The 72,089-nt window shown below is 41.4% G+C and overlaps 1 protein-coding gene, 1 long non-coding RNA gene and 1 pseudogene across 3 annotated transcripts; all 3 read left to right on the top strand.

Annotated features, from left to right (window-relative positions):
• Window positions 1–2,034, top strand: part of LOC116876445 — a 60,130-nt pseudogene extending 58,096 nt beyond the window's left edge.
• Window positions 2,035–12,192: 10,158 nt separating this feature from the next.
• Window positions 12,193–16,391, top strand: LOC116876460. Its single transcript, XR_004384389.1, has 3 exons — window positions 12,193–12,702; window positions 14,286–14,380; window positions 16,236–16,391. It is a non-coding gene; the product is annotated as an uncharacterized LOC116876460 (long non-coding RNA).
• Window positions 16,392–24,359: 7,968 nt separating this feature from the next.
• On the top strand, window positions 24,360–70,548 carry LOC116876447 (cytochrome P450 3A12-like). Of its 2 annotated transcripts, XM_032872624.1 has the most exons (14): window positions 24,360–24,532; window positions 28,291–28,384; window positions 30,827–30,879; window positions 34,435–34,534; window positions 41,786–41,899; window positions 42,940–43,028; window positions 44,563–44,711; window positions 50,103–50,230; window positions 51,471–51,537; window positions 55,132–55,292; window positions 56,681–56,907; window positions 59,614–59,776; window positions 68,921–69,081; window positions 70,486–70,548. In XM_032872624.1, the coding sequence occupies exons 1-13, from the start codon at window positions 24,456–24,458 to the stop codon at window positions 69,014–69,016; spliced, it is 1,518 nt and encodes a 505-aa protein (XP_032728515.1). In that variant the 5' UTR covers window positions 24,360–24,455; the 3' UTR covers window positions 69,017–69,081; window positions 70,486–70,548. The 2 variants fall into 2 exon arrangements, with proteins under 2 accessions (XP_032728515.1, XP_032728516.1); XM_032872625.1 differs by lacking the exons at window positions 50,103–50,230; window positions 51,471–51,537.
• The last annotated feature ends 1,541 nt before the right edge of the window (window positions 70,549–72,089 follow it).

Below are 72,089 nucleotides of genomic sequence, written 5' to 3'. Positions count from 1 at the left end.
AACTTGCCCTTGTCAGAGTCCTGCAGAACTTCTCCTTCAAACCTTGTAAAGAAACACAGGTCAGAGAGATGACTTTCTGCTTAACTAGTGTTTTATTGTGTTTCTTAAACCAAAAGATGGGCGTGGGTGTGTGTGTCTGTGTCTGTGTCTGTGAGAGAAAGGGCTCATTTATCCTTAATAATTTGTCCTATTTCCCAAAGAATCTATTTGGAGCACTTGTGAACTTCTAAGGGTCCTTCAGGTCCTGATTGTCATGTCTATGGTTTATGACCACCCAGCTGTAAGGGTCATCTAGTCAATGCAGTTTGTGTGACATCATTATGCATGGATCTATGAACTTCAGCAAAGTATTAAGTTTCTTTCAAGTCCACAGAAAGGAAGGAAACATGTATACAATCATGATGTGCAGTGATTACTGCGACATAACTTTTGAATAATGCTCTTCTCCACCACAGTTTATAGGTACTCTCGAGACTATGGTTCTCAACCCCTGGTTATACACTGGAATCAGTGGATTTGTTCAAAATCCTGAGGCCCAAGTCGTCTCAGAAATTCTTTTTTTTTTAAGATTTTATTTATTTATTTGAAATAAAAAGAGAGAGAGCACAAGCAGGGGGAGAAGGGTAGAAGGGAGAAGCAGACTCCCCACTGAGCCGGGAGCCTGACACAGGGTTCCATCCCAGGACTCCAAGACCATGACCTGAGCCCAAGGCAGAGGCTTAACAGACTGAGTCACCCAGGTGCCCCCATATCAGAAATTCTAACATAATTCACACAGAGTGTGGTTTTAAAAGTGCAAACAGTGTTGAGAATCAGTGTTGTGAAGCATGTCTGCCAGAAGTGAAGGACTCCCAGGGTCCAGGCCATCCTGGGTACGTGGCCCCACCTTCTGCAAGCCTGGCTCCAGTCTAGCTATTCTTCTTTTCTATCCCAGTCTGCCATCATGAATGAATGGTTCCACCAGGAGAGGTGAAATTATCTTTAGAAGGGGAGATGGCCATAGAATAAAATACATAATACCCACTTAGGATGACCTTGCAAACTTTAACATACACAATTTAGCACTATCACTTTTGAAAATTGCTTGCCATAATGGCTAAGAAACCTTTTAAATGTTAAACACTTATCCTTTTTACTTAAAATTTATTTTTATTTTATGTTTTTAAAGATTTTATTCATTTATTTGACAGAAAGAGACACAGCAAGAGAGGGAACAGAAACTGGGGGAGTGGGAGAAGGAGAAGCAGGTTTCCCGCTGAGCAGGGAGCCCGACACAGGGCTCTATCCCAGGACCCTGGGATCATGACCTGAGCTGAAGGCAGGCACCTAATGACTGAGCCACCCAGGCACCCCTATTTATTTATTTTTTATTATGTTATATTAGTTACCATTCAGTACTTCATTAGTTTTTGATGTAGTGTTCCATGATTCATTGTTTGCGTATAACACTCAGTGCTCCATGCAATATGTGCCCTCCTTAATACCCATCACCAGACTAACCCATCCCCCTACCCCTAACCCTCTAAAACCCTCAGTTTGTTTCTCAGAGTCCATACTCTCTCATGGTTCATCTCGCCCTCCGATTTCCCCCCCTGCCTTCATTTTCCCTTCTCTTAACGTCCTCCATGCTATTCCTTATGTACTTAAAAATGTAAATCAAAACAGAACACAAGCCAACATGAGTTTGTCCCCAGCCTGGTACACAGTAAATATTCAGTAGATATTCTGTTGAATGGCTGATGGATGAATACTTCCATGCTCTAGTCTTGAGAGTTTACAGGGTGATTTTAAAGAATCAGAGATAGATGATGATAAACAGCATATTTCTGTGTTTGTAATACATTTTTGTCCTTCATGTGTCTTACCTGCTTTGAATCTGTCATTGCCAGGGCTTCATTCCTGGTTGTCAAATCCTTGTTTAACTCTTGCAGATCCCCCTGAAATTAAGTTCTTATGGGTTAATTCGACCAGAAAAACCCGTTGTTCTCAAGGTTGAGCCAAGAGATGGGAGTGTGAGTAGAGCCTGATTTTCCTAAGGACTTCCCCTTTGTTCTTCAAGAATCTGTATCCCAGATCACCAGAGACCTCAATTTCTTTTGTGAGTAAAACCCAGAAATGAAGATGGCCTGCATCTACTGCCCGTGACAGATGACTAGGGCTTCCATACATTCACTTATCTTTTTGGGTGTCTGTGTGGAGCATTCTCTATTGCAGAGAGCAAAGGAGGTGACCAATAAATACCAGAGATGTAGACTCAGCCTGTCTGATTTACACCGACTACCCCCAGTTAGTACCATCTGTTCCCCTGATCAAGAATAAAACTTTCTCAACAATTTTTTTTAAGATTTTTATTTATTTATTTGACAGAGATCTCAAGTAGGCAGAGAGGCAGGCAGAGAGAGAGGAAGGGAAGCAGGCTCCCTGCTGAGCAGAGAGTCCCGGCTCAATCTCAGGACCCGGGGATCATGACCTGAGCTGAAGGCAGAGGCCTCAACCCACTGAGCCACCCAGGCACCCCTTTCAACAATTTTATCAACCTACTTTAATGGAAACAAGAATTATTCTGGTGAATGTGGTAGAGACATTTATATCACATCTTATTCTGAATAATCCACGTTAAATATTATACTGAACCCGTCCATCATCTCTTTACAAAAATGCTAACCGATGCCTTTGTGTGCACTAATGGAGAATCTGAGGAACAGATGAGTGAGAGTCAGTGACTAAATATTTTTGACCATCACAGTCACTGAGTAGATGGGGCTTGTTCAGATTTCCAAAGTGATATATTAGAGGTAGGTGAGATTTAATCCACTGTGACTTTGTCCATGGCTCAGCAAGTTTGTTCATAGTTTAATTCTACAAGTTTTATTTTTTTGTTTTGTTTAAAAAAGTCTTTTTTAAATTAACATATAATGTATTATTTGCCCTAGGGGTACAGGTCTGTGTATCATCAGGCTTGCACACTTCACAGCACTCACCATAGCACATAACCTCCCCAGTGTCCATAACCCAAACACCCTCTCCATAACCCCCTCCCCCCAGCAACCCTCAGTTTGTTTTATGAGATTAAGAGTCTCTTATGGTTTGTCTCCCTCCCAATCCCATCTTGTTTCATTTTTTTCCCTACCCTACCCCCCAAACCCTTCACTTTGCCTCTCAAATTCCTCATATCAGGGAAATCATATGATAATTGTCTTTCTCTGATTGACTTATTTCGCTCAGCATAATACCCTCTAGTTCCATCCACGTCATTGCAAATGGCAAGATTTCATTTCTTTTGATGGCTGCATAGTATTCCATTGTATATATAGGCCACATATTCTTTATCCATTCATCTGTTGATGGACATCTAGGTTCTTTCCATAGTTTGGCTATAGTGGACATTGCTGCTATAAACATTCGGGTGCCCCTTCAGATTACTACATTTGTATCTTTAGGGTAAATACCCAGTAGTGTGATTGCTGGGTCATAGGGTAGCTCTATTTTCAACTTTTTGAGGAACCTCCATGCTGTTTTCCAGAACGGCTGCACCAGCTTGCATTCCCACCAACAGTGTAGGAGGGTTCCCCTTTCCCCGCATCCTGGCCAGCATCTGTCATTTCTTGACTTGTTAATCTTAGCCATTCTGACTGGTCTGCGGTGGTATCTCATTGTGGTTTTGATTTTTATTCCCCTGACACTGAGGGATGTTGAGCACTTTTTCATGTGTCTTTTGGCCATCTGGATGTCTTAATTCTACAGGTTTTAGAGCACAGGTTTTTTTTTAATAACCCTTGAGTGAGGCACATAGTATTACATGATTAGTTTTTTTTTATTTTTATTTTTTAAATTTCTTTTCAGTGTACCAGAATTCATTGTTTATACACCACACCCAGTGCTCCATGCAATACGTGCCCTCCATAATACCACCACCAGGCTCACCCAACCTCCCACCCCCCGCCCCTTCAGAACCCTCAGATTGTTTTTCAGAGTCCTTAGTCTCTCATTTTCCCCTCCAATTTCCCCCAACTCCCTTCTCCTCTCCATCTCCCCATGTCCTCCATGTTATTTGTTATGCTCCACAAATAAGTGAAACCATATGACAATTGACTCTCTCTGCTTGACTTATTTCACTCAGCATAATCTCTTCCAGTCCTGTCCATGTTGATACAAAAGTTGGGTTTGATTTAATGTTTTCACCTCATCTGCCCTGATGTTCTCGTAGGCAGGGAACATGCTTTCTCTTTGTGTTTCAGCCTTAGCTCCCAACTATCCTGAAAGAATGAATATCAAATCAGAGATGGTTGATTGGTCAGTTCATTGGACAGAACAGCTAAAAGCATTTGTCCATTTCAGCTGGTATCAGAAGCTGCATAGGATTCTTCCTATTTCTCTCCTCCCCTCCAGCCCCTTCTATCTCCTCTCCTTGCCTCTTCCTTTATCTTTCCTTCCTGGATAATTCAGTCCTAGAGCCAGTAGGTGGGACACAGCCAGGTGGGAAGCTCAACATTGGGGATCAGGGGCAGAGAAGGGAGTCACAGTGACTCCAAGTTGGAGACTGAGTAGGGTGGGGAAGGTGTCCACATGGAGAAGCAGCCTTGGGTGTGGGAGCCCAAGCTAGGTGAGAAGGGTGCCCACACAGAGGGTTGTCTGGTGACAGTGGCTTTCTTATACACTAACAATGAATATACAGAAAGGGAAATTAGAGAATCGATTCCATTTACTATAGAACCAAGAACCATAAGATACCTGGGAATAAACCTAAACAAAGAGGTAAAGGATCTGTACTCGAGGAACTACAGAACACTCATGAAAGAATTTGAAGAAGACACAAAAAGATGGAAGACCATTCCATGCTCTTGGATCGGAAGAATAAACATTGTTAAAATGTCTATACTACCTAGAGCAATCTATACTTTTAATGCCATTCCAATCAAAATTCCACCGGTATTCTTCAAAGAGCTGGAGCAAATAATCCAAAAATTTGTATGGAACCAGATGAGACCCTGAATTGCTAAGGAAATGTTGAAAAACAAAAATAAAACTGGGGGCATCACGTTACCTGATTTCAAGCTTTACTACAAAGCTGTGATCACCAAGACAGCATGGTACTGGCATAAAAACGACACATAGACCAGTGGAACAGAGTAGAGAGCCCAGATATGGACCCTCTCAACTCTATGGTCAGTTAATCTTCAACAAAACAGGAAAAAAGATACAGTGGAAAAAAGACAGTCTCTTCAATAAATGGTGCTGGGAAAACTGGGCAGCTCTATGTAGAAGAATGAAACTCGACCATTCTCTTTCACCATACACAAAGATAAACTCAAAATGGATAAAAGACCTCAACGTGAGACAGGAATCCATCAGAATCCTAGAGGAGAACATAGGCAGTAATCTCTTCAATATCAGCCACAGCAACTTCTTTCAAGATATCTCTCCAAAGGCAAAGGAAACAAAAGCCAAAATAAACTTTTGGGACTTCATCAAAATCAAAAGCCCCCAGAGCCTAACAACAGTGTGGAGAACCCAAGTATCATGGTGGGGCATACATGAGTGTTAGGGATGGAGTGAGGGTTAGTTACATAAAGGGGGATTGATCAAACAAGTAAATCTTTACCACTAAATGGTGTCAGGAGTTTCTCACTGTTGGAGAACGGAGTCACTGGTTTGAAAAGGGAAAAAGCCAAATGAAGCCTGTGTATTCAGAAACTGGAAGTTTGTCAATGTAAAGTCATGCTTTTCTACAGATAGATGATAAATTGATAGAGAGCAATTGAAATGTGTGTGTTTGTCTCTCTGTGTGTAAAACAAACAAACAAAAAAAACACAAAAAAACCAACAGCAACAATGAAAAACCCAAAATATTTTCTCTATCTCTCTCTACAGACAGTTCTTAGAAACAGTGACATTGTAAGAGCAATGAGCATAACTTGTGACCAGATCTTGGCTTAAAAGTGTCATTTTCCTCTCAAAGGAACTAGGGCTTTTCAGAGAAATGGCTGATTCCAGGCTGGCAGAGCACACAATGAGCCTGGAGTATCTTGTGCTCCACAGTGATGGGGACACATCCACGAGACTCAGAGCCAGCCTGCGGGGCTTCACTGACCCATCAGGCACAATTTCATAACTGACAATATGAAGGAATATGACTCATTGAATAAAATAGAAATACACAAGTATACACAGGTGTAGATAAATACAGGGATGTATTCCAATCAATGAGGATACTCACAGTTTCATAGTACTACCACTCAAACACCCATGAGTTACTGAGGAAAGAGCAGCTCACAGAGCAGAGACTTGGCAAAGGAGTGAAGTTAATCAGGAACAGGAAAAAGTGATGGCCCATCGCCCAATGAGACAGGGTAAGAAGACCTCAACATCACCTACCTCTGGCATATTCTTGCCAGGGAGGCAAACCTGCAAGAAATCCTCAAAAAAGTCAGGCAAAACCAAATAAAGGAATATCTACTCTTAATCTGTAACTGGTGTGTAAGTTATCTTCAATAAAGTCAAGGTCTTGAAAGTGATAAGAAAAGAAAAAGAGCCCAGATTGGAGGCACTTGCCCCTGCCCCAGCCCCACTTCAGAGCAAACCAAGACTAATGAGTTCCAACCTATCCCAGGAACGTGAACTTCTAAGAGTCCATCTGAAATTTCCTGATGGCCACTAGTGAGTGATCTTCAGGATAGAAACCCTGCAAGTCCATCCTCCAGAAGGAAGGTGTCTTGACCAGAAATAATCCTTTCTTTTCCCTCTGTGCACTTCTTGCCCCACCGTCCTTCCTATAAAACCCTGCATTTTGTACACCTCCTGGAAGCTTCTGTCTACTTGCTAGTTGGGATGGTGCTGATTCATGAATCACTTAATAAACTCAGATCTTCAACTTAACTTTCTAGAATTCTATTTTTAAATAAAAGCCAGAGACAAACTAAGGAAGTGTTCCAGACTGAAGTAAAGTTACTAAAGAGGGGTGACATGTAAAATGAGTGTCTGAGCGGATTCCTTCTGCTATAAAGGACATTCGGGGGACGATAGAGAAACCAGCTCTGATGATTACATGGCAGTAATGTGTCAGTGGAGATGGAGAATGTCTTTGTAGGAATTACAGGGGATTATGAAATATCAGGTTAGCAATTTACTCTGAGATGGATCAGGAACATAGTTCTTGAAAGAGACTCTTCTGGAAGCTTGTGATTATTTCTGGGAGAAGTGGGTTACAAAAACACCTTGGGCCTACACAGCTCTCCCCATCCCTTGTCTTAGTCTAACTTGCATAATTTAATACAATGATGCAGGACCACATAGTGATTGAGAAATGGGGAGCTCTGAAGCTGGAGATCCTGAGGTTTGAATGCCAGCTCAGTCTAGGGCTGAGTCTAGACCAGTCAGTGGCTTTGGCTAAATGAGGAAAAGGTGCTCCCTTTGCATAACTGGGCCCACAGGACTTGGGCTACCCTCCACTACAGACATGCGACCTTGAACAAGTTACCTAATACCTCACTCCTCAGGACTTGGTGCCTGTTAAAATATATGGATGATGCCAGTGCCTATCTGACCTGATGACAGAACCAGCTAATGTGTGTGAGGTGTTTAGGACACAAAACACGGAGCATGCAGCAAGCTCATAATCAATGTCAGCTGTTACTTTCATAGCATTGTTATCCTCAGTCCTCAGGAGGACAAGCTGGTTTGGACATTTGAGCTCCAGCCTAGGCAAGTCCAGCTTCAATCTGCCATTTGAGAAAGTAATTGCAGACATCTTTCATGGAGGTTTAACTATGAAGGTTTGATGTCTCGGCTGATTTCTTCAGGAATTTCCAAAGAACAATATAAACATCCCCCTTCTAGAAGTGCCTTTGTCAAGAGAGAATAATGTGAAGCTCACTGGGTTGGAGGGGTACCCCCATGCCCCACCACACAGACCCAACAGGAAGAGATGGACTTGACCTCACAGGGACTTGACCTTGCTCTACCTTACTATCCCAGCTGGAGGAAGAAGGGCTCTCCTTGTCACCACAACCCACCACCCCTTCTGCCTAACAAGAGCTCAGGCAATGAGAAGACTCCACACTTCTAAATCCTGGATTACTCCAATGGACTCCCGTTTGTAACAGCCTTCCCAGCTTCCCCTTTTCTCCTGATAGAAGCAAAACTGTAGAGGCCACTTTTAGGCAAACAGGTTTGCGGGATGGAATGTTGAAAGGGCCCACCGTGTCCCCCTGGCTGAATACAGACAGGCCCATCGGGGACCCACCTCAAAATATCCACATGCCCTAACTTACCAATGGCCCACTTACCAAAAAGGAAAAATGCCACATGTGGCCTTACTTCCTCACCTTCCCCCTTTAAAAACAACCTCCAGGCACTGTCTCCTTGCAGACGGTCTCTGCTTTGCTATCCCGCCCTCTGCTCTCTTGCAGTGTATCCAATAAAGTTCTTGTTTATTGACTCCTTCCTTCTGCCTCAGGTGAATTCTCTCGCAGCCTGTGTGCAGGCTTCCTCCAGATCATCGTCCCACATTCGGGGCCCCCCGTGATTGGGACAGACACTGCATTCAGACACCACATTTAGTGGCCCCTGGCCGGGGGGAACCCCCACACAAGATCCCTTTATCAGTCCCGTGACTCCCCCCGGATTCTCCAGGAACTTACGGGGACTTTCCCTCGGTGGACCCACTCCAGTACTCCTCAGGGAACTGACAACCTCCGCTGAGGTGACTCCTTGCTGAGGGTCCCCAGCCCCAAGGGGAAACAGCCCAAATGCCCCTGCCCCGAAGGGTGAGGGATTTCCCCGTCTGCCCTTCGGGGAGGTCCTTCCCTCCCCGCCCACCCCTCCGATCCCCGCCTCTTTGCGGCCCTTTCACAGTCTAACCCTAGTACAACTGAAGGTCTCACACAACCGGAGGTCTCCGGCTGGGGCTGCTCTCCCTTGTGGTCTGAAGGTCCGGGGGCGACCCGCTCAGACTGCGGGCACTTGGGAGGGCGAAGGAACCCTTCCCTCTGCTTCGTCACCCAGCCCTGGGAGGTGTGTTTCCAGCTTCCTGCGCAATTGGCTGGCCCCGCGCGAATCCGCACACTGGAGGCTCGGGGCGTGGCTTGGCGGGGGGCGGGGCAGGGGTGTTTCCCGACGCGGACTCGCTGCGCCGGCTTTCTTCAGCCTCGGCTCCTTCTCCGCTCTCCCTGCGCGTCCCGCCGCCGTGTGGATCTGCGGGCAGCGCCATTCCCGCTGCTGTGAGCGGTGAGTCCTCCCGCTCCTTTTCCCCAGCCGGTCTGGCCAAACTGGTGTGCGGCTCTCGCTGTTGCCAGGGGATGTCCCCACAGGAAGTGCCAGGCCGGTTGCTGTGACCCGCGCGGTGGTGGGACGCCACCGGAACAGTCTGTCGCCTCCTGTGGGTCCTCTCCTTCTTCAGGTCAGCGGGTCGCCCTGAGTGAAATCCCGACCCCCAGCCGGAGCTCCGCTTCAATCCCTTTGGCTGGATGCCCCTTGGGATACGTAGCGGGTCTTTCTCACTGTGGGATTCCGTTTGGGCTCTATTTATAAAAAAAAAAAAAAAAAGCTGGAAGAAATTTGGGACTCGCGGGCGACTCAGTCCTCTGAGCATGCCAGCTCTTGGTTTCTGTCCGGGTCAAGATCTCAGAGTGTGTGATGGAGCCTTAGCTCCGTCTCCAACCTCACCAAGAAGATGGCTTGAGATCTCTCCCTCTTCTCCTTTCTCTCTCTCTCTCTCTGTTCCTCTTTTGCATAAATAAATCAGACTTAAAAAAAAAAAAAAAGCTATAAGGAATCTGATCCCCAAGGCCTAAGGAAAAATGTCTCATCTTTCTATGTTTTCAGGCCTTGGTGCAGACTCCCAGATCAAGACATATGGCCCTTCCACATGATGGGGTTTTGGAATATAGGTGAGGTTCTGAGCGGAAGGCAGAGGCTTAACCCGCTGAGCCACTCAAGCTCCCCTAGGGTTGACTTTTAAGTGGACTAAGTGGAACGTAACTTGGTATTTAAACTGGTTGCCACTTTTATTCTACCAAGGTTTTCTCGAAGTCAAATTGATGAGGGAGCAGAAGGCTAGCTGAGAACAGGCAGAAGCTGACACCCCACCACCCTCCCCTCCCCCTGGGGGTGTATGTGACATTCCTCAGGTACTCCTGGCTGCCCCAAAGGAAAAACAAATAGTTAATTTATAGAGATTCCATACCTGCAAGACAGGAGTCCCCCCCAATTTAGGAAAGTCTTAAGAATTTACAAGAACAAAGCATTTGTATCAATGGCTTAGCTTCCAGAAGGGATTGTAGATAGAATTAAATATCCTTATAATCTGCAGCCCACTGACAGACACTTGAAGTGGGCAAAGTGTAATGTTCCTCCAGGAAGCTCCCAACTATCTCACTGTTAAGGCCTCCTAGAAGGAAAAATAACCTTAACTTGACAATGGCAAGGCCTCTGGTATCCTGGTATCTGGTTTGTTAAAGTCTTTAACATGCAAAAATCCTTTTGAAGTCTCCCCTTTTCTTACCTCCCCAAACTCCCAAGTATATAATTAGCCACCTCTCAGAAACCCAAGGCAGCAGCTCTTTTGCCCATGGGTCCTGTCCCCGTGCTTTAATAAAACCATCATTTTGGGGAAACCTGGGTGGCTCAGTTGGTTAAGCCGCTGCCTTTGCCTAAGGTCATGATCCCAGAGTCCTGGCATCGAGTCCCGCATCGGGCTCCTTGTCCAGCAAAGAGCCTGCTTCTCTCTCTGCCTCTGCCTGCCACTCTGCCTATTTGTGCTTTCTCTCTGACAAATAAATAAATAAAATATTAAAAAAAAAAAAAACCCACCATTTTGCACCAAAGACTCTCAAGAATTCTTTCTGGGTTGTGGGCTCTGGACCTCACCCCCACAGAACCTCACCTATTTCCAAAACCACAAAATAACCTCGTGTTATCTCTGTTGTAATTTGTAAAAAAGATGACTTAAAATGATGATTAATTTTGTCTCAAAGTTTTCAAGAGTCATTGGTACTATAGCTTTCAAGGTCATTGGTGAACTGAAATTTTGAAGTTTTGCTTGCTCAACCAAACTGGATTGAATTCATTGGACCTCTAAGTCTTTTCCAAATGAGATAAAATTCTACAACATTGATTACTGAACATAGGTTTGTGGTTTTGGTTTCTTATTGCAAACAAACTAAGGGTCTTTGAATCTGCTGGTAAACATGCTTTGTGTTTAATTGATTCATAAATTTGCCATCTAAAGAATTTTGGTGTAATGATTCATGATTGGTTACTACTGAGTTTTCCTGGAGACTTAAGGTTTCTAAGAGTAAAATTCTGCTAAATACAGCTAAGCCTGATGGAAGTAAGGGAAGCAACTCTATGTAGGAATAAAGTCAAAGATCTGTAAGAAAGGTATAAGGAGTGGAAATACATTTTTGTTGAAGGAGAAAGAATGTAGTCTTGCCCAAAAATGAGGCTGGTTGTTTGAAAAAAAATGGCTTGGTACAAAATCTGAACACATGAGAAAGTTGTAGAAGGTTTGTGAAGGGAATCTTTGGAAAGGTAATTTTACGTGTGGTCAGGACAGGCGAAGATTAAATGAATGGATTTTAAATTACACTGGATAAGTTTGAAATTCTCTTTCTGTTAAAGTTTTCTTGGATTGTTGGTCTGCTCTTGATAAGAAGATGTAAACATGGCTGTTTTCTCTGTCTGCCTGAAAAACCAGTTTCTGTTTTTTCTGGTCTTTGATTATCTGTAATCCTATTGGGCATATGCTTTAAAATTTTCTAAGGTTTTTAACAAATCCCCCCTAGATTTGAAATTGTAAATGAAGTCTTTTTGACTAATTAGGCTTGTTGATTTGGAATGTTGTGTTCTGGTATAAAGTCATCACTCTGTACTATTATTATTAAAGTGGTATGTGGTATGTGTCACAGAAATAACTGAATTTCCTTATCAGCTACATTATAATGAATTCTCTTTTCAGATCATTAACAGTGTCCATTTCAGAGGTTTTTGGTCACTTACTGTTCTGATACTCTTGCAAAACGTGTTTCATCTTCAAGGAATTTCATAATGGGCTTTTGAAAGATACAGGTATTTGATACCTTTAAGATCAGAAAACTGAAATGGGTAAGAATTTCCAGAACTGACTAAAAATCTCCATTCAAATGGAGTAAGAATTGATAACATGGAACTAAATGAACTGGAGAAGATGATTATAGTTTCATGACTCTTGTTTGAAACATTGCTTGTTCTCTAATGTTTGCTCTTAAAGATTAAGGAGACTTTCTCTTAAGATGTCTGTGCCTTACAGTAATGTGATAAAGTATTCATATGTGAAGAAATGGAAGCATTTAACTTTTCTCTCTATTCACAACTTTTCAGTGAGTACTCCTTCTTTCATGACAATCAGAGTTGTTTGCGTAAGTTGACTAAGAATCTGTTCTCCTTGCAACGGGACATCACTGGAAACATTGGTTATTTAGCAAAGCTTTGACTGGAAGGTCATAGTTGAGAGACATGCATAGACTCGGATATAACCAGACAGCTTTAAGGAACTAAGATGGACTTTATGGAGTGAACAAAACTCCTTGAAAATGTTCCTCTGAAACCTTGCTTCCAGAGCTCCCACAGCCTTGCCAGGTGAGTAAAGAATGTTAGTTCCTGGCAGGTGCAGGGAACTCAGGATATTTGGGGACCTCCAGAAGAGGAATTTGCATAAATCTACAGGTATTGTAGGCATGTCTGATGGCATCTGTTGGCTTGGATTCTGGCCTAGGGAGGCTACTGAAAGTTCAATTGAGATTCCTTATGAATAGTTCCAACAGAGCAGATTTTAGATCTAGTGGTCAATCACTATTCTTGCTGAGCTTATGTAAATAATTAGGTCAAGTTTGCTAAAATTGGCCTTGTTTGTGAATGAATTAGTCTTGATCTGGTTATCTCTGGAAATAAGGGTAAATTTAGGGAAAAATAATGTTTCAGTAACACACCTTTGCAGATGTTAAATTCTAGTTCTGATTGTCTTTGACTATTTGTTGTTTGCCTAAGCTAGACAACTCAAGGTAAAGTAAACATTGCCATAGTAGCACAGGTATAGATACTCTTCATGCTTGTTATCCTGTGGGGATAATAACAAGACCCCTGGACATATGATCTTTTGAACAGCTGGAAAATGGAATGGGCTCTCCAACATCTGTATAAGTCAACAAGCACCTTGACCAGTTCTCTGTGGCTAGAATGACAAAATTTTTCCTTAAAAGCCAGTGTGAACCCCATTCCATGGGGTTAACTTTGGACTTGTGGTGATAATGGATCACCCCACTTTCCTTATGACTGGATGGATGATACACTTGGGGATGCCCATGTTCCCAGACAAATCTTCTCCCACTTGCCAGTGATTCCTCATAATAAGCATATTGTTATGATTGTTATGGCTAGCTTCAAACAAAGAGGACTTCTTGATGGTTTTATTCCTTAGCTATATTTTCCCCAGAGGTCACTTCTATTGATAAAAAAAGTGCAAGTAGAGGCTTGAACCAAGCACACAGTGACCACCTTTAACTAAACTCGATATGCAGTCACCCACAAATTCAAAAGATGGCCCTCCCAAACTGAATGACCCTTGATGTCCTGATGGGAGCTCAAGGAGGAACCTATGATTTATTAAAACAGAGTGTTATGTATATACTTCAGAGTACCACAAAAATAGTCTGGGTTTCTAACTGACATGGGTGCTGGGGGCCAGTGAGAAGGGCCCAGGTCAGCAGGGGCAACTCCCAGTCCTTATAGAGCCATGGACACAGACTACAGACCATGAGGGACCCTCTGTAGAACCAGGGCAGGGAGCAGGTGTCACTCCTAAAACCCAGGGCAGAGAGAGGGTCTGGGGTACAATATCACAACCTGAAGTCATAGCCCCAAACATCTTCAGCTCTTTCTGGGAGGAGCAGGGAAAGTATAATGGGGCGATGGGGGGAGATACGATCAGAAAGACTGAATTCAGAAAAGCTCCTTACCCAAGTCAGACAAAGATATAACTTGTTTTAGGGTTCAGTGAAATTCTCCCTGCCCAATCTCACCCCAGGAAGGGTCTCAAGGGGATGATGATGTCAAAGATGAAAATTGTAAAAGCTACATTTTCTTTGAGCATCTGTGTGTTTTCAAAAGCAGTGTCTCTTATTCCTGCATTTGGAACCATAACACAGTTAACTGATTAACGAAGATGAAATGGAAGACTCAGAGAGCTGCAGAGGTCTCAATGTTCTGGTCAAAGGCTTTAATTTTACAGATTTCTCATTTCATCCTAACAGGCCTTGGAAGAAACTGAGGCATAGAGCAGTTAACAACTTGCTCAAGGTGAGAGTGGGAACAGTGGAGCCCTCTTACCTATGGCCCCACTCATATGGTAAGCTGCTTCCAGAAAAGCTCATTAGTCCCACTGTTGAGATGGACCCCCAGGCCCCCAAAGGATAGGGATATCTTTGAGGCCAATTTTGGCCCCACTGGTGTCTTCTCAGTCCCTAGTACACTGCTGAGCACACAGTAGGCCTTCATTAAAAACATCCAGATGCTGTTTATGAAACACTATTTGAAAATAGTGTTTCTGCCCTACCAGTACCACTCATGGTTTTGTCCTCTGGGGTTTTCCCAGCACCTGTTATGAGGAGGTTCATCTGAACCTCAAACATGCCTGGAAGGTCAGCAAGAAGGCTCTTGCTCTGGTTTTTGTTTAGCTCCACAAACATTTCCTGGGCACCACTCTGGATCAGATCCAAATGTGCCCCATTGGTGGGGAAAAGTCAGACCCATGGATCCATGGATAGACAGATTCAATATGGTGGAAGATCAGCTTGGCTTCTTTACACAGAGAAGGTCCTCTTGTCCACAAAGGGGGTTGGGAAGAGCTGATACCTGGTCTGAGGTTTCTAAAAATTTATTTTATTTTAAAAATCAAAAGTATAAATGTGTATGCTTTATAAAGTTGAACAGTACTTTAGTGGCTATAAGAAAACTAGTGACATTTTGCTCCACCTGATCTCCATTCCCATTTTCCTCTCAGAGTCCACTTTCAACCAGTTCACTAATTTCTTCTCCTGTTTACTGGTGTGTCACGAAATGACATGCTCGTACCATTATTTCTTGATTACTGGGAAGCTAAGAGTTTAGGTGCTAATATCCTCTTGCCTCATACCCACTTCTCACCCTCCCAAAGCAGGGGTGGGAATTTGATTCCTATTTGGTGAATGACTTAATTACTCCTTATTCACCTTGAACCGTGTACATTTCTATGCTTCCATTTCTGGACAAGTTTTCATATTCCCTGGAATCAAGAGTCCCTTTTTATAATTTTAGAGTTTACTATTTCCCGTCATTTTGTTTTATTTTATTTTATTTTATTTTATTTTATTTTATTTTATTTTATACCAGAAGCTAATTCCTCTCTCCATGTGATCAAGCCCTCCTGAGACTCTCTCCTTGCTTTGGCCTAGTCTCTTTGTCCCTGTAGCTTATGTAGGGCTGTTATCCTGGCATTCTGGTCACCTCTCTGCTGCACTGAATTACCTGTTTGCAAATACAGAGGTATTGTCTTTCTCGGTTTCCTCCGTCATTTTGGCAGAGGCCATCTCCTTGTAGCTTTCAGAAGAATGATGCAGAGGAGTAAATTTTTTTTAAGAATGTGCATGTCCAAAGACATCTCTGTTCTACCCTCATATTTGTTGGATGGTTAGTCAGCATAGAATTCTAGGTGGGCTAGAATTTTCCCTGTGAACTGGATGACATAGAGACTTTCTCTAGTATCGCTATTGAGAAGATTAGTGCCCTTTTGTTTTCTGATTCCTTGTATGTGATCTGTGTTTTGCTTTCCTCACTCTTTCTATAAGCATTTGGGATCTTCTTGTTGTCCCTGGTGTTCTGAAAATTCATGATGGTGTACTTCGTGGACCTGCTGTCATCTGTTATTCTAGGCAGAGCTGTCCAACAGTCCTATCTGCACTGATGCAAATGTTCTCTGTGTTGTCCAGTGTGGTTGCCTCCAGTTACCTGAGGCTATTGTACACTTGAAATGTGGCCCTTGTGGCTGAGGTACTGCATTTCTGATTTTATCTGTTTATTACCAGTAACTGTAACTCACTACATGTGTCCAGGGGCTGTGTATGGACAGCGCTGTGTATTGGGCCTTTCACTCTGGAGACTGTTGCTTTTCAGTCCTGTGAAATTTTCTTGGATTATTTCTTTCATTTGTTCTCTTCTTTATTTAGAAACTGCTGTTGGTCAGAGGATGGAATTCCTGGAATTATCCTTTAGTTTTCTTATTTTTTCCTTCTCATTTTTGGAGTGAATTACTTACATAAATTTATTTATGTAAGTTAAAATGTCTTCATTTAAAATTTTAATATTTTACCCCTTATTGATTTCTTTGCATTAATACTGATTTTTAACATAATATGTTCAAATAACATTTGTAGTTTATGTAATTACTGTGATTTTATTTTTTTTTAAGATGTTATTTATTTATTTGACATGGAGAGAGAGATCACAAGTGGGCAGAGCAGCAGGTGGGGCGGGGGAGGGAGGCGGAGCAGGCTACCTGCTGAGCTGAGAGCCCGATGCGGGACTTGATCCCAGGACCCTGGGATCATGACCTGAGCCGAAGGCAGAGGCTTAACCCACTGAGCCACCAAGGCACCCCAGTTACTGATTTTTAAAAAGTTTTTATATAAACTCCAGTTAACATATAGTGTAATCTTGGTTTTGGCTGTGCAATATAGTGATTCAACACTTCTATACAAAAACTGGGGCTCATCACATGTGTACTCCTTATATCACCTTTTTAACCTGTCCCACTCACCCCCATATCCTCTGGTAACCATCAGTTTGTTCTCTTTAGTAAAGTGTCTCCTTATTGGTTTAACTCCCTCTTTTTTCCCCCTTTCTTTTTTTTTTTTATTTCTTAAATTCAACATGTGAATGATATCATATGACATTTGTCTTTCTCTGACTGACTTATTTCAGTTAGCATTATACCCTTTTTCTCCCATGCCATAAGTTGCCTTTTGGTTCTGTTGTTTGTTTCTTTTGCTTGTAAAACCTTTTTATTTTGAGAAAGTCCCAATAGTTTATTTTTGGTTTTGTTTCCCTTGCCTCAGGAGACATATATAGAAAGAAGTCGCTACCACTGATGTCAAAGAGGTTACTACCTATGTTCTCCAGTAGGATTTTTATGGTTTCAGGTCTCACATTTAGGTCTTTAAACCGTTTTGAATTTATTTTTGTATATGGTATAAGAAAGTGGTCCAGTTTCATACTTTTGCATGTTGCTGTTCCATTTAACCAGCAGCATTTGTGGAAGAGACTGTCTTTTTCCTATTCAATATTCTTTCCTACTTTGTTGAAGATTCATTGACCATAGAGTTAATGAGTTCCTTTCCAGGTTTTGTAATCTCTTCCATTCATCTATGTGTCTGTTTTGTGCCAGTACCATACTGTTTTGATAACGACAGCTTTCTAATATGTTTTGATATCTGGAATTGTGATATGCCTCCAGCTTTGCTTTTCTTTTTCAAGGTTGCTTTGGCTGTTCAGGTTCTTTTGGGATTTTAGGATTATCTATTCCACCTCTGTGAAAAATGCTGTTGGTGTTTTGATAGGGTTTGCAGTAAATGTATAGGTTGCTTTGGGCAGTAGGGACATTTTTAACAATATTCGTTCTTCCAGTCCATGAGCATGGAAGGTCTTTCCATCACTTTGTGTCCTCTTCAATGTCTTTCATCTCTGTTTTATAATTTTCAAAGTACAAGTCTTTCACCTCTTTGATTAGATGTGTTCTTAGAAATCTTATAATTTGGGGTGTGATTATAAATGGGATTGATTTCTTAATTTCTCTCTCTGCTGCTTCATTGTTGGTATGTAGAACTGCATCAGATTTCTGGATGTTGATTTTGTGTCCTATGACTTTGCTGAATTCAATGATCAGTTCTAGCCATTCTTTGGTGGAGTCTTTTGGATTTTCTGTATAGAGTTTCATATCTTCTGAAAGAGTGAGAGTTTGATTTCTTCCTTGCTGAGCTGGATGCCTTTTATTTCATTGTGTTGTCTGATTTCTGTGGCTAGGACTTCCAGTACTATGTTAAATAACCTTGGTGGGAGTGGACATCCCTGTCTTATTCCTGACTGCAGAGGTAAAGTGCTCAGTGCTCAGTCTTTTCCCATGGACGATAGTAGTTGTGGCCTTTATTATGTTGAGATATGTTCCCTCTAAACCAACTTGTTGAGGGTGTTTATCACGAATGGATGTTATACATTTTTTAAAGATTTTATTTATTTATTTGTCAGAGAGAGAGCACAAGCAGGGGAAGCAGCAGGCAGAGAGGAAGCATGATCCCAGGGTCCTGGGATTGAGTACCGCATTGGGCTCCCTGCCCAGTGGGAAGCCTGCTTCTCCCTCTCCCACTTCCCCAGCTTGTGTTCCCCCTCTCTCTGTGTCTCTCTGTCAAATAAATAAATAAAATCTTTAAAAATTTTTAAATTCAATTAATTAACATATAGCATATTGTTAGTTACAGAGGTAGAGTTTAGTGATTCATCAGTTGTATATAACACCCAGTGTTCATTACATCAAATGCCCTCCTTAATGCCCATCACCCGCCTATGCCATTCTCCCACCAACCTCCCCTCCAGAAACCCTCATTTGTTTCCTATAGTTAAGAGTCTCTTATGGTTTATCTCCCTCTCTGATTTTGTCTTACTTTATTTTTCCCTCTTTTCCCCTACGATCCTCTGTTTTGTTTCTTAAATTCCACATATGAGTGAAATCATATAATTGTCTTTCTCTGGTTGACTTACTCCGCTTGGCATAATACCCTCTTGTTCCATCTATGTCATTGCAAATGGTGAGATTCCATTTTCCGATGGCTGAGTAATATCCCATTGTATATATATACCACATCTTCTTTATCCATTCATCTGTTGATGGACATCAGGAATAGGATGGAGGTTCCTCAAAAAGTAGAGCTACCCTACTACTCAGCAATGGCACTACTAGGTATTTACCCAAAGAATACAAACATAGTGATCCAAAGAGACACCTGTGCCCCAAAGTTTATAGCAGCAATGTCCACAATAGCCACATATGGAAAGAGCCCAGATGTTCATAATATTCTCTTATAATTGCTTGTGTTGCTGTGGTATTGGTTATTTCCTCTCTCTCATTTGTGATTTTATTTATTTGGGTCCTTTCTCTTTTCTTTTTGATATATCTATCTGTCTAGAGGTTTATCAATATTATTATTTTTTTCAAAGAACCAGCTCCTGGTTTCACTGATCTGTGCAATTGGCTTTTATATATTCTATATCACTTATTCCTGCTTTAATCTTTATTGTTTCCTTCTTTCTGCTGGCTTGAAGCTTCATTTTTTGTTCTTTTTCTAGCTCCTTTCAGTATGAGTTTAGGTTGTTTATTTGAGATTTTTCTTGATTCTTGAACTAGGTCTGTATGTCTATATACTTCCCTCTTAGGACTGCTATTGCTGCATCCCCAATTACTGAGATTTTTGGCAATTTCGTGGTCAAGTGGAACTTCTCACTCTTCTCTTGTCCCAGCCCTATCTAGAAGTCTCAGCATAATCTCTTCCAGTCCTGTCCATGTTGCTACAAAAGTTGGGTATTCAACTGAATTCTATAGAGTCACTGTGTTGATAAGGAGAGAATGAACCATCCTTACTCCTGTATTTTGTTTTTTTTAGGGTATAACATTTCTTGGCCTACAAGGCACTTTACTTATTAAATTTTCAGAGACAAATTCTGCACACTAGGAGAAGCTGAACAAGAGATGTAGCAACCTAGTGGGGCTTTAGATCCTACAGGGGTAGGGAAAAGTGAGGTGTGGTTTCCTACTGCCCACCCTGTGTTTACACAGCTGGACAGACACTGCAGGCTCCAGTTAGAATCCAGGAAATGAAGTCTCTAAACATTTATGAGCTCAAGGACTCCTCACAGACCAGGAGGTAAAAAGAGCCAGTTAAATACACTCAAGAAGAAGGAAAAAGTAAACAATCCATACGCAGCAAACTCCCAGTCTTTTAATTGTTTCTTTCTTTTTCAAATTCTTATTTAAATTCCAGTTAGTTAATATACACTATAATATTAGTTGCAGGAGGAGAATTTAGTGATTCATCACTTACATGTAACCCCCAGTGCTCATCACAAGTACCCTCCCTTAATACCCATCACCCATTCATTTAACCCATCCCTGCCCACCTTCCCTCCAGCAACTGTCAATTTGTTCTCTGTAGTTAAGAGTCTAGTTTGTGGTTTGCCTCTGTCTTCCCCACCATGTTCATCTATTTTGTTTCTTAAATTCCACATATGAGTGAAATCATATTGGTATTTGTCTTTCTCTCATTGACTTATTTCAGTTAGCATAATAACTTCTTTATAGATTTTGGATACTAACCCTTTATCAGATATGTGATTTGCAAATATCTTCTCCCATTCTGAAGGGTACCTTCATCAAAATGGATGAAAGACCTAAATATGAGACAGGAAATCATCAAAATCCTAGATGAGAACACAGGCAGCAACCTCTTTGACATAGGCCATAGCAACTTCTTACTAGACGTGTCTCTGGAAGCAAGGGAAACAAAAAACAAAAATGAACTATTGGGATTTCATCAAGATGAAAACCTTCTGCACATCAAAGCAAACAGTCAAAAAAACTAAAAGAAGAACTTCAGAATTATGTCTCTTTGTTTTTTAAAGATCTTATTTATTTATTTATTTATTTGACAAAGAGAGAGATCACAAGTAGGCAGAGAGGCAGGCAGAGAGAGGGGGAAGCAGGCTCCCTTCTGAGCAAAGAGCCTGATCCGGGGCTGGATCCCAGGACCCTGAGATCATGACCTGAGCTGAAGGTAGAGGCCTAACCCACTAAGCCACCCAGGCTCCCCAGAGTTATGTCTCAGTTAATCTTGAACTCACGTCTCCTCCTCCTGCTAAAGAAAATACATTGCATAATTTGGGGTTACTCTTTAACTCTTATCCTCTCTTAGACACAAATTGAACTGTTTACATATTGAGTGAACATTTCTACAGGGCCTGCCAAGGGTCAGATATCTGGGTGAGCAAAGTCACCAGATATACCAATACCATTATTTTATAGCAGGTATTTTGATTTATAGCTCAGTATTTCAGTGGTTGTTAAGTGTCTCTCCCCTTTAGAGTGTTGGGTTCATAAAGGAAGGATTTTTACTAATTTACATATATGTATTTTTTTAAGATTTTATTTATTTATTTATTTGACAGACAGAGATCACAAGTAGGCAGAGAAGCAGGCAGAGAGAAAGAGGTGGGGAAAGCAGGCTCCCTGCTGAGCGGGGAACCCGATGCGGGGCTCGATCCCAGGACCCTGGAACCAAGACCTGAGCCGAAGGCAGAGGCTTTAACCCACTGAGCCACCCAGGCGCCCTTATTTTATATTTAATGCTTGATGCACAGACTGAAAACAGCAGGTGTAGAGCCCAACCAACATCTAATGACAATGGGAGAAGCGCCCACCTCCTCCAATGCCAAGAATGTCCATAGACCATTCACTTCCTTTACCACTCCCACACCAACCATAGCGTCCACCCACCAAAACGTAGATACCACCTAGAAATTGGCAACATCAACTGTGGTCTTACTGAGAAGAATGGGGACCTGAGACAGGAAAAACAGACACTTAACTTTTCTTTCATTTTTGCACACTCGAGATAGTGACCTGTGAAATTTGGATGTAATGCACAAATCATTCCAGAGAAATACTGGTTCTCTTACTGTGAGCAGTTCTCTTGGCCAGTAGAAATCAGGCACAACTTCTGAAAGAGATGTCACATTCCTGATGGAAAGAGATGGGAATATTAGCCAGAGTTCCTATATCATCGGTTTCTCCCAACCTGTCCACCTACACTGATACCTGAGCCTGAGGCTTCCCTGAATGGTATCTGAGATTCTGTTTTGGCCAATATCTAGGGAGACTGAGAAAACAGATAAATCCTTCACTGTTGAGGAGGATGGACGCATAGGTACTTTCACTTGGCTCTACAATAATTATCTGTTGGTTTCTCTATCTTCAACCTGAATGATGTCTGTATTTTAGATAAGTTTTTACCCCATGAATTTAGAGCAGAGTTTGGAGACTTCATGATGAGCGTAGTACAGGAAGGAGTAGATGAGAGCCACGGGATGTGTGGGGTATTCTTGTGACACACATGTCTTCCTTCACACCTTCTGTACAACTCTGAGGATGTGAGTCTCTTCATGTCAGGTGTTCCCGTCTGGGGAAGGATGGGGCACAAAGCTCACACTTCTATAGGGTCCTTTTGCAGACAGGTCATGTGCATTGGTTCAGTGCTGGCTGCATTTTGGTCCTCAGGAGCAACTAGCCTGTCTCTAGATTGCAACCAGCTGGAGCAGGCCCTCAGGTGACTAGAGTTACAGATGATCATATTAGGCTTACTTATGAAATCATCATAGATAGCTTTGCCTTTTGGAGAAGGATGAAAGCATGTGAGTTGCCACAGAGACTTAATTCCCAGTAAAATAAGAAAAGCTTTGTGTTTAGGTGACAGAATTGTCAAGAACTATCATGAGACTGCCTGGGTGGCTCAGTGGGTTGAGCAACTGACTTTTGGTCTTGGCTCAGGTCTAGCCACACACTGGGCTCAAAAAAAAAAAAAATTATCAGATGACACACATCTTTCCTTGTTTGCACATATTCTCTGTAGCTCTCTTCTGGGGAACATAGGGAGGGAGATCCCACGCAACAATACCCTTAGTATCATCTTGATTAACATATGTCTTCCCTGCTAAGATGAGGTGGACCTTTGATGTGGAAGACCCATGATAAGGCTGCTGTGCAGGTTGCCATGCAGATAGGAACAGAATTTTAACCAGTGTGCTGTATAACCTGGGTCTCACTATTTCCCATAACGACCCTTCTCAGGGAAGGGCAAACATTGAATATCAGTATTGCAGAGTGCAGAAGACTTTTCAATCTCACTTTCTGTTTGCTTATTCACAACATGTTCTTGTTGTGATCAATGGCAGTTGGAAAGCCCAATGCAGTCACTGAGTCTCAGTCTCCACTTCTGTAAACAGGGATAATAGCACGACCCTATTGAACGGTGCCCTGGGAAATATTTCAGAATTCCTTGGACTCTCTCTCCTCCTTTACCTGGGGATCATCTTCCAGCTTCTTAATGTCTTTCCACTGGTGGTATGCAAGTATAGAGCTACTTCTCTCTTAATACCTCCATTGTCCCAGAGATTCCAGAGGTATGCTGCATAAACCTCAGATTCTCAGGCCATGCAGACACAGATCATGGGTCTGTGTGATGATATTGAACAGGCGTAATTTCCAGATCCTCTGTCCCTGGATCTTTCCCAGCAGGTATGTGGCATGGTCCAAAAAGTTCCATGGAAAGGACACACAAGGGGTGCCTGGGTGGCTCAGTGGGTTAAAGCCTCTGCCTTAGGCTCAGGTCATGATCTCAGAGTCCTGGGATGGAGCCCCACATCAGGCTCTCTGCTCAGCAGGGAGCCTGCTTCCTCCTCTCTCTCTGCCTTCCTCTCTGCCTACTTATAATCTCTGTCTGTCAAATAAATAAATAGTGTTAAAAAAAAAAAAAAGAACACACAAGAAGCCCAACAATTTCACTTCAAAAACTCAAATCCAGTAACCTTTCTGGGTGCCCACTGAGTATACAGAGCATTGCTAGGGACTAGGGACATAATGTGGACAGTACTCAGACTCACCCTTGAGAAGCTCTCTATCTAAGGCCAATAGGTGTGGAGACCAATAATGGGGCTAGAGGGTGGAGAGAACTGAATAACAGAACTGGGGCTGGGGCAGGGCAGGGCAGGGGTGGGGGGAGGAGGGGCAGAAATTTCCCAGGGGAGGAAGTGGTTGGTTTATGTGTTAAAGGAGGCATGTGAGGAAAGACCCTAACACAGGGGATCCTCTCAGAGCTGGGTTTGAAGGATAAGTAGTTCCTTGGAAGGGCCACGGTGGCATTTCCAGGCAGAGGAGCCTTCATGGGTAAAGACATGCAGAACAGCTTGTTTGAATGATTTCGTGTATTTAAAGGTCGAGGCAGCCATGTGACAAGGGCAAGTTAGAGATTTAAGGACAGTGACTACCTGAGTTTCTGTAACCTTTGAAATTACCAATAACACTGACTGAGTTGTTTACTGATTTTGGACAGAATATGAACTCAAAGGTCAATCTGGGAGTGTCCACAATGCTTTGCCAACACTCATGGCTGCGGCGGGGGGACTAAGGGGGCAGTGTGCTAGTGACTGCAGTCCAGCCCCACCCCCTTTTCAGTATATATACTCCAACCTCACTGAATCACCGCTGGTGGGAAAGGAAGCTCCGCACCCACAGGCCGGCAAGGACTAGCACACACTGCTGAACGGAAGCAGAGAGAATTCACAGAGGAAAAATGGCCATGGACCTGATCCCAAGGTTTTCCATGGAAACCTGGCTTCTCCTGGCTACCAGCCTGGTCCTCCTCTATCTGTGAGTAACTGTCCAGGCTCATCGCCTCCAGAACCTTTGAGTTGGGTTGCTAATCAGCATCCACCCCCTTTTCCTTGTCTGTTTGGAGGATCAAGAGTTAACAAAGGGGAAGTTGCATAAGTGTTGGGTGCTTCAGAAATGCTAGGAACACACAGGGGTTATTATTGACCTCCCCCAAACCGGCTGAAGGAGTAGCTCCGTCCTCCAATCGCTTTTCTGTAGCTAGCAGGATTGAGTGACATTATTTGCTCCTAGGGATGATCTCATTGGCCACCAGTGCGGACCTAGACCAATCCAGCAGAATTCAGCAGACGCAGACTAAAATCGACAGGCCCCAGTGCTCTGAGGTCCTCACCAGCTTCCCAAGCTGTGGAGATTCTGGAGGCAGACCAGTGACTTGGGTCTTTGTCTCACTATCTTCACCTTCTGATCTGTGTCTGCTGCAGGAGACATGTAGAAAGACTGGGCCTGTGTCACTCGGGTGGTCCTGATTCCCTCCCTCCATCACCAGGCCCCATGTACTCAAGGCACCTGTGCACCCAGACTTCCAAGGGGACTGGAGATGCCTCACCTCCCTCTTCTGTCTGGGTTCTTCCCTCTTTTCTGGGTCACTCTCCTAGCCATCCCCCTACCCTATAATATGCAGAACTCCTTACCCCTAAGTGAGCATCTTTAGAGCTGAGGAGACTTGGCAGAAATCTTCAAATTGTATTCATTTCACCTTTTCCTTCCAGTCTCTGGGAAGGTTAGCACCCGTGTAGAAATTTCTTCCCCCTATCCCCCAATATGAAGTCTGCTAGCAGCCTGCAAAGGCAGGCCCTGAAAGCCAGTGTGGATTTTAGGTATTATTTTTCCCTTTATGTTATATTACAGGAGGAGGAATTAAAACATCTAGCAGAGGAATTCCTTTCAGTGGTGGGATTCCTGGCATCATGGAGCAGGGTGGGAAAGGACATAGTTTCACAGTATGGGTAAGGACAGACCCCCCATCACATTTGACCTCTGTCTCAATTGCACTTTCTTAAGAGTAGGAAGTCATGAGGAAATGAACATAGAGTATGGAAGCCTCATTTTCATTTTTTTTCCCATATCTGGCATTGCCCCAATCTAACGTTGTTTATTTGGATTTAACAATACCCATTTTAAGATTTAACACCCACCACAACTTTCTCTCCCCTTTATCTTCTCCTATTATATTAATTAAGAGGCTTTAAAAAAAAACACTGATTTATTCTCTTACAGTTCAGGAGGTCAGAAGTCGGAATGCCAGGTATTGTGGCAACATATTTTTGTGTGTGATGACATTTAAGATTAATTGATGTGGTTTAATTTCATTGTATTTAATAATAGATTTTTTGCTGAGATAAGACTATTTCCAGCATGTTCTTCCAAAGGATAAAAGAGGGCTGGTGGTTCAGCCTTTCTGACAATAAAAGTACCTTCTAGAATAATGTTGAGAATATGAATTTAGTGGACCCATACATACTTCTATGATATAAGCTGTGTATATTTTTAAATACATGTGCCCAGCAAGTTATTTTAATCTCTCTGCACAGGTGAGTAATGAGACTGTGAGCCAGTACTGATGTGAGAAGCATCCAGGTGGTACTCAGTATGGAGTGGGAGAATATTCTCCCTCAGAGCAGACCTCTGAGAGATACTCCTTGATCCTGGTCCTACAGAAGGTCATCACGGGACCACAGGGTTAGCATCTCAACTCTTTGAAGCCAGGGGACAGGACCACCATGTAAGCTACACTGTGTTGTCTGTATGGCAGTGGGGCGGTCACGGGATCCCGTCACCACCAGGCAATCAAAGCTGCGTGCAGACTTAGAATTCTGACACTGGTGTAGCCAGGAGTCAGTAGCTGTAGACAGCGCCCTCTGCAGGCAATGCTATGTAATGGCAATAAAAAGGAGGGGCTTCATTGTTAGCCCCTTCATTTGTGCCAGCAGCAGCATGACTCTACCAAGAAGAAGAAAACTGGAAAGAATCAGAAAAATTCACCCAGCCCACCCTCTGCCTTCTTATGGAGCCATGTGAGTTTAGACTCTAAACCAGATCTTTCCTTGGGACCAGTGTTGCTGACACATTCGCTCATTTGCTTGGCCTCACTTGGGAGTTCATGGAGCACATTGAATGTTCAGAAGCAGAAATCCATGTGTTGGGTCTTGATGGCAAGAAGGAATGGAAGTAGGACTAACCAATGTCACCCTCCTCCTGGCATTTGGGGCTCATGCATCTGTGAACTGCTCTGGAGGAAGTACTAAACATCCAGCTGAGCCAAACTGTGGTCCCTCTCTGCTGGTCCTTCAAGCACATGTCCTTTTAGGCAATTTTGTGGGTGTATTTGGTTACACAATATAAGGTTTGCTGTATTTCTACAGAATATTTGGAACTGTACTATCTTAAAGGCTACACTCCAGAGATGAAGAGACAAGGTCTTCATTCCATTCTATGGAACATTTTATCATTACTCATTTTATGTTTTGTAACACATCATCTGCCATCAATTGGAGGTATCTGAACTTTGGAAGGTCCCCTATCTGTTAGCTAAAAGCACCTACAGGGCTTGTTGAACCATTTCTACCTAGCATTCTTTCCTACCATACTTTCCTAATTTGCCACTATGGGATTAGCCATTTAGGCCTGGCAAGTTCATGGTTGAAATTGTTTTTGGCAGCCTTTTCCCTCAGCCTCTCCTCTTCCTCCACTCTGCCATCTCTCACCAACACCTAAGAAGGCTTGCAAAGATCCAGAACACCAAGTTATGAAATTCCTCATCAGTCTAATGAAAGATGAATTATAAGCCATTGTGTCATAAGGGGCACCATCCGTAATGGGTTTCTGAGATAGGTGATGCACAGAGTCAATAAACTGACAGCTTTGTGAGTGGCCATCTTGAAAGAAGCTAGTGTGTCTGGCAGTGTGCTGAACACATGAGTATTATAGGTTGGAAGACCAGACGTCCCACAGGGAAGAATGGTCCAAAAATGGATTATTTAGTCACTGATTCCTTAATACTGTATCATTAAGGGGACATATGGGTCAGTCCCCCTTCTCTGCAGCTCAAGAGAACCAGAGTGTCTGAAAACAGATGGACAGAGCTGAAAGCATCTCACTTTTTTATGAGCCAGTGGAGCCTTGGACACGGTTTTCATTGTATAAAATGAGAATACTGCGGCTGCTCAGAGTCTCTCTATGATGATAGATTTAAGAAGGACCAGATCCCAAAGAGCGACAGGGCCTACAAGGAAGGAAAACCTCTGAGGAAACTATAAGAACATTTTCATGGTAGGCTTTCAGTAACCCTTGGCTCTTGAGTGGATACAATTAAGCAAAATCTCATCATTGGAGGAGAGAAACACTTTTTCCCCTTTCCACCTAGAATGAGAATCTCCAAAATCATGGAAGAGTCATTTACTAAATAGGCGTGAGTGAATTTTCTGAAAGAAATTGGTATGAAACTTTCAGGAGCTCTCAAGGGTGGACACATTGCTCAAGCATTCATTCTAGGATTGAGACCATGTGGTATTTTGCTGCTCTTAGCTAATCATCCTTACTTTTTGTGGGTCTCACTGTGCAGGTGGGAAAAGAGATGATGAGTGAATTAATTATTGCCATTGGAATTGCTGATATTATTTGTTGCCTACATGTTACCTCCCTCCCTCACCTGTTCCACTTCTGCATCATTGACTGGCCAGACCCAGCACCTATTATATCATTCCTGTGACCTGGCCTTCTCTTTCACTTTATAGATATGGGACCTCCACACATGGACTTTTTAAGAAGCTGGGAATTCCTGGGCCAAAACCTCTGCCTTTTGTGGGAAATATTCTGGACTACTGTGAGGTGCGTGTTGTTTGAGCTCCCTCTTTGCATCTTGTATTTGCGAATCTTAGCTTAATTCCACAGTGAATACTCTCCTCCTTGGGAGGAAGTGCTTAGGTTTCAGACTTTGGAGAAATGGTGTCTTAGGCCCTACCCAGCACATGACCAGGTCTACCCCAGGGTTCTGTTATCTGCTGCTTGGAGCCTCAGGGCTTCCTTCAGTAGGCTGCCTAGCTCTCTGACCCATTCAGCACAGGACTTGATGTTCTGTCTTGTGAGCATCATGAAGAGGCTGTTTCTGGCAGGTACAGATTCCCAGGAAGGCATTATTATATTTGGAATTAGGAGAAGAGCATCAAGGGGGTCCACACTACTGGTCCATTAAGCTGTGTACCCTAGAGTCAGACTTTTAAGTTTATAGCATGATCTCTGGATAGCCTTTTCATTTTCCTGGCTAGCTCTGGAATGTCAGGTTATTGGGAAGCTCAGGATTCATTTTTGGGGAATCTGCACATACTTGAATTCGCTCAAGAACTGCCAATCCCTGCAGTTATTTCCATGGCTCTAATTCTCCCTTTGTCACCCATGACATCTTTTGGGATTTGTGAGCTTGAACCAGAGCTGTCTGCTTTATTTCTCTATCTTCAAAGGAGGCACCTTCTGGGTGAGTTGAGCTGGGAGAGAGTATAACTGAGAGTAAATGGTGCTTGTCCATTGACTGCAGATTGTAACTTTTGAACAAGTTTGCATGTGGACTGTTCTGCACACAATGGTAGAACCACTCATATAAAATCATTAGAAAGGAGACACTTTGCGAAAATTATTAAGAAATTAAGGTAACTCAATGGAATGTGCTATCTGACACACACACTGAATGCTAGTGGAGCCATTGTGGCTAATCTAGGTCTGAATGCCTCACGTGAGGGTGGGCCTCTGGACAGAAGTTTAGGAGCTCATGTCCAAGGCCAACAGGTAGTCTCACGTGCAGTCTGCTGTCTGCTATAGAGTTCCTGTCCCACAGACCTGAGGCTTGTTTCTCAAATCCCACTCCTCCCCTCTGAGGCTCACAATGTCCAAAACTGCCTAAGAACTCCTGGACTTTTCCCTTCCAAAACAGTAATTTCCTTTCCACTTTTCCCAGATCAACTACTTAGTAGATACACCTAAGACCCACATATCTGAGACCTTACTTTGTGTAGTTAAAACATTGAATATCACAACAAAACTTAGCAAGAGGGAGTGTTGTTTTTCTTTTCAGTGACAAAAGTGAAAACACAGAGCAAGTGTTTTATTTTTTAATTAATTTTTAAAATTTCTATTATTTTATTATTATGTTCAGTTAGTCATCATATAGTTGACATCATTAGTTTTTGATGTAGTGTTCAACAATTCCTTAGTTGCATATAACACCCAGTGCTCATCATGACACGTGCCCTCCTCAATACCCATCACCTGGTTACCATCCTCCCACCCACCTCCCTTCTGTAACCTTCAGTTTGTTTCCCCCAGTCCAGAGTCTCTCATGGTTTGTCTCCTTCTCTGATTTCTTCACATTCAATTTTCCCTCCCTTCCCCTGTGGTCGTCCACCCTATTCCTTAAGTTCCGCATATGAGTGAAACCATATGATAATCGTCTTTCTCTCCTTGACTTATTTCACTTAGCATAATCCCCTCCAGTTCCAAGCATGCCAGTGCAGATGGTAGGTATTCATCCTTTCTGATGGCTGAGTAATATTCCATTGTATATATGAACCACATCTTCTTCATCCATTAATCTGTTGATAGACATCTTGGCTCCTTCCACAGTTTCACTACTGTGGACACAAGCAAGTGTTTTAACTTAATCTGTCCTTCATGAAGTAGTGGGACCATCCCCTCTTCCCCGTGTTGAGGTAGATGACTGGAAGATGAGTCCACCTTTCATTCATTCATTCATCACTCACTTTCTCACTCAGCAAATATGTCTCAGACTTCTGTAAATCTGCTAGACTGAAAGAGTTCTCTGGTGTCTTAATTTTCTAAATCCCTTGAAATTCTAGTAGGGCTCCTGAGATCAGTGAACAGAGTGGTAACTGGGGGTTCAGAGGATGCAGGCCACTTTCCCTCAGCTCGTTTTCCCACATGGCCCTGGAGGTGATAATTCAGAGGGTTCTGAGTTTTAGAGAAAACTCATGCACAAGCCAAAAATGTCAGAAAGATAGGGGTTACACAGTCCTCACAGGCAGGGTAAGATGTTCAGTATTTACAATACTTAAGATTTAAGCGGGACTTGAAATTCTCTGTTTCAATATCTCCTCTACTTTCTCTCCTTTCTGGTAAGATGCCTGTGAGCAAGAACTTCTCTCTAACTGCCAGTGAGATGTAGTAAGCCTTACATTTCATGAGAGCTGAGTTATTTTTGTCCCAATTAGAGGTAGGGCTCAGTACATTTAGATTAGTGGTATGTTTTGTTTCTTCTTGCAGGGCTTTTGGAATGTTGACAAGAAATGTTTTAAGAAATATGGAAGATTCTGGGGGTAAGTATTCTGGAAACTTCCATCAGATAGGCTTGTTATGATGAGGCTCCCAGCCACATAGACAGTCTCAGTTGAAAGCCTCTTGGGATGAAGCCTGCTGTAGTAAAGCTTCTGGAGTCTTTCCTTCCTGGGATCCCATGTATCACCAGAGTACAGATCTAAATGTGATCGGACCTGGGGAGCAGCAGGACATCACTGATCTCTGGACATTGCTGCCCAGGGACTCCTAACATCACTCTCTACTCTGTCTTGTGATTACCCTCTTCCCCATTTTCCCTCCTTATGTTCCCCTTAATCACAAAAATGCATTATTTCAAACCTTTCTAATATGTGCCCATCAGTGCCTCTCAGTACCTCTTTCCCACATGATTCACTTTTCATTAAGAGCCAAAGGTCCCATACCTAAATTTTGTATTAAATATGTCCTTTTGAAAGGTGGCTGTGGGGGTGTCGGTGGACAGAATGGGAAGCCATTTCTTTTTTTATTTTCTTTTTTAAGATTTTATTTATTTATTTGACAGAGAGAGAGATCACAGGTAGGCAAAGCAGCGGATATAGAGATAGCAGAGACAGAGGGAGAAGTAGGCTCCCTACCCAATGTGGGGCTCGATCCCAGGACCCTGAGATCATGACCTGAGCCGAAGGCAGAGGCTTAACCCACTGAGCCACCCAGGCGCCCCAATGGGAAGCCATTTCTACTCAGTTTTTTCTTTTTCTGCAACTGTGGAGTTTGTTTGTTTTGGTTTTTTTTTTTTTTAATGGGGCCAAGTCTTTTCTTTCAGTGCAGATATATATATGTTTCTCTTGATTTTACAGACTTGAAGAGATGTAGAATATTTCTAAACCGGTGTTCTTGGTGCACTGATGGACTTGTGATTAAATAGAGTGTTTGCTGCTTGCAGCAGCTGCTCCCTTCAGAGCGACTGGAAGTTTGGTGAAGTAGAGGGAGAGGTACACCGTGGTGCTGGGATGCTCACAGCCAGCATTGTACCTTCTCGCACCTCTTTATCTTCTCTCATCAAGTCCTCAGACACGATGGGTCCTGCTGAGTTGGTGTGTCCCATAAGCCATGGTAGACTAGAAAGAATACAGATCACTGGGTCACTGCTAGTTGCATTCCCCTGCCACTTCCTATAGTCGATACTGGTCAGTTCTGGATGGTGTCAGTCTTACATCATTGGCCCCAGTTCTGTCCTTAGTACGTGGTTCTTGTGCTTAGCGATAGAAAAGAACCACATGGGAGACCTGGCTAAAAATGGATATTCTTGGGGTGCCTGGGTGGCTCAGTGGGTTAAAGCCTCTGCCTTCAGCTCAGATCATGATCCCAGGGTCCTGGGATCAAGCCCCGCATCGGGCTCTCTTCTGAGCAGGGAGCCTGCTTCCCCCCCCCCCCCGCTCTGCCTGACTCTCTGCCTACTTGTGATGTCTGTCAAATAAATAAATAAAATCTTAAAACCCTTTTTAATAAATAAATAAATAAATAAATAAAATAAAAATAAAAATGGATATTCTTGGTTTCCATCCCTCAGCAACACCAAATCTAGAGGATGTGGGGTGGGACCCAAAAAGCTGAATGTAACTGGCAGTGGAAGCAATATTAGGGCTTGGTGAGACCATGAAGGTAAAGGGTTACACCAAACCACTGTCCCTTGTCCATCCAGGTGTTTTTGAACAAACAGGATGGGACGAGGGGAATCATTCAAGAAATATGACCAGGCTGATGGGAGGGTGAACTTAAGTGCCACTTCAGTAATTTCTATCACTGTTTCAATAGTAAATATAGTCGACTCCCACTTCAGCCTTCTGCATTTTACTTTTTAGACGTGGGTAACACTTAGTACAGTGGTTCTCAGCCATTTTTAGATGTGATCACAAAACCATTTGAAATTCCTCTGTGACATCCAAGAAAGAGTAGGGGACTTGTGGAAAATCTTCCATTTTGTTCTGGCAAATGATTTATAACGGAAAATAAAATGCCAGAGGGCGGTATAATTAAGATTAAAATAAACCTCAAGGGGCCAGTTGCCCCTTGCCTTTTACAGGCATACTGACAGTTAGGAGGTCAGGCTGGATAGGGATGGATCACATACAAAGAGTCAGCTTGGTGTGTGAGACATGTGTCAAAGGAGGCATGCCCTGCTGCTCCAGGATGTCACCTACATGGAGCCCAAGGAACTCACACTTGGGACCCACATACAAGAATAAACACAAGTAATAAAAAGAAAATACTTTGAAAATGAATTATACATGTTTCTCTTTATTTCTTCATTTTCTTTGTCCTTTCTTTTCAAATTTTTCTGACTTTGATCTTACCAAGGACATCTCTTTAGTGGTTAAAAAAAATATTTTCTTGGGGCACCTGGGGGGCTCAGTGGGTTAAAGCCTCTGCCTTCGGCTCAGGTCATGATCTCAGGGTCCTGGGATCGAGTCCCGAATCGGGCTCTTTGCTCGGCGGGGAGCCTGCTTCCCTCTCTCCGCCTACTTGTGATCTCTCTCTCTGCCTGCCTCTCTGCCTGCTTGTGATCTCTGTCTGTCAAATAAATAAATAAAATCTTTAAAAAACAGAAAATATTTTCTTTAATATGTTATAAACTGGGGCACCTGGGTGGGTCAGTCATTAGGCATCTGCTTTGGCTCAGATCATGATCCCAGGGTCCTAGGTTCAAGCCCCGCATTGGGCTTCCTGCTCCATGTGAAGCCCATTTCCCCCTCTCCCCCTCCTCCTGCTTGTGTTCCCTCTCTTGCTGTGTCTAATATATTAATTAAATCTTTAAAAAGAAAAGTTATAAACTAGGAAGGAAATTTTAGAAAATAGGGCAAAGAAATCATTCATAATCCTACCATCACTTTTTGAACATTCCAAGATGTCATTTGCAGATATATCTTTACATGTGTGTGATCAGTGTATCTACAGTTTTCATCTAATATTCTAACATATGTCTTCCATGTGTTTGATATTTCTTTAAAATTATAATTTTTCTTTTCTCGTGGGTAGACTCCCTTGTTATTTTTTTCTTCCTAGATAATTCACTCGCCTTCAGTTACTTACTAACCCAACTTTCTTTTTGATAATATAGATAAATTATTTGAAATGTTTGAAATACTTCTAAGATATTTGAAATATTCTAAACATGCAAAAAATTATGGAGAATGGCCCAGGAAATACCCATGTACACATCACCTAGAGTTAACAAATATTTTAATGTTATTTCTTTTTATTTAAAAGATTTTATTTATTTATTTGAGATAGAATGAGAGCAAGTGAGAGAGAGAGGGAGCACAAGGCGGGGGGCAGCAGAGGAAGAGGGAGAAGCAGACTTCCTGCTGAGCAGGGAGCCTGATGTGGGGCTCCATCCCAGAACCCTGGGATCATGACCTGAGCCAAAGGCAGACGCTTAACCAACTGAGCCACCCAGGCACCCCTCTAATGTTATTTCTAATCAGATGTCAGAGTTTGGATTATGTAATGTCAAGATAAGGCCTGGACTTCCAGGCATGGCTACAACTGCAGAAACCGCTATGTTAAGCGTAATCAGCTCTGTTTTCCCGACACAGGTTTTATGATGGACGACAGCCTGTGTTGGCTATCACAGATCTGGACATGATCAAAACAATACTAGTGAAAGAATGTTATTCTGTCTTCACAAACCGACGGGTAGGCATCAGTTCAGTTTTAATTTACAGATTGATTGATTACTTTATAAAGCTCTTATTTGGAAATAATTATAGATTCATAGGAAGTTGTCTCAAGAGATCCCATGTCCCGTGGCCTTCAGATTATTTCCCCTTAGGTAATAAAACTATAATTTGTATGGAAATGGAAATTGACATTAGTTCTAGCCACAGAGTTAGATTAAGATTTCAAGTTTTATGTGCACTCATTTGTGTGTGTGTGTGTGTGTGTGTGTGTGTGTGTGCGCGCGCGCGCGCGCATGCGCACATCTCTGAATATTTATCTTACATGTAGATTTGTGTATCCACCACCCCTGTCACGTTGGAGAGGTTTTCCATCACCAAAAATATCCCTCTTACTATTCTTTTATAGGCATGGTGTGTAACTTGTCTCTTCATTGTCCCAGATTCTTCAGCAAAGCAAACTTTTTTTTTTTTTTAAATTAGGCCAGTGTATCCTTTTTTCCTTTTATGGCTTGTGAGTTTGGCATCAAGTTTGAAAACTCTTTACCTAGCCCTAGGTCCCAAGACTTTCTCCAAATATTTAGTTTTATGTTTTATATTTAATATATTGTCTTATGTATTCTATGTTTTACATTTATAATGTAAATCTTATATAGTGTTATGTTTTACATGGAAGTCTGTGATACATTTTGTGTTATAATTTTTTAAGTTGTATTTGTATTTAAATATTCAATTAAGTATTCAGTTAATTAACAGATTGTTATTAATGGAGTGCTTTATTAGTTTGAGAGGTAGAGTTTAGTGATTCATCAGTGGCATGTAACATGCAGTGCTCATTACATCAGGTGCCCCCCTTAATGCTCATCACCCACTTACCCCATCCCCTCCCCCACCTCACCTCCAACAATCCTCAGTTTGTTTCCTATAGTTAAGAGTCCTGTTATTTGTGAGGTGTGAAGTTTAGGTCAAAGATCTTTGTTTTTGGCCAATGGACGTCTAATTGCTCTATCACCATTTGTGAGAAGACTATACTTCCTCCACTAAATTGCTTTTGTACCAGGATCAAAATTGAGTTGGGCCTATGGGCGTGTATCTGTTTCTCATTCTGTGTTTCTGTTCATTGATCTCTGTATCTCTCCCTCCGCCAATACCAGGCTCTCTTGATTACTGCAGCCCTATAGTAAGTCTCAGCATTGTGAACAGTGATCCTCCCATTTTTTTGTTTGTTTGTTTGAATCGTGTTAACTATTTTAGCTCCTTTGCCTTTCCATACAAATTTAGAATCAGCTTATCTTTGTTTATGAACAATTTGCTGAGATTTTGATAAGAATTGATTTAAACCCACAGATCAGTTTGGGGGAAATCTATGTCTTTACTAAGTCCTATCTTTCAAGGCATGAACACCGTATGCTCATTCATTTATTTAGGTTTTCTTTGATTCTTTTCACCAACATTTAGTTCTTCACGTAGAGACTTCACAAGTATTTTGTTAAATGAGCACCTAAAGTATTTCCACGTCTTTGGGTGATTATAATTGTTACTGTTTTTTTAATGTGTTTTGACATATTTGTTAGGGTCCGTAATCAAAGGAACAAGACTGATACAAAGCGAAGGTCAAGCAAAGCTTTATTTCGTGCCAAGCATCGAGAATCAAATCGACTGGTCGGGGCATCTCTTACAAAGAGGCGACCTCTCCCAGCCTCACAGACTAACTTTTATAGAGGTGGTTGAGCCTGGCTACACACAGGTGGCCAATGAGATTACAATACACAGAGAAAACTGCACAGTCATGCTAGGTCATACATGGGCGGCCAATTGAATTACAATTTACCCTAGTAGATATTTGAACTAGCCTATCACCTTGGTCAGAATTGGAAAAGGCGGAGCCCACTCTCCTTGGTAGCTAAGGAGACAATATGCCCCACTGATTGGATGTCTCCACCTGGCCTAACCCACTCTTGTATCTGGGCTTTGCAAGTAAGTTCCTCTGGGAGGGGCAGGTTCAATCTAAGTTTATTGCATAGGGTCATTCTAAGTTTACTGCATAGGGCCAATCTAAGTTTATTGCATAAACAACAAAATGGCTCCCTCTGGCTAAGTAGGCCCTTACAATATTCATTTTTGTTATATAGAAATGTGGTTGATTTTTTTCTTTTTTTTAAATTAACATATAATGCATTATTTGTTTCAGGGGTAGAGGTCTGTGAATCATCAGTCTTACACAATTCACAGCTTTCACCGTAGCACATACCCTCCCCAGTGCCCATCCCCCAGACACCCCATCCCTCCCACTCCCCCTCCCCTCCAGCAACTGTCGGTTTGTTTCCTGAGATTAAGAGTCTCTTATGGTTTGTTTCCCTCTCTGGTTTCATCTAGTTTCCTTTTTCTCTCCCGTTTCCTATGATCCTGTGTCTTATTTCTCAAATTCCTCATATCAGTGAGATAATATGATACTTGTCTTTCCCTGATTGACTTATTTCACTTAGCATAATACCCTCTAGTTCCATCCACGTCATTGCAAATGGCAAGATAATCAGGGTTTTTTGATGGCTGCATAATATTCTGTTGTATATATATAGAGAGAGAGATGTGGTTGATTTTTGTGTGTTGATCTTATTTTCTACAACCAGCTTAGCTTATTTATTAGATACAGAGGTGTTCTTTTTTATATTCCTTAAGATTTTCTGCATTGACAATTATGTCACCTAAAATAGGATCACTACGATTTTTATCTTTCCAATCTGTATACCTTTTTTCCTTTGTTTCCTCTCTTGCACTAGCTAGAATTTCCAGTGAGATTTTAATAAGAGCGGTGAGAGTGGACATTTTGTCTTGTTCCTCCTGATCTTAAGGGGAAGCATTCAGTCTTTCACCAATTAAAATTTTTTTGTTTATTTACTACAACTAAAAGTATGTATTTTTAAGGTGCGCAGTGGGCTGTTGTAATGTATGTATTTACATTTTGAAATGATGAACACAAATTAATTAACATAACCGTTACCACCCAGAGTTACCTTTATGTGAGATGTAATATATAAGATCTATGTACTACTTTTTTTTTTAGCAAATTCAAGTATAAACTTCAGTGTTTACTATGATCACCATGCAGTACATTTAGTCTTCAGATATTTTTCTTCTTATAACCAAAAGTTTGTACCATTTGATTAACAACTGCCCTTCACCCCCCTCTCTAGGTTCTCATAACTATCATTCTACCTTCTGTTACTGAGCTTGGTTTTATTTTTAGATTTCACTTATAAGTGAGATCATATAGTATCTATCTGTCCTTCTGTGTCTGATTCAGTTGTACTTATTAGCAATGTTGTCCTCCAGGTTTATCCATGTTTTTTGGAGAGCACAGGATTTCTTTCTTTTTAAGACAATGATATTCCATTTTCTTCTCTTTTTTTAATTTAATTTTATTTTTTCAGTGTTCCAAGATTCATTGTTTATGCACCACACCCAGTGCTCCATACAAATTCCATGTTCTTTATGCATTCATCTGTCTGCTTACATTAAAGTATATATTAATGGGTAAGGATTTACTATTGCATTTCATTAGTCCAAGTTTTTCATAGATCACTTGTTCCTTCTTCCTGTCTTCCTTTGTGATTTCATGGGTGTTTTTTATGGGGGAATGCTTTCATTCCTTTATTTTTGCCTTTTCCATATCTACTCTAGGTTTTTGCTTTGCAGTTACCAAAAGGCTTACATGAAACTTTTTATAGTCTTATAGATATAGCACCCTGTTTTAAGCTCATAAGAACTTAACTTTGGGGATGCCTGGGTGGCTCAGAGGGTTGGGCTGCTGCCTTCAGCTCAGGTCATGATCCCAGGGTCCTGGGATCAAGTCCCATGTTGGGCTCCTTGCTTGGCGGGGAGCCTGCTTCTCTCTCTGCCTCTGCCTGCCACTCTGCCTGCTTGTGCGCACTCTCTCTCTCTCTCTCTCTGAAAAATAAATAAATAAAATCTTTAAAAAAAAAAAAAGAACTTCGTTCTCATTCAAAACCTCAGTGCTTTTACTCCCCCTCTATTTTATGTATTTGAATTCACAATTTACATATATTTATACCGTGTATCCATAAACAAATTCTTATAAGTATTTTTAATTGTTTTTTCTTTTACACTTGAGTTATAAGTGATTTGTATATCACCATTACAATATTACTGTATTCTGAATTTGAGTATATATTTACATTTACCAGTGAGTTTTGTACTTTCATATGATTTCATGTTACTAGTAAGTGTCCTCTCTTTTCACCTTAAAGAACTCCCTTTCGTGTTTCTTGTAAGGCAGCTTTAGTGGTGATGAAATTTTCCACTTGTGTTTGTCTGGAAATGACTTTCTCTCTCCCTCATTACCTGCTTTTCTGGGTAAATTATTTGTGGTTGCTAATGTTTGCTTTTGGGGTTTTTTTGTTTGTTTGTTTCTTTTACGACTTTGAATATTTTATTTCACTGTCTTTTGGCTTTCAAGATTTCTGCTGCTAGAGCCACTGAATAGCCTTGTAAGTGTTCCCTTGTCTGTGATGAGCTCCTTTTTTCTTGCTGCTTTCCAGGTTCTCTGTCTTTGATTTTTGACAGTTTTTTAATAACATGTCTTGGTGAAGTCTTTTTGGGATTCAATCTGATTGGGGACCTTTTTTTTAATTATTATGTTATGTTAGTCACCATACAGTACATCATTGGTTGTTGATGTAATGTTCCATGATTTATTGTTTGCATATAAAACCCAGTGTTCCATGCAATATGTGCCCTCCTTAATACCCATCACTGGGCGAACCCATTCCCCCATCCCCTCTCCCATAAAACCCTCACTTTGTTTCCTGGAGTCCATAGTCTCTCGTGGTTCGTCTCCCCCTCTGATTTCCCCCCCTTCATTTTCCCCTTCCTTTTCCTAATGTCCTCCATGCTGTTCCTTATGTTCCACATGTAAGTGAATTATGCTGAGTGGAATAAGTCAAGCAGAGGACAATTATCATATGGTTTCACTTATATGTGGAACATAAAGAATAGCGTGGAGGACGTTTGTTGACTGGGGACCTTTAACCTTCATATTCCAGATTTCCATATATTTCCCTAGGTTTGGGAAGTTTTCAGCCATTGTTCCTTTAAGTAAGCATTCTGCCCACTAAATTTTGTCCTAGTGCGACTCCCGTAATGTATTGTTTCACTTGGTGATGTCCTGTAAATCCTGCAGGCTTTCTTCCCCAGTTATTTTCATGTTTTTCCCTGGCTCTGACTGCGTAACTTCAAACGCAGAGAAGTGTGATTGGCTTAGGCAGTTGGGGTCCACAACATCAGCAACTGCTTGGTCCATAGGAGCAAGAGCTGTGGGGGCTCATTGTGGCCGTGTTGCTATTTGCCTGTTCAGTAGCACCTCCAGATACAGCGTCAGTGGACTGGGGCAGGCAGAATGGTGGCCAAGGTTGGTGCTGCACACACATTCACCTGTGGGCACTGAATGGAGGCACATGCCCCAAACGAGGGCTAGGCCCAGCAGCAGGGGCCAAGGACAAATGCAGGCACATAGGTAGCACTGAGTGCTGTCTGTCTGCACTCTTGTGACTTCAGGGGCTAGCCACTGTTGCATGCATGGCACTGGGGCTTGTGACCGGAGTTCAGGCTGGCAAAGTACAGGGTTTTGCTGTGGACTCCTGTGGCAGTGCGGTCCAATGACAGGAGTCAGGCTGGCAAAGTACAGGGTTTTGCTATGGACTCATGTGGCAGTGCGGTCCAGTGACAGGAGTCAGGCCTGGCCTTAGGCAACTGAGAAGCTGCTAGGATCTGGGCTGGTGTTGTACCTATGTCCAGTCACAGAGGCCAGGGTGGCTTCTGGTGCAATTTTCAGGGCTCAGGGTGCTAATGGTGATGCTGGCTGAGGCAAGTCCAGTAGGGGCAGAGGGAGCAGAGCTGGACTCAGGCAGCTGGAGTCTGTGAATATGAAAAACTGTGAGACCATCAACAGCAAAATCTTAGAGGGTGCATGGTACTGTACCTGCTGTTGGTTCCTTAGCAGCTCAGGCTGCTAGGGTCTTCGGCAGAACAGGACACAGAGAAACATGGTCGCTCATGCCAGGTGGCTAATGCTGGTAGTCCTGTCCCTCTTTGCTCCTAGCTGTGTCTAGATGTGTCAGCCATGCCAGTCTCTGGGTGGGGTGAAACCAAAGTGCATCATTTGTACCATGCCCTGAAGGGGTGGGGCCAATGGCCACTCACCCCTCTGCCCATTTACCAGGAAGGGGAACTATCTCAGGTCAGAGGGTGTCCTCTTGGTGCTGAGCAGTGCCGGCCTGGGTCATGGGGTGATGCAGGCAAAATGAAGCTAATCTCCCCTACTTTTCTTGTATAGTTCTTCTCAAGAGTTTTGCCCCAGGAGTGTTGTTGAAACTCCTACAATAGACTCCTAAGCTCTTAGGCCTATTTTTGTGGATAGCTGTCTGATTGTTGTCCTTTGTGGGGTGACAGAGGCTGGAGTGTCCTGTTCCATCATCTTCGTGATATCACGTCAGTCTTTCCTCACTGAGGTGATGTTAGGTGTAGGGTTTTTGATGCTCTTTATTAAGCAGAGAAAGTTCCTTCTGTTCTTTGTGAATTTTTATCATGAATGCATAGAGTTTGGGAAGATGGGGGAAAGATTGGAGATAGTTAGCTTGGTAGGCCAGTCCCGAGCTGAGAAATAGAATTATCTCTTTTTCCTTCTGTCCCTTTGGAGAAATACAGGGGGAAAAGATCTCCACGTAACTGTACCATTTCTTCACAATAACATATAGATTCCTAATGGTTTTAGTCTTCAGTATTATTTTTTTAAAGAATCAGTATATCAAGACATCTGTTTTTCCAGATGTGCATGCTGTACATATATGTAAAGACTGAACTGCTCTGAGGCAAGATGCATTGCCAGTCTATTTGGCTGCCTTCCATCTTTGCAATTCTACTCTGCATAGCTTAAGAGAATGTACTAGTTGTTAATTGTGTGCATTCCCCTAGAGATATAGTTTCCCTACCAAATTATTCCATCCCATCTTTATATTGGAAAGGAAACTGGGACATAAAAGCTGGAAAGCATATCAGGTGGCTGGATGCCCCCTTCAACCTTGCAGGAAGCTAAGCATTTGGGATAAATATCTATTAAGCATCTAGCATATGGCCTACTATTAAGTAGGCAGTCACTAAATATTTGGTGAGTAATTCACACCTATTAACAGATTTTCTACAAACTTGGAGGTCTCCAAAACTTATGTGGGGTAAAATGTTTTTCTTTGACTAGTTTCTTGGTCCAGTGGGATTTATGAAAAATTCCGTCTCTATGTCTGACGATGAAGAATGGAAAAGAATACGAACATTGCTGTCTCCAACCTTCACCAGTGGAAAGATCAAAGAGGTAAGAAAGATGAGGATTTCAATTAAAAAGTTAAGGAATACATGTGGGGACAGGTAGGAAATAAGAACTTACTTATGTAAATAAGTATGCTATGTTTGGGCTTCCTAAAAATGGTCTTTTCTCTTTCTGTCCTAGAAAACACAGATAAGATTTGTCATTAAATGTCTCTTACTCTGGCTGACTTATTTTGCTTAGCATAATACACTCTAGTTCCATCTGCATTACTGCAAATGGCAAGATTTCATTCTTTTTGAGGGCTGAATAATATTCCATTATGTATATATGCCACATCTTTTTTTTCCCAAGGATCTCACTTATATGTGGAATTTAAGAAAGAAAAAAGATAAACGTATGGGAATAGGAAAAAAGAAAAAAAGGAGAGAGGGAAGCAAGCCATAAGTGATTCTTAAGGAGAGAACAAACTGAGGGTTGATGGAGGGAGGTGGGTGGGCTAGGGGCTAGATGGGTGATAGTTACTAAAGAGGGTGCTTATTGTGATGAGTACTGGGTGTTGTATGAAAGCGATGAGTCATTGAATTCTACTCCAGAAATCAATATTGCACTATATGTTGAGTAACATAATTTAAATTAATTAAACAATTAATTAAAAATAATTAATTATGAGGCACCTGGGTGGCTCAGTGGGTTGAGGCCTCTGCCTTTGGCTCAGGTTGTGATCCCAGGGGCCTGGGATCGAGCCCTGCATTGGGCTCTCTTCTCAGCGGGGGCCTGCTTCTCTCTCTCTCTGCCTGCCTCTCTGCCTACTTGTGATCTCTCTGTCAAATAAATAAATAAAATCTTTTAAAAATAATAATTATTATTATATTATATTTTTATAGATTTTATAGATTTATATATAATTTTTATACATATAATTAATTAAAAATAAAAATAAAACAATTAATTTTAAAAAATTAATTGAGTAAACACAATTTAATTTTTTTAAAAAGTCCCATACTGCTCCATGTTTGTGAAAGCCAGATCATTCTGGGACTTGATTTTCCAATTTAACTTCAGGTGGTGGTATATTTTGTGTATAGATGTTCCCCATCATTGGCCAGTATGGAGATATGTTGGTGAGGAACCTGAGGAAGGAGGCAGAGAAAGGCAAACCTATCAACTTTAAAGAGTAAGTAGGAGTCCAGTTGCTGGGATTCCAACTCTGTCACGACACTTTCCAGCTGCTGCCGTAAAGCCCAGTTCTCACTGTTGACTTACTCCAGGAAACAAGCTGAAGTAGGCGTGTGGTGTTAAACTCCGCTGGGTGAGCCACGAAGAGGTAGCTCACCTGGAAAGGCAGGGCAGCCAGAAGAGAAAGGATTGGCTCCTGCTTTCGGGAGCAAGGATTAAATTATCTACTTAATTGTCACTTTGGTTATTCTGGAAGACCAAAATACGTTCTTGAAGTGAAGAAACAGAATTGTTCTGAAGTTTTGAGAGTAGAATGTGTGCAGTGGTGGGAGGGGAAGATGCATATTGGCAGGCAGTGGGTGGGGCGGAAAGTTACAAGGTGGAATATGGAACAACTTTTAAAAGTTTCATGATTTGGGGCTCCTGGGTGGCTCAGTGGGTTAAGCCTCTGCCTTCCACTCAGGTCATGATCTCAGGGTTCTGGGATCGAGTCCCACATCGGGCTCTTTGCTCGGCAGGGAGCCTGCTTCCTCCTCTCTCTCTCTCTGTTTGCCTCTCTTCCTACTTGTGATCTCTCTCTGTCAAATAAATAAAACCTTTAAAAAAAAAGTTTCATGATTTTTTTGGTGGATATTTGCAAAATGCTAAATGTTAACTTTTGTTACCACTTTTCCTTCCTTCAACCTCAAAAGAGCTAAAGTCTTACACACAGGGTATGGGTTGGCTGACCACAGGGCGTGCGTAGTCATTTATTATCTAAATTTGGGTATTTTTTAATCATGCAGGAATAACTGGTATACACTGGGTTGTCCTGTGAAAATGAGGAGCATATGATCACTTAGTTATGGGCTTCCATGAACCAGTTTTGGAGTGATCTACTATTTTTCTGGGAACATTCAGAGTTCTTCCATTTTCCAGAAATGAGTGAGTCCTCAGAGCAATCCCAGGTCGGTGGAGATGAGAGAGAGTGGGTCTTTCAGGAGCCTTAGCAGGGGTGTAGGGAAGAAGGGATGGTGTTCCTGGCAGTGCAGAACAGGGTGTTGGTGTTCTGTGGTATGCTGAAGAGAAATCAGCTCTGAGCACAGATACTGTAGTGAGAGAAGATCCAGATCAGTTTCACAGTTCGTGGCTCCATGAGGAAGAGTTAATTATCCCACCACTTGTCCTGCTCAGACACAGTGCTTATCCACCTTCTGCTGCCCATACTCAAAACACACTACTGTAATTTATCCGATTTTGGGTCTCTATCCCACCGTGACTGAGCTCCTGGAGCTCAGAGGTGTGTCTAACATGTCGCAGTGTCCCCATCACCCCCAGCACAAGGCCAGCTGCATCACTGGCACCTCACGAGCACTCATGAGTGAGGGTGATGGCATCTAGACTCTTCAGATGATGCAGCAGCTGGTTCTGAATGTGTGGCTTTTGTCTTGTCTGGACGTCGGAATCTATGTGCACTTTTTGCTGCATGTGTTGGATTAAGATAGTAAAGAGGTGGTGATTTTAATTATACATGTTTTTTCTTTCTCTCACAGCATCTTTGGGGCCTACAGCATGGATGTGATTACCAGCACATCGTTCGGCGTGAACATCGATTCTCTCAACAACCCACAGGATCCCTTCGTGGAAAATGCCAAGAAGCTCTTCAGATTTGAGTTCTTTGACCCACTTTTGTTCTTAATATGTATGTACACTACTGTTTTTTCTTTTCTCTTTCTCTTCCCTTCCTTCCTCCCTCCCTTCCTTCACTTTTTTCTTTCTTTCTACAATAGCTTTATTGAGATATAATTCACTTACTATATGTGTTACCCATTTAGAATATAAAATTCAATGGTTTTTATGACCTCAGTATCTATCAATGAATGAATGTAGAAAATGTGTACACACACACACACACACACGTATATACATACATACACAATGAAATCTATTTAGCCATAACAGAAAGGAGATCCTATATTTGTGACAACATGGATGGAGCTTAAATAAGTTAGAGGAAGACAAATTCTGTATGGGCTTACTTCTATATGGAATCAAACATCCCCCCACCCCTGAAACCAACTTCATACAAAAACAAGGTGAGATTTGTGGTTACTAGAGGCAGGAGTTACAGGGGTGGGAATTGAATGAAGGTGATGAAAAGGTATAAAGTTTCGATTATAAGATAAAAAAGTACTGGCTTGTAATGTACAACAGGGTAAGTATAGTTAACACAGCTGTGTGAAGAGTTTCAAAGTTGCTATGACAGTAGATCCCAGAAGTTCTTATCACAAGGATTAAAAATTTTATTTTGTAAATACATGAGATGATAGACATGTTATTGTGGTAATCATCTCTTCATATATGCATGTCAAAGCCTTATTCAGTATACCTTAACTTGTATAATACTGTGTATCTGTAAACTCAAACTGGAAAAAAAAAAAAGGTTTTGGTGCATTCAAAAATATGGGCAGCCATTACTATAGTCAATTGTTAGACCATTGTTGTCAACTCAGAAATCTGTACTTTTTTACTATCACTACTTACATTCCTTAGTCCTAAGCAGCCAATAATCTTTCTGTCTTAATAGATTTGCTTCTTCTGGATTCTTCATAGAAGCGGAACCATAGAACATCTGATCTTTGTAGCTGCCTTCCTTCATTAGTGTAATGTGTTCAAGGTTTATCCATGTGGCACCATGCATCAGTACCTTCTTTCTTTTTATGGCCAAAAAAATATTCCATTTTGAGGACATACTGCATTTTATATATCCTTTCATCATTTGATGGACATTTGGGTTGTTTCCAGCTCTTGGCTATTGTGAATAGTGGTGCTATCCACATTCACGCACAGGTTTTTGCTTGATTACCTGTTTTCAAGTCTCTTCAGAATGTACTCAGGGGTGGAATTGCTAAGGTATGTAGTTAATTCTGTGTTTAAGTCAATAAGGAACTGCCAAACTATTTTCCATAGTAGCTACACCATTGTACATTCACAGTAGTAAAGTGTGAAGGTGCTGATTTCTCCATCCTTTCCAACACTTGGCCAACACTTTTCTGTCTTTTTTAATAATGTCTCTTTAATGATCCACCTTAATGGGTGTGCTCTTGTTTTGCATTTTCTTTTTTTTTTTTTTTAAGATTTTGTTTGTTTATTTGACAGAGATCACAAGTAGGCAGAGAGGCAGGCAGAGTAGGGGGTGGAAGCAGGCTCCCCACTGAGCAGAGAGCCGGATTCGGGGCTTGATCCCTGGACACTTGGATCATGACCCGAGCCGAAGACAGAGGCCTCAACCCACTGAGCCATCCAGGTGCCCCTGTTTTGCATTTTCTAATGGCTAGTGAGGTTGAACCACTTTTTATATGCTTGTTGGCCAATTTTTTAAGATTTCTTTTCAGTGTTCCAGAATTCATTGTTTATGCACCACACCCAGTGCTCCATGCAATACGTGCCCTCCATAATACCCACCACCTTGGTATTCTATCTAAGAATTCATTGCAAAATCTGAGGTCATGAATACGCCTGAGTTTTCTTCTAAGAATTTTGTAGTTTTAGCTCTCATATTTGGGTCTTTGATTCCTTTTGGGTTTATTTTTGTATAAGGTAAGAATTCAACTTCATTCTTTTGCATGTGACTATCCTCTTGTCTCAGCACCATTTTTTGTAAAGACTGTCTTTCTCCATTGAATGGTCTCAGAAACCTTCTCAAAATTCCACTGACCATAAACACATAGGTATATTTTTAGAGTCTAAATTCAATTCCACTGATCTGTATTCCTATCTCTATGCCAGTACCACACTGCCTTGATCATCATAGCTTTGTGGTAAGTTTTGAAATGGGAACCTGGAGTTCTACAACATTATTCTTCTCATTTTTCAAGGTTGTTTTTGGCTATTCTGGGTCACTTACAATTCCATATGAATTTTAAATTTAGAATGCTGATTTCTACAAAGTACCCAGCTAGGATTCTGACAACAGAATGCATTAATCTGTAGATCAATTCAGGAAACCTTGTCATCTTGACAATGTTAAGGTTTCTGATCCGTGAACATGTGATGTTTCTCCATTTATGCATCTTCTGTAATTTTTCTCAACAACTTTTGTAGTTTCTAGAACATAAGTTTTGCACTTCTTTTGTGAAAGTTATCCTTAAGTATTTTATTGTTCTCAATGTTACTCTAAATGGAGTTTTATTCTTAATTTCACTTTTGGATTGTTCATGGCAGCATATAAACATACAATTGATTTTGTATGTGGATCTTGTATCCTGAAACCCTGCTAAACTCTATCAGTTCTTAAGATTTTTAGTTCATTCCTCCAGATTTTCTACATAAAACATCATGTTATCTGATAATACAGATGGTTTTACTTCTTTATTTCTTTTTTTTAAGATTTTATTTATTTATTTATTTGATACTATTTATTTATTTGATGGACAGAGATCACAAGTAGGCAGAGAGGCAGGCAGAGAGAGAGGGAAGCAGGCCCCTCGCTGAGCAGAGAGCCTGACCTGAGCTGAAGGCAGAGGCTTAACCCACTGAGCCACCCAGGATGTTAGCACAAATCTCCCCTTTCATTCAGGTACCCCTACTTCTTTATTTCTTATATGAATGTCTTTTATTCTTTTTCTTGCCTACTTCCCCAGCTAGACCTTTAGTACAGTGTTGAATAGAAGTGGCAATAGAGACATCCTTGTTTTGTTTTTACTCTTAGGGGAAAATGCCCAGTCTTTCACTGTTAAGTATGGTGTTAGCTATGAGCTTTTCATGGATGCCCTTTAATAGACTGAGAATATTCCTTTCTATTCCTAGTTTGATGAGTGTAATTATTGCAAAAGGGTATTGCGTTTTTGTCAAGTACTTTTCCACACCTATGGAGATGACTATGTTATTTTTGTGTTTTATTCTACTGATATGGTGTATTACACAAACTCACATTGCTGGGATAAACCCCCCTTGGTTATAGTATATCCTTCCTTTGTTTGGTATGTTGCTGGGTTCAGTTTGCTAGCATTTTGTTGAGGGTTTTTGCATCTGTGTCAGAAGATACATTGGCCCATAGTTCTCTTTTGCCATGATACCTTTGTCTGTTTTTAGTATCAGGATAATACCTCCCTCATAGAATATGTCTGGAAATACTACATCCTCCTCTCTTTGGGGTAGGATTTATTCAGAATTGGTGTTGATTCTACTTTCAATATTTGGTAGTAGAGTTTCTTCACTACTAACTCAGTGTTTTTCTTGTCTTTAAGATTGTCTACTTTTTTATGTCCGTTTCCTGTTTGTATCTCCCTGGGAATTTTTCTGTTTCGTCTAAGTTACCTAATCTATTAGCATGTTCTTGTTCGTAGTATTACAAGATACCACCATATTATTGTGAGATACCACCTCACACCAGTCGGAATGGCTAAAATTAACAAATCAGGAAACAACAGATGTTGGCAAGGGTGTGGAGAAAGGGGAATCCTCTTACAATGCTGATGGGAATGCACACTGGTACAGACACTCTAGAAAACAGTATGGAAGTTCCTCAAAAAGTTGAAAATAGAGCTACCCTATGACCCAACAATTGTACTACTAGGTATTTACCCAAAGAATACAAAAAGGGGCACCTGCACCCCAATGTTCATAGCAGCAATGTCCACAATAACCAAACTGTGGAAAGAGCCAAGATGTCCATCGATAAGTGAGTGGATAAAGAAGGTGTGGTATATATATACAAGAGAATATTACTCAGCCATCAGAAAGGATGAATAATTACCACTTACATCGACATGGGTGGAACTGGAGGGTATTATGCTGAGCAAAATAAGTCAATCACAGAAAGACAATTATCATATGGTTTCACTGATATGTGGAACATAATATGGATCATAGGGAATCCTATGGATTCTATGGATCAAAGAGGATCATAGGGGAAGGGAGGGAACACTGAATGGGAAATCATCAGAGAGGGAGGAGAAAAACCATGAGAGACTTTTATCTACAGGAAACAAACTGAGGGTTGCTGGAGGGGAAGTAGGTGGTGGGATGGGGTAATTGGGTAAAGGGCATTGGAGGGGGCATGTGATGTGATAAGCACTGGGTATTACATGCAATTGATGAGTCACTGATCTCTGCTTCTGAAACTAATAATATACTGTATGTTAATTAATTGAACTTAAATAAAATTTTTTTAAATGAAAAAAATAAAATCTTTTTAATGTTAGCACAAATCTCCCCTTTCATTTCAGATGATAGAATTTGAATCTTTTCTCCTTTTCTCTTGATCATCTAGCTAAAGATCTTTTGAAAGAAATCAGCCTTGGTTTCCTTGATTTTTTTTTCCTATTGTTTTTTATTCTTCATTTCATGAGTTTCTGCTCTTGTCTCTATTGTTTGCTTCCATCTGCTTGCTTAATGTGCAGTTTGGTCTTGTTATTTCAGCATGTTTAAGATGGAAAGTTAGATTGTTGATTTGAGATCTTGGTCCATTTTGAATGTAGACATATAGCAGTTTTTCTCTCTGGTGACTGCTTTTGCTACATCCCTTGAGTTTTGGTATATCATACACATGTTATCAGTCTCCAGGGAATTCCTAAGTGCCCTTTTGACTTCTTCTTTGAACCATTGTTATATAGCAGTGTCCTGTTTAATTTCTACATATTTGTGAATTTCCTAATGTTCTTTCTGTTCTTGATTTCTAATTTTATTCTATTGCAGTTGAAGGGCATACTCTGCATTATTTGCATCCTGACAACAATTTCTTAAATGGTACAATTAATTGAAGTAGCATATCATGGTCTGGTTTATCCCAAGAGGCTCTAGTCCAAAAGATAAAAGGCTAAGAGATCCAGGAATGTTCTCCTGTTCCTTTAGTCACTCCAGAGATATCCAAGAGGCTGCTGATCTCACTACTGTAGTGGCGGCCCTTACATATGACTTGCACCGGCTTAGTCCTTGGCTTGAAAGTTGGAGGAAAGGTCATAGAGGGAATGACTCCTAGTTTCAATAACTCCTTGTGTCTTTTGCTTTTCTAATTGGTAGACCAAATTATAATTGCTCTGGGAAAATTTTCCATTTTCACTGTGCTTTCTGTTGTTCTTTTTCCTTACAGTATTCTTTCCATTCCTTACCCCGGTTTTTGATATATTCAATATCTCTGTGTTTCCGAAGAGTGTTACCGATTTTTTTACAAAATCTGTAAAAAGGATGAAAGAAAGCCGTGTCAAAGATGAACAAAAGGTAAATCTGTTGATCATTAACATGCAGTATTTTACTTTTTGATAATTGAGCTGTGTGCATCTGATGTGTGCTCTTCTATGTATTTTTTTTAAAGATTTTATTTATTTATTTGACAGAGGTCACAAGTAGGCAAGAGAGGCAGGCAGGGAGAGAGAGGAGGAAGCAGGCTCTCTGCGGAGCAGAGATCCCGATGTGGGGCTTGATCCCAGGACCCCGGGATCATGATCTGAGCCGAAAGCAGAGGCTTTAACCCACTGAGCCACCCAGGTGCCCCTCTTATATTTTTTTTTTTTTTAGGGTGGGTAGAGAACTGCAGTATTCAGATCAGAAGAGTTCTATCATTTTGGGCAGAATGAAGAAGGTGGAGGTTTAGGAGCCAAAGAGACAACAATTAAAATTTAGTAATAAGCATGGCAATTAGTATGTCACTGCATAAAATTTGTTGAGAGAAAAACTACCACTTCCCCTCAATAAATTGTCAGAGGATAAAAATCACTATGTAAAAATCATTTTCCGGGTAGTATAATTTTGCCATATCTTATATTGGCAGACATCCCTTCAATTTCAAGCCTTTACTTTATACATTCTCCAGTGTAGTTCCTATCAGACACCTGGTGTCTGTGTTAAATTTGAGCCTGTGACAGGCTGGAGTGGGCAGGAGACAGCAAGATGGCTGAGCCTGCTTTGCCTTCTTGAGACCTGGCAGCCAGAATAAGGATGTATGTAGGACAGGGATACAGGGTTGGGTGCCTCAGGATGTCACTGAAGATTCCAGAGTTCTGGAAGGGTGGGGCATTGGAAGATGCTGACACAGAGGCTGCTGGTGGACTCAGCAGAGGTCAGGGGATTGATCTATGTGGCCATTCATTAAGAATTGAAGCTGGAGAAAAAAAGAACTGAAGTCAGGGACTGTCTCCTGAGGAACCAGGCATGACAGGAGAGGGAGCTGACAACTCTTTGGCCAGAAAGCCATGGTCAAAAGCCAGATGAGCTAAAGATCAGAGAGGGCAAGGACCAAAAATCAGTTGGACATGATGGCTGGATTCCTATCAGAGAAACAGTCTGCTCTGCAAGTTTCATATCTGGATTTTTTTTTCACTGATGACTCAGACAACAGTATTCAGACTTCTGGCCATAAAGGGGCAATATTCTCAGGAAAGAAGTTAGATACCGTACCCCTGATTTATTTCTGACTTCATAAGTGACATTTTACCATTGAAACTTCTCTTTCTACTTCCAGCACCGAGTGGATTTTCTCCAACTGATGATTGACTCCCAGAATTCTAAAGAAACAGACACCCATAAACGTGAGCAAGGAGAGCTTCTGAGGGCCTGCAATGGGGAGGTTCAGAGGCAAGGGGTGGTTCTGAGATGTAGAGGAAGATTTTTAGCAGATGGAATTTCTGCAAATTGAAGAAAGACACATGTTCAGATATAAATGGTAGCCAGAACCACTTTCCAGAAGCATGCAGCCACAACTCTCTTCAGTACTTGAAAGGCAGCCATAAACGCGGCAGTTGGTGGTCTGGTCTACATCAGAACTTTTGGGGAGCTTGCTTCCAATGTCAATTCTCCAGTTAAATCAGACCCTCTGAACGGGAACCTCTACCTGGAAATTTGCATCAAGTCTTCATCACATCAGGAGGCACTTGGCCCCAGTGTTGGTGACCTTCACCTGGAACACTTGGTTGAACTTGTGTTCACTGCCTTAATGTATTATAAAGTTTTGTTTTTCATTTTGTAATTAAGAAGTGACTGGTGCAAGATGCCTTTGCGATTGTATAAATACTGTGTTTTTCTTCAAACATTCATCTACTACTTTTATCATGGATGGTATTTAATTGAAACTATTATTCCTATAATGGCTTCAAAATGGTGACTTTCTAATTCCATCATTTCTTCTACATTTATGGGTGATAGTCCATTATAAGGGAGCTTCATGTTCTCTCTCATTAATTTATTTATGTCAGTCTGATCTCATATTTTGCTAACTTAGTCTCTTAAATCATTCTTTATTTGGATCCTCAAATTCACTCAGGTTTGTCCATTGGAAGCCCTTGCAAGTGGGATCCTGTGTGCTTTCTTTTCTCTTTTTTCTTTTCTCTTTTTCTTTTCTTTTCTTTCTTTTTTGGGGTTTTTGTTTTGTTTTGTTTTGAGTAGATTTTTTAATAGCAGTTTTAGATTCAAGCAATATTGAGTGAAAGGCACAGAGATTTCCAGTATTTTCCACCTGCACACAGCCACCCCCACTTTCAAAATCTCTCCGATGTGGTAATTTTGTCACAATCAGTATACATACAATGACACATTATTACCATTTAAGTCCATAGTTTAAATTAGGATTTATTGTGGATGTGGTATTTCTATGAGTTTTGACAAATGTGTAATGGTGCATATCTACCATTATAGTACATAGAGTCTCCTGTATCCTTTTCACAGATTACTTTATGAGCACTTCTTGCATCTGACATAAGACATTCCAGGTCTCCCTTTTACTTCCCCTGATGAGCCTTGAAATCAGCCATTACTTCAAGGAGCTCTGTTTCCTTTTAGTGAGAATGGTATTTAGAAAAGAAACTCTGGGATGCATGGGTGGCTCAGTCAGTTGAGCACCTGACTCTTGGTTTCAACTCAGGTCATGATCTCATGGATCATAGGATCAAGCCCCGCATCTGGCTTTGTGCTCATTGGGGATCTGTTTGGAGATCCTCTCCCTCTGTCCCTACCCTCCTAGCACACATGTGTGTGCTTTCTCTTTCTCAAAAATAAATGAATGGATTTTAACCAAAAAAAAAAAAAAAGAAGAAGAAGAAGAAGAAGAAAGAAACCAAAACCTGGGATCTAGGAGTGCTCATTGCTCTTAGGGTTGCTTTTTTTTTCCTAGATCGTCTCAGTGGACCAGGCTAATCACATCAAATATATTTACACAGGAATGATAAACCTAAATATTTCTTTATATCTCCATAACCGGTGATTGTAGACATGCTGTCTCCCAAATAAAAGCCTTGATGTATAGTTTCTTTCAATGACAGAAACATTCCCATCATGGTTAACTTCAAGCTATCAAGGTTTCACAACCATCTCACAAAATTCCTATATATTTAACAATTGATTCTGGAGAAAAGGGACAGCCTTACTCTATTACATCACTAAAATATATCTATACCAATGTAAACATCTACCTCTATCTATCTATCTGTGTGTTTGGTTCAAGAAATTTTCGTGATGAAGGAAATATTCTGTATCTGCCCTGTTCGGTACAGTGACCACTGCACACATGTGGCTACTGAGCGCTTGACATGTGGTCAGTGCCTCTGAGGAGCTGAATCTTATATTGTGTTTAATGTAATCAATTAAAATTTATATTTAAATAGCCACATCTGGCAAATGGCCACCACATTGAGCAGTACAGATCTAAACTTTGAATGTCACTGGGTCCATGCTAAAGGAGGAAAGGTTGGATAGTTGAATGTGTCCACAGTGACATCACAGAAGGTATCACTGAAAATCTGAAATCTGTAGATCTTTCTTACAATTATGCTGTGTTGTTTCTAGTTGTGAATTTCATGTCTGTTGCAGATACCTTGTTCATTTCAGTGCTCTAAGGATCTAAAGGTCCTAATCCAGTTCCAATCAAATAGGTTAGAGCCTGGGCAGCTTAGTTTCTACCAGGAGAAAATCAGAGAAGCCAATTTACATATAGGTTGGAGCCATTCACTAAGGAAGGTGACATTCAGGCCTGACTGAATGAGCATTGCTCTATCTACTCACTGGATTCTGTTTCTCTATATTTCATGCTGGCCAGTACCCTTCTACTGACGCATTCTTTCTTATGCTTTTTTCTAATTAACATAGAGTGTTTTATCCGCCCCAGGGGTATAGGTCTGTGAATCATCAGTCTTACAATGCATAGCACTCACCATAGCACATACCCTCCCCAATGTCCATAACCCAGCCACCCTGTCCCCCCACCCAAATCCCCCCAGCAACCCACAGTTTCTTTCCTGAGGTTAAGAGTCTCTTACAGTTTGTCTCCCTCCCCGGTCCCTTCTTATGCTCTTTTAATGGCATTAGCTACCTGGCATCAGTCTCCCCTTTTCTAGCTTCTTATCTGTGTTATAGTTTCTGTATGTATCTGAGATCGTCCACTTGAAGGGTAGTGTGCCCCAGGTCTTCTATTACCAGATGCCTCCCAAAGATATAATCCATGCATCTCATCACATTTTGTGAAAGCTCAGATTTTGGTTCCATTGTGCTAGGATGAGGTTTGAAATTCTGCATTTCCAATAAGCTCACGGATGCTGTTGATGCTGCTGGTCCATGGAGCACACATTGGACAAAAGTTTTTCTGTAGCCCAATATTGTTTTCTTAAGTTCCTGCCAAAATGTTTAGATAAAAGTTCATTGAATTTTCCTGACCATTAAGCCTTAGCATTGCATACTCTCTCTCAAAAAAAAAAAAAATAATAATAATAATAATAATAAGCTGTAGAAGAATGTAAATTTTTCCCAGGAAAGAATACAGCCTGTGTTACTTATGGCTAAACTACTTTTAGGACTCTTCAGAGATGGACGGATAACACTATGTATGTGAGACAGAAATGCCATCTCCTAAAATTAGCCACCTGTGTTGGTGGGGAAGCTTATGCTCCTGGCATAAGCAGGAGCAGATGGCCAAAAATAGTTAAAATCCTGGGCAATAAGCAGATCAAAACAACTTTTGCCTCTTTCTGGCTCTGTAGGATAGACATCAGAGTGCAAACCACTCCTAGTCTGATTCCGAATTGCTTTTACCTATTTTCCCTAAGGGATCTGGGAGTTTCATTTGGGCTTCTTGTCATTTGAACTGTGATGTTTTTCATTCACCAGCTTTAGCTAAAATGTCTTTCTTCTCCTCTTAGCTCTGTCTGATCTGGAGCTTGTGGCCCAGTCTATGACCTTTCTTTTTGCTGGCTATGAGACCACTAGCACTGCTCTTTCCTTTTTGGCTTATGAATTGGCCACTCACCCTGATGTCCAGCAGAAACTACAGGAGGAGATTGATTCGACTTTCCCCAAGAAGGTGAGCAAGTCATGCCTGAGGAGGGAGGTCAGGATGAGCTCTGTGATGCCTTAGTAACAGAAGAGCCCTCAGATCTTGTGGGTTTACATAGCAAAGGTTTACTTTTGACTCACATTCCCATGTCCACAATGGGTATTAGTTGAGGATGGGAGTATTCAGTGATACAGGGTAAAGAGGCTCTGCTTTCTTATACCAGTGTTATCTAGAACGCAAAGACTTTATGTTGGCCGGAGAACAAAAAACTAGAGTGTTGCTCACTTGCTTTTCCATTATTTGGCCCCAAACTGACATACAGATCCTCAGATCACAGCCCATTTGCAAAGTGGTTTCCCTAAGGTCAGGGGGGCTGGGAACTATGGGGGTCTACTTGGATCTTGGGTGGGCAGTAAGTGTCTATGCCCCACACCCTCTGAAGGGTCAACTCTAATTAGCTCAACATAACAAGTCAGAAACTGAGCTACAGAGACATAACATAACTTTCTTTCACATCGCATACCTAGTGGTGAAAAAGCCAAGCTACGAACCAGATTGCCTGGATCCTGATGGAACTCATAACTCCTACAGTGTTGGCTCTTAAATATAACACCAAGCGATAGACACAATTGCCCACAGTTTTCAGGCCTCTGCGCAAACTGAAATTCTCTGCTTAGGAAGACACTTGGCCTCTGGGGCTGGAGCGGCTTATTTGGTTTATTGTCAACCTTGATGCAACAACTATGAGACCCTTCCTGCAACAGAGGGTGGGGCTGAGGGTAGGTTTCTTATTCCTTTACATCTTTCCCTAGAACTGAAATTGCGTACCATGGTACCATCTTATCTTAGTCTTCTTTTCTTGTATTTGTGTTAGAGAAGAACTCATTACTCCCCAGATTATTTGTAGACTTTTTACATAATATAGTGCTTCTCTCCAAACTTTATATATATAACCAAAAACTAGGAAGCAGGATATTTCAACTAGAAGACTTTATGTGTAATAGGGGATTTTTTTCTGTTTTTTCTGTCCATTCTCTTTCCTTGGTACAGATGTGTGGGCCCTCTTTTGAAAGCAAACAGTGACTTCAGCATATTCCAAGTAAAAGTAAGGGTTATAGGCTTTTAATCACTTTTGTTTACATGAGGAAGAATAACTACTACATGGTGGTGAAAGGGACTTCAGGCCCTGTTTAGGGGGTTGTCCCAGCGGTCTCCCCTAGTGACTTGTGTCCCTACTCTACACGTCAGTGGGCTGCTGAACAGGTCAAAGGACATGGTAGATATGAAAATGTCCATAAATGCCCTTTACCAAAATACATGATTCTTAGGTGTCCCTAACACTACAGTAGTGTATAGAGTGAGTTGAATGTTGATTCCAAATCTCAATGTATCAAAATCTGTTTCTTTCCTTCCAGGCACCACCTACTTACGATGGCCTAGTACAGATGGAGTATCTGGACATGATGTTGAATGAAACTCTGAGATTACATCCAATCGGTGGCAGACTTGAGAGGGTCTGTAAGAAAGATGTGGAGATCAGTGGTGTGTTCATCCCCAAAGGGACAGTGGTGATGGTGCCAGTGTTCACTCTTCACCGAGACCAGGATCTCTGGCCAGAGCCTGAGGAGTTCCGTCCTGAAAGGTACAGGGAACCCTGGAATGGGGAACCCACCCTCATACTGGAGGATATTCTGATATTTCCTTCATATAGATGACAAGCATGTAGTTGTACAATTATTCATTTGGACATCTTTGTGCTCATAGAAGTTTTTTTCTTACTACAAAATGATCATTCTTTGTTGTCAATATTTTATAAGCTGTAGACTTAGAAACTATAGAAACAAAATTATAGTCATGTACAGACCAAATATATTAAAATTATCAATAATGTCATGTATCTCCTTATGGACATTTTTCTGTGTATTATAGATTACTAAAAATTAGGATGATATTATAATTTTTTGTTTTGAACTGCTTAATGTAACATTAGACTGCAAACAACATGCTATATTTCTGTGTGTGATTATATGTATATGACTTATCTTTTTTTAACCACTATCATCTTTCAGGAAATAGGCCTTTTTTCCCTTTAAGTTTTTCTGTCCTCTCTAGCTCTCTGAATTCACCCTCCAGCCCCCACATTCCATGTTTATTAACCTTGGCCCCTGTTCTTTCTGGCCTTAGTGGGAGAGCAGATGCTGTGGACCTGAGTCCTCATCCCTGGCAGGGGGAGCAGCCTCATGGCTGCTCATCTCTGATTCTTTTTGAACTCTTTTATTTCTGTTTAGGATATCACTGATGTCTTCTCTTCTTTTCTCAAGCCCAGTGAGTGTTCTTTTGATTGTTGCTTTAAATTCTCCATTAGGCCTATTACTTGTATCTGTTTTACATAAATGTCTGGCTGTGGTCCAGGGTTCTACAGGGCCTCAGTTCTGGTGGAGTCGGTGTCAGGTCTCATTTCACAAGCAGACCAGAGCACACCTAGTTAAAACTCACCACTTTCAGGCCAGGGACCAAACATTGCCCACAGCAAGCAAGGAGAGCCTCTACAGACAGCTGGCCTGAACAATAGAGCTGCCAAAACCCAACAGCAGAGCCCAGGCACCACACACCAGTGACACTCTGTGAAGCTCCAGGCCCTGAGTGCTACATGACCTCTTATTCATAAGGCCATTACTTTCAGGAGCACACACAAGTCCCATGCTATGTGTGGCTACAGTCCTGTGCTAGCTCTTGGTATCTGGGCTTCATTAAAAGCAAACTCATCTGCTCTCTAGCTGTCTGAGACATCTTCCTTAGAGGGGTCTTGAGCTTTCTCTTCTGGGAATTCAAAGCAGAGTCTGGCTTTGGGCAAAGCTTGAATCCTTAAAAGAGTTGGTGCTTTCCTGTTTATTGTATTGGTGAACAAAATTTAGAGTGAACTTTTTAGAGATCTAGACTTTAAGCCCCTGTCTCTAAGCCCTTATGGCAGAGGCCTTATCTTGTTGTGTGGTGTCCCTAGTGCTAGCATCACATTTACACACAGTACTTGCTGAAAGAAGTCAGAATTGACCAAGTTGTCTGTTCTTTAGACCAGGAACCCTGGCGGTTCCCACAAGTTCAGCAGTCCCCACTCCTGTAGCTTCTTGAACAGAAACCAGAGAGCACTCCAGGTACTTCTCTATAATTCATTCAATCATGAGAAGGGCTTACCTATGTGTTTCAGGGACTGGCCAGAGAGTAAGAAATGCACATATTAAAAAAGGCTACTACGGAGCATTTTTGACATATACACAGGCATATCCTAGAGACACACATCTATGAAATACTTTTAATGCATCATGTGTGCCTGTCACCTGCCCAACAACCACTAACCCATCCACATGCCATTGTAATCCTTCATCTGATTCCCATATTACATTTATGTACATCATCTGCGATCATTCTAGAATGCTCTCCATAACATAAGGACTTTAAAAAATAACCTCACCACAATGCCATTATCACTTTTCCAAAATCCAAATTTTCCCTTAATATAATCAAATATTCAGGAATCTGTTTTAAATAAAATATAGGATTAACCTTCAAGGAATTTATACTCTCATGAAGCAGATAGACAGTGATTATACTGATTATATGTATCGGAGAGTTTGACAACACTAGAGTAGCATCATGTGCCCGTGTGAATCTTCTGACTTGTTTTTGAAAGTGAGAGGAGGTACAAGTGGAGACGATAGGGATGAAAAGAGAAAAATAGAACTTTAAATCATGGCGGGTGGGGTGCCTGGATGGCTCAGTTGGTTAAGTGTCAGGTCATGGTCCTAGGGTCCTGGGATTGGGCTCCACTTCAGGCTCCCTGCTCCGTGGGGAGCCTAGTTCTCCCTCACCCTCTGCCTGCCACTCCCCTCTGCTTGTATGCTCTCTCTCTTTCTGTCAAATCAATCAGTCAGTCAATCAATCAGTCATGGGAGGCATTTTCTCTACTTTCTTTTTCCATGAGCATGTGACCAATGTAAGTGGGAGTGGAGGCAGGAATTGACCTTTCCTTCAGTCAGGCTCATTTCCTGCTTGCCTTTCAGGGTGTGAACATCTCACCATCCCAAATGCAATTCTAATGTTTTAAGATAAATCTTCTTTTCAACAGCATTCATCTCATCTCAACAAGACTAAATGCTCCCATAGGGTATGGGAAATGCATAGGATCTATAATTTACTATTGTCACCACAGAATCAGCATAGCAAGATTTCAGTCACCAACCCCCAAAAGTGTGTCCCATATAGTCCTGGTAAGAATCCCAAATCCCAAACGTGTAGCTCTTATGGTTTCTGTGTTTCACTAACGTGTTCCCAACTTGTATTGTGGAACCAGGTTCAGCAAGAAGAACAAGGACAGCATAAATCCTTACACATACCTGCCTTTTGGAACTGGACCCCGAAACTGCATTGGGATGAGGTTTGCGACCACGAGCATGAAACTTGCCCTTGTCAAAGTCCTGCAGAACTTCTCCTTCAAACCTTGTAAAGAAACACAGGTCAGAGAGATTGCTTTCTACATAAATAGTATTTTATTGTTTTGTATTCAAACTAAGAGATAAGTAATGGATATGTGTGAGTCAGTGGGGAGGGGTCACTTATCCTTAATAATTTGTTCTATCAGCCAAGAGAATCTATTTGGAGTCATGTGTGACCATTATTCAGCTCATGAGTGCCATGTCTGTGATTTATGACCACTCAACCATAAGAGTCATCTAGTCAGTTACATAGCTTGGCATGCTTATGCACAGACCTTTGAACTTGAGCAATGTTTTAAATTTCTCTCAAGTCCACTGAAAGGAAGGAAACATGTTGTGCATAGTCTTGACATGCAGTGATTATCATGACATGACTTTTTTTTTGTTGTTTTGGTCTTTTTTAAGATTTTGTTTATTTATTAACAGACAGAGAGCACAGGTAGGCAGAGAGGCAGGTAGAAAGAGAGGAGGAAGCAGTCTCCCCACTGAGCAAAGAGCCTGATGCAGGCTCAATCCCAGGACCCTGGGATCACAACCAAAGGCAGAGGCTTCAACCCACTGAGCCACCCAGGCGCCCCCATGACATGACTTTTGAAGGATGATCTTCTCCACCACAACTTACAGACACTCTCATGACTGTGGTTCTCAACCCCATTTATACATTGGAATCGGTGGGTTCTTTTGAACCGAAGAATACCTGGGACACACAGAGGGGAGATCATCCCTCTTCTAGGAGAGCATCCTTGAGAGGCAGTGTTCACGAAGATGCCTCTCCAGGAACAAATGAGCGGGCTGGTACCTTTTGCTCCCCCACTACTCACCAGAAACACAGAGTCACCTGTAGGAAGCAGCACAATGCTAGTACTGACTGCCCAACTCGCTTACACTGAGCCCCACCTCCCTGTGCTCTGGTGGGACTACACTTCTCAGTCAGGCTTGCCTCCCAGCATAACAGACCCTTTCCCCAGAAGACCAGCATAAACCCTTCCTCACACCAAGCCTCCTGACCAGAGTGTTCTACAGGGCCTCAGTTCTGGTGGAGTCGGTGTCAGGTCTCATTTCACAAGCAGACCAGAGCACACCTAGTTAAAACTCACCACTTTCAGGCCAGGGACCAAACATTGCCCACAGCAAGCAAGGAGAGCCTCTACAGACAGCTGGCCTGAACAATAGAGCTGCCAAAACCCAACAGCAGAGCCCAGGCACCACACACCAGTGACACTCTGTGAAGCTCCAGGCCCTGGGTGCTACATGACCTCTTATCCATAAAGCCATTACTTTCAGGAGCAGGAGACATAACTGGCTTTTCTAACAGAGAAGAAGGCAGAGACCTAGACAAAATACCAAGATGGAGGAATTTACCCCAAATGGAAGATCAAGATAAGACCACAGCCAGAGATTTATGTAAAACAGTTATAAGTAACAGACCTAATGGAGAACTTAAAACAACAATCATAAGGATACTCACTGGGCTTGAGAAAAGAAGAGAAGACATCAGTGATACCCTAAACGGAGATAAAAGAGTTAAAATAAGAATCAATCAGAGATAAAGAATGCAATACATGAGGTTGAAAACAAGCTTGATGCAGTGAACAGCAGCTAGAGGAAGCAGAGGAATGAATTAGTGACCTAGAAGATAACGGAAATAACAGAAAATAATGAAGCTGAACAAAAGAGATAAAGAAGAATTATACAACACAAGAATAGATTTAGGGAACTCTGTGATTCCATCAAACATAATAACATTTGTATTATATGAATCCCTGAAAAGGAGAGAGAAAAAGGGACAGAAAATTTATTTGAAGGAATAATATCTGAAGTCTGGGGAAGGAAACAGACACCCCGACTCCAGGAGGCACAGAGAACTCCCATCAAAATCAAATAATCAGGCCAACACCAAGACATGTAATTAAATTTACAAAATAGGATTGCCTGACTGGCCCAGTCAGTAGGACATGCGACTCTTGATCTCAGAGCATGAGTTCAAGCCCCACACTGGGCATGGAGCCTAATTAAAATAAAAAATAATAATAATAATACAGAAAAATTTAAGAACCTTTTGAAAAAATCTGCAAAATATAGCAATAAAGAAAAAATCTTAAAAGCACCAAAACCAAAGTGGTCTTTACCTTAGAAGGGAAAACCTATAAGGCTAGCTGGGGATTTCATTTTAGAGCTAAAGATACCTGCAGATTGAAAGTGATGTGATGAAGAAGCATTTATCGTGCAGATTGATGTCAATAGAGAACTGGAGTAGCAATACTTACATCAGACAAACTAGACTTTAAAACAAAGTCTATAAAAAAGAGACAAAGAAGGGCATTATATAATCATACAGGGGACAATCCAACAAGAAGATCTAACAGTTGTAAATATTTATTAACCAACGTAGGAGTACCCAAATATATTAAACATAATAACGAATATAAAGGAACTTATTGATAATAACACCAGAACAGTGGAAGACTTTAACACCCCACTGACAGCAATGCACAGATCATCTAAACAGAAAATCAGCAAGAAAGCAATGACTTTTAATGACACCCTAGACAACGGGACTTAATAGATATATTGAGAGCATTCCATCCCAAAGCAGCAGAATGCACATTCTATTCAAGTGCACATGGAACATTCTTCAGAATAAATCACATATTGGATCACAAAACAAGCCTCAAAAAATACAATAAGATTGAAATCATACCATGCACCTTTGTTGACCACAACACTATGAAAAGAGACATCAAACAAAATAACAAATTTGGACAGACCACAAATACATGGAGACTAAACAGTGTTACTAACAATGCATGGGTCAGCCAGGAAATCAAAGAAGACCTTAAAAAAATACATGGATACAAATGAAAGTAAAAACACAATGACCCCAAACTTTTGGGATGCAGCAAAAGCAGTCCTAAGAGGGAAATTTATAGCATAGAGGTGTGCCTCAAGAACAAGAAAAATCCCAAGTAAGCAACTTAACCTTATACTTAAAGGAGCTAGAAAAAGAACAGCAAGTGAAGCCTAAAACCAGCAGGAGGAAGGAAATAATAAAGATTAGAACAGGAATAAGTGATATAGAAACCATAAAAACAATAGAACAGATCAATGAAACCAGGAGCTCGTTCTCTGAAAAAAATTGGTGAAATTGACAAACCTCCAGCCAGGCTTATCAAAAAGAAAAGAGAAAGGACCCCAATAAATAAAATCACAAACAAGGGATGGGAAATAACAACCAATACCACAGAAATTTTTTAAAAAATTATAAAAAAAATAAAAAATAAAAAATAAAAAAAATTATGAGAATATTATGAAAACCCATATGCCAACAAATTAGACAACCTGAAAGAAATGGATAAATTCCTAGCAATATATAAACTACTGAAACTGAAACAGGAAGAAATAGAAAACTTGAACAGATCAATAATCAGCAAAGAAATTGAATCAGTAATCAAAAAACTCCTAACAAACCAGAGTCCAGGGCCAGATAGTTTTACAGGCAAATTCTACCAAATATTTAAAGAGTTCATGCCTATTCTTCTCACAGATCTCTTCTATGAGCCCAGCATTGCCCTGATACCAGCACCAGATAAAAGATTCCACTAAAGAAAACTACAGGGGCGCCTGGGTGGCTCAGTGGGTTAAGCCTCTGCCTTCAGCCCAGGTCATGATCTCAGGGTCCTGGGGTCGAGCTCCGCATCAGGCTCTCTGCTCGGCAGGGAGCCTGCTTCTCCCTCTCTCTCTGCCTGCCTCTCTGCCTACTTGTGATCTCTCTCTGTCAAATAAATAAATAAAATCTTTTTAAAAAGAGAGAGAGAGAGAGAACTACAGGCCAATATCCCTGATGAACATGGTGTAAAAATGCCCAATGAATACTAGCAAACTGAATCCAACAGTACATTAAAAAAAAAAAATCATTCACCACAATCAAGTGGGATTTATTCCTGGCTTGCAAGGGCGATTCAGTATTTGAAAATCAATCAATGTGATACACCACATTAATAAAAGAAAGGATAGGAAAGATATCATTTCAAGTATTTGACAAAGTACAACAACCATTCATGATAAAAGTCCTCAACAAGACACATTTTGAGGGAACATACCTCAACATAAAAAGGCCACATATGAAAAACCCACAGCTGATATCATCCTCAATAGGGAAAAATGGAGAGTTTTTCCTCTATGGTCAGGAATAAGACACATGTCCACAGACATCACTGTTATTTAACATAATAGTGGAAATCCTAGCCACAGCAGTCAGACAACACAAATAAAATGCATCCAAGTCAGCAAGGAAGAAGCTGAACTCTCACTACGTGCAGATGACATGATACTCTATATAGAAGACCCAAAACCTCCACTAAAAAGCTGCTAGAACTGATCAACGAATTCAGTAAAATTCGCAGGATACAAAATCAATGCCAGGAATTTGTTGCATTTCTATACACCAAGAAGGTAGCAACGGAAAGAGAAATCAAGGAATCAATCCCATTTAAAATTGCACCAAAAATTAAGATGTCTAGGAATAAGCCTAACCAAAGAAGTGAAAGACCTGTGCTCTGAAAACTATAAAACAGAGATGAAAGAAATTGAAGAGGCACAAAGAAATGGGAAGACCTTCCATGCTCTTGGATTGGAAGAACAAATATTGTTAAAATGTCCATACTACCCAAAGCAATGTACATGTTTAATGCAATGTGTTTCAAATATCAACAGCATTTTTCACAAATCTGGAACAAATAATCCTAACATTTGAAAGGAACCACAAAAGAATCCAAACAGCCTTGGAAAGAAGAGCAAAGCTGGAGGCATTACAATTCCAGACATCAGGTTAGATTACAAAGCTGTAATGATCAAAACAAAATGACAGTAGCACAAAAATAGACACACACGTGAGTGAAACAGAATCAAAAGCCCAGAAATGAACACACAACTATATGGTCAGAGAATCTTTGACAAAACAGGGAAGAATAACAAAGGGAAAAAGACAGTGTGTTCCACAAATGCTGTTTATTAAACCAGACAGCAACATGCAAAAGAATGAAACTGGGCTGCCTTCTTACACGATACACAAAAATAAATTCAAAATGGATTTAAGATCTAAAGGTGAGACCTAACACCATAAAAGTCCTACAGGAGAATATGGTCAGATATCTCTTGGACATCATCCACAGTAACTTCTTTCTACATACGTCTCCTGAGGCAGGGGAGACAATAGCAAAAACAAAAACAAGAAAACAAACAAAAATACTACGGGGACTTCATCAAAATAAAAAGCTTCTGAACAATGAAGGAAATAACAGAACTAAAGGCAATCTACAGAATGGGAGAAGACATTTGCAAATCACATATCTGATAAAGGGCTGATAGCAAAAGATATAAGAACTTATAAAAGTGAACACCCTGAAAATAATTAAGGAGGGCACGTGTGGTGATGAGCACTGGTTATTATACGCAACTAATGAATCGTTGAACACTACATCAAACACTAATGATGTACTTAACTATATGTTGGCTAATTGAACATAATAAAAAACAAAACAGAAATAATCCAGGTTAAAAAATGGGCAGAAGACAGGAATAGACATTTTCCCAAAGAAGGCATAGAGATGATGAACATACACAGGAAAAGATACTCAACATCACTCATCTTCAAGGAAATACCTATCAAAACTACAATGAGATGTCACCTCACCCCTGCCAGAATGGCTAAAATCAACAACATAAGAAACAACAGGTGTTGGTGAGGGTGCAGAGAAAGGAGAACCCTCTTGCACTGGTCATGAGAATGCAAACAGGTGCCACCACTCTGGAAAACAGTATTGAGGTTCCTCAAAATGTTAAAAATATGACTACCATGATAGGTATGAAGGAGGGGACTTCTTGTGATGAGCTCTGGATGTTATATGTAAGTGACTAATCACTAAATTCTACTCCAGAAACCAGTATTACACTATATGTTAATTAACTACAATGTAAATTAAAATTTGATACCAAAAAAAATAGTACTACCCTACAATTGTACTACTAGGTATTTACCAAAAGAATACAAAAATACAAATTCAAAGGGATATGTACACTCTGATGTTACTCGCAACATTATCTACAATAGCCAAATTATGGAAAGAACCCAAATGTCCACTGACTGGTGAATGGACAAGGAAGATGTAGCATATATATACAATGGAATGTTACTCGGCCTTTTACAACATGGGTGGAGCTAGAGAGTATTACGCTAAGTAAAATAAGTCAGAGAAAGACAAATGTATGATTTCACTCATATATGGAATTTAAGAAACAAAACAAAGGGGAAGAAAGAGAGAGTGGCAAACCAAGAAACAGACTCTTGATGATAGAGAACAATCTGATGGTTACCAGAGAGGAGGGGGTGGGAGGAAGGGTGAAATGGGTGATAGAGATTAAGGAGTATGTACACTTGTGATGAGCACAGGGCGATGTACGGAAGTGTTGCCTCACTATGTTGTATACCTGAATCTCATATTATACTACATTAACTAACTGGGATTTAAATAAGAAAAATTTTTAAAAATCAATAAAAATCCTGATGCCCAGGTCATCTGAGATTTTTCCAACATAGCTCACCCAGAGTGTGGCTTTAAAAGTGCCTCCATGGATTCTCATGAGGACACAAGGTTGAGAATCCGTGGTGTGAAGCGTGTCTGCCAGATGTGATGGACTCCCATGATCTAGGCCATCCTGGGTGCTTGGCCCCACCTTCTGCAAGCCGGGCTCCAGTCAGGCTGTGTTCCCCTTTCCAACCCAGTCCGAGTTCTATGAAGGCTCAGCACGCTCTCCTCCCATCTGTTCTCATCCTTCCAGGCCTGGTCAGTCCCCAAACCCCTCCCTGGAGCCTCCCCATGCACCAGATCCCGTTCCCTCCTCTGCTCTGTTATAGGATACTGCAGGCCACTGTCATCAGCAGAGTCCCCAAGATGAACGCTTTGTCATTAATCCAGCCACTCCGTTCTATGTTTTCTTTGGACCTAGGAACGTCTTTAACTAGCATCTCATTTAATTCCTTTCTTAAACTCCCACCAGTGGCTTATAGTCATCCAGTAAAGTTCACAAGTGATTTGAAGTTGATTGAGAGCCCTGGGATGTAAATTGTGGAGAATTTTAATTTTAATAATTTAACAAATGACATTTGTGTATAGGCTTGGGGTGTGTGTATGTGTGTGTGTCTTGTCTGTCTTTCTGCAGGGGAAATACAAGCATGCCATTTAAAATTTTAAAATAACAAGTTACATTTTTAGAAGGATCTGGAAAACATAAAGAATTGTTGCCACTGAATCATCTCAAGCAAGGCTGTACAATACGGCCTACTTTTAGGACTTGTGCATTTATTATACAGCTCCTCCCTTTATTATACTTTTCAGAGAAGAGGAGGAAGATGGAATTGGTCTCCATTTTATTTGTGGCTTTGGGGCAGCTGCATAGCAGTGACTGACTACAAACGAGGGTCTAAGCCCTGAGAGAAAGCAGGGCTCTGGCACACCCAAGCTGGGGCAGACAGTCCCTGAAAGCTCCTGCTCACCCACGGGCTGGCAGTTCTCACCTTCCAAGGCATTTGCATACCCTTCAGTCAACCAACATTAGAAGGTGACTGCTTGTGGCTACCCCACACTTTAGGATAGTGACTGGGAGAGAATGGGGCTAAAGGTTCACTCAGAACACTGTGGGGTCTTCAACAGCTCACCATTTGCCTTATATTCTGGAGCCAGGAGATGGTAGAGAACAACCATCATGCTTCACGAAGAACTCCTGCCATCAGGAATGGATGGTTCCACTGGGAGAGGTGACAGGATCTTTAGCAGGGACGATGGCCACACATTAAAGTGTTTAAGACCCACTCGGGTTTACTTTGCAAGCTTGAACATACACAAAATATACTCTGTATTGCTTTTGAAAATGCTTTGACATGATGCCTAAGAATCTGGTTTAAGAGAAGGGAGTTGAGGGAAATTGGAAGGGGAGGTGAACCATGAGAGACTTTGGACTCTGAAAAACAATCTGAGGGCTTTGAAGGGGCGTGGGGTGGGAGGTTGGGGGAACCAGGTGGTGGGTATTAGAGAGGGCACGGATTGCATGGAGCACTGGGTGTGTTGCAAAAACAATGAATACTGTTATGCTGAAAAGAAATAAAAAATTAAAAAATAAATAAATGACCAAGAAAAACTGAAAAAAAAAAAAAAGCCCTCTGAGAAATAATGTTATAGATTTCTAGGGAAGAACTAATTATTGACTTTTCTATTTACCTACCTAAATGGATTCAAGGACTTCATTGAAGCACCAAATAACGCTCCCATAAAAACCTCTTGTTTTATAAAAATATCTTCAAAATTGTTCTTAAAAAAAAGTCTTAAGAATGTCTAAAATGGTCAAAAAATGCCAGTGCTGGGAGATAAGCATTATCACTAAGGCTAAGTAAATTTACATAAACTAGTAATAAGTCACTAATTTATGCATGCCTAAAATCCAGGCCTCAATCCAGGTTTTGTGTTTTGTGTGTTTACTTTTGGATACATGGTTCTCCAGCTCTAGCTATGCTACTATTACTATTATTGTTTATTTATTTTTGTTTGTGATCTAATAAAGCAACCTGAAATCCTCTCAAAAAAAAAAAAGATAGAAATTAAGATCAATTACAAACCTTTCAATATCAGGAACAAAAGAGAATGAACTCTTTAGACAATTTTCCCATCCTCTTATTTTATTTAAGCATCGATTCTAAGAAGAAACATTATTTGTAGAGACAGAACGTAAAATAAGTAAATAAATACAATGTTAAATAAAAGTTATTTTATTAAAAATTAAATAAAAAATGAAAGTGTCCTGAAAAAAAAAAATAAATAAACGTTTATTCCTTTTACTTAAAATTAAAGCGAAAGGACCACAACAAAATTTGATCCCCAGCCTGGTACAGAGTAGGTGCTCAGTAGGTATTTGCTGAATGAGTGATGGATGTATCCTCCCACCCCCCAGTCTCGACAGTTTACAGAGTAGGAGTAAGATTCCAGATATAGGAGTCTAATAGTAGTATTTATGTGTTTGAAAAACATTATTGTCCTTCATGTTTCTTGTCTCCTTTGGTTTTGTTGTCAGTAGGACTTCATTCCTGGTTTTCATATGCTTGTCTAACTGTTGTAGATTCACCTGGAAAGGAGCACTCAAGGGGCTGTTAAACTGGAAAAACCCATTGTTCTCAAGGTAGAGCCAAGAGATTGGAGTGTAAACAAAGCCTGACTTTCCCTAAGGACTTCCCCTTTGTTCTTCAAGATCCTGGATCACCAGAGACTTCAATTTACTTTGTGAGTAAAACCCAGAAATGAAGATGGCCTTCATGTATTGCCTGTGACAGATGACTAGGGATTCTGTACATTCGTTTAGCTTTCTCCAGTGTCTGTGTGGAGCATTTATTGTGGAGAGTAAAAGAAGTCACTAAAAAGTGCCAGAGATGTAGACTCAGCCTGTCTGGTTAACATAGACTACCCCCAGTTAGTACCATCTGTACCCCTGACCGTTGATCAAGAATAAAACTTCCTTAACAATTTTATCAACAAACTTTAAGGGAGACAAGAATTACTGTGATGACTGTAGTAGTGGCATTTATATCACATGTCTTATTTTAAATAGTCTACATTAAATATTACACTGAGCCAGTCAGTCAACAACTCTTTACAAAAATGCTAACCAATGCCTTTGTGTACATTAAGGGGGAATCCGTAGAACTGAGGAGTGAGAGCCAGTGACTAAATGTTTTGACCATTATAGTCGCTGGGTGGGTGGAGCTCGTTCAGAACTCCAATGTGATATATTATGATAAGTGAGAGTTAATCCACTGTGATTTTGCCCATTGGTCAGAAAGTATATTCACAATTTAATTCTACAGGTTGTGGAGCACAAGTTTTTTGTAACTTTCGACTGAAGCACTTAGTATTATATGATTCCTTTTGATTTCATGTTTTCATCTCATCTGCCCTGTTTTTCTGGTAGGCAGGGAACATGCTTTCTCTTTGTGTTTCAGCCTCAGCTCCCAACTGTCCTGACACAATGAACATCAAATCAGGGACAGTTGATCGGCCAGTGCATTGGACAGAAAGGCTAAAAGCATTTGTCCATTTCGGCTGGTATCAGGAGCTGCACAGGAGTCTTCTGTTTCCTTCCCCACCCCATCCCTACTTTCCCTTCTCCTCTCTTCTCTTCCTTTGCCTCCCTTCCTAGATAATTCAGTCCTAAAGCCAGAGGTGGGACACAGCCAGGTGGGCAGCCCCATATTTGGGGTCAGGGGCTAAGAAGGGAGTCACACTGACTCCAAATCAGAAAAATCAGAAACTAAGTAGGGTGCAAAGGGTAGTCACATGAAGAAGCAGCCTGGCATGGGTGTGGGAGCCCGAGCTAGGTAAGAAAGATGTCCACACATAGGGGTGGTCTGTCAAGAGTCCACAATGGGACGGGGTAAGAAGACCTCAACACCACCTCTGGCATATTCTTACCAGGGAGACAAACCTGCAAAAAAATTCTCAAAAAATCAGACAAAACCAAATAAAAGAATATCTACTCTTAATCTATAACTAGTGTATAATCTTCAATAAAATCAAGGTCCTAAAAGTGATTAAAAAAAAAAAGAAAAAACAAGCCCAGATTGGAGGCACTTGCCCCCCCCAGCCCCACCTCAAAGCAAACCAAGACTAATGAGTTTCAATCTATCCCAGGAAGGTGACATTTTAACAGTCCATCTGAAATTTCCTGATGGCCACTGGTGAGTCATCTTCAGGGTAGAAACCCTGCAAGTCCATCCTCCAGAAGGAAGGTGTCTTGACTAGAAACAATCCTTTCTTTTCCCTCTGTGCACTTCTTGCCCCACCCTTCTCCCTAGAAAACCCCGCATTTTGTACATTCCTGGGAGCAACTACCTACCTGCCAGGTGGGATGGTGCCAATTCATGAATCCCTTAATAAAGCCAATTAGGGCTTCAACTTGATCGCTGGAATTCTGTTCTTTAACAAAAGCCTTAACTTAGACGAAGTAAGTGTTCCAGACTGAAGTAAAGAGACTAAAGATAGGTGAAATGTAAAATCAGTGACCAAGTGAGGTCCTTCTGCTATAAAGGACATTGCGGGGACACTGGGGAAACGGGCTCTGATGGTTACTCGGCAGAAATGTGTCAGCGCCCACTTCCTAGCTTTGAGGGAGAATGTCTTTGTAGGAATGACGGGATTCTGAAACATTAGATCAGCAATTTACTTTGAGATGGATCAGGAGCAGAGTTCTTGGAAGAGACTCTTCTGGAAGCTTGTGATTGTTCTCAGGAGAAGAGGGTCACAGAAGCAGCCTACACAGCTCTCTACATCCCTACCTTAGTCTGACTCGTATTATTTAATGCAACAAGGCAGGACCACACAGTGATGAGAGATCGGGAGCTCTGAGACCGGAGCTCCTGGGGTTTGAATGCCATCATAGTCCAGGACTGAGTTTGGACCAATCAGTGGCTTTGGGTGGAAGAGGTAAAGGTGCCCCTTTTGCATGGCTGGGCCCACAGGACTTGGGCCACCCTCCAGTACAGGGACCTTGAACAAATTACCTAATACCTCACTCCTCAGGACTTGGTGCCTCTGACAGTTAAAATATAGGGATGATGCCAGTGCCTATCTGACCTAATGACAGAACCAGCTAATGTGTGTGAGGCATTAAGGACCCAAAACAGGGAACATGCAGTGAGCACATAATCAATGTCAGCTATTACTTTCATAGCATTGTTATTCTCAGTCCTCAGGAGGCCATCCATGTTCATTTGGACACTTGGGCTCCAACTTAGGCAAGTCCAGCTTCAATCTGCCATTCGAGAAAGTAATTGCAGACATCTTTCATGGAGGTTTAACTATGAAGGTATTGATGTCTCAGCTGATGTTTTTCAGGAATTTTCCAAAGAACAATATAAACATCCCCCTTCTAGAAGTGCCTTTGTCAAGAGAGAATAATGTGAAGCTCACTGAGTTGGAGCGGGGAGGTGTCAGCAGAGGGCGCCCTCGTATCCTACCATGCAGCCCCAACAGGAAGAGATGGACTTGACCTCACAGGGACTTGACCTTGCTCTACCTTACTATCCCAGCTGGAGGAAGAAGGGCTCTCCTTGTCACCACAACCCACCACCCCTTCTGCCTCACAAGAGCTCCACCAATGAGAAGCCTCCATACTTCTGATTCCCAGATTCCTCCAATGGACTCCAGTTCATAACAGCCTTCCCAGCTCCTCCTTTTCTCCTGGAAAGAACATACCATAGAAGTCACATTTAGGCAAACAGGCTTGAGTGATGGAT

The sequence above is a fragment of the Lontra canadensis genome, unplaced genomic scaffold (genome assembly GCF_010015895.1).
Source record: "Lontra canadensis isolate GAN:19392208 unplaced genomic scaffold, GSC_riverotter_1.0 scaffold45, whole genome shotgun sequence".
NCBI lineage: Eukaryota > Metazoa > Chordata > Mammalia > Carnivora > Mustelidae > Lontra > Lontra canadensis.
The sequence above is the reverse complement of the archived record's forward strand: the minus strand, read 5'-3'. Positions and strand labels throughout refer to the sequence as shown.

Coding starts and splice junctions, on each gene's coding strand:
- LOC116876447 (XM_032872624.1), top strand. CDS start 24,456: ATGGCCATGGACCTGATCCCAAGGTTTTCCATGGAAACCTGGCTTCTC. Junction 43,029..44,562: donor AAACCTATCAACTTTAAAGA/GTAAGTAGGAGT, acceptor TTTCTCTCACAG/CATCTTTGGGGCCTACAGCA. Junction 44,712..50,102: donor CCCACTTTTGTTCTTAATAT/GTATGTACACTA, acceptor TTTTCCTTACAG/TATTCTTTCCATTCCTTACC.